Source organism: Pipistrellus hanaki, assembly GCF_964339955.1.
Source record: "Pipistrellus hanaki genome assembly, chromosome: 3".
Taxonomy (NCBI): Eukaryota; Metazoa; Chordata; class Mammalia; order Chiroptera; family Vespertilionidae; genus Pipistrellus; species Pipistrellus hanaki.
This window is the reverse complement of record NC_140505.1, coordinates 76,235,574-76,307,662: the sequence shown is the minus strand read 5'-3', so window position 1 is coordinate 76,307,662 and position 72,089 is coordinate 76,235,574.

Here is a 72,089-nt window from a genome sequence, read left to right as displayed (position 1 = left end):
CTTCAATGATTATTCAAAGCTGTGCATTCCACAGGGCCCAACTCCCTCTTCAGGTCAGAATTGCTGCTCCTGTCCCCACACTCACAGTTTGTTCCTCTGCTTCACTCTGCCTTGGGCTGCAGTTAGCAGTTAGATGTCAGATTCCCTCATTGAGTGGGAATCATTGTGGTCCTCAATATCAATGAAATGTCCCTGATTTAGAGGAAACTAAAGTGAAGGACCTTCATAGGATATACTACTATATTTGAACTCCACAAGAAGCTGGACTCTCTAAATTGTTTGTTTTCTGACATAATGGCAGTATCTCAGCATAGATTGGTTGACACAAAGCTTTAAACATTCGAAGCTTGAGCAGATTGAGGACTCATATGCTACAATTAATCTAATCCAAATCTCTTACTTTATAGAAGGAGAAACCAAGTTTCAGAGAAATTAAGTGACTTGCCTACAGGGAGGTCACACAGCTAAGTATTTGCAGTATCAATAGTTAACTCTGAGCTCAACATGCTCTGCTATATCAGGCAGCTTCCCTGCATTCAACTCTTCATTGATCCCCGAGAAGCCATTCAAAGCACAATGCTCAGATCTTAAGGAAGAGGTTTGATCCAATTGCTCATCAGAAGTTCTTGAAATTGATTTATACTACCTACTACTGTCCAACTTTTTATTGTCCTAACCATTCTACCACGTCATCAAAAAATGCAATCTTGGGTCATATTTAACAGATAGAGGCAAAGCCAATTAAGGACAGATCGGGTGTGTCCAGAATACAGTAGGCACCAAAATATGTTTAAATATATGAATAAATCATCACCCATATCCTAAATCTCATAATATTATAAATTAACTCACTGATAAAATGGATCAGTGAGCTTGCAAACATAAATTGCAGATGGCAAGAGTACAGAGCTGATAATTATGGCAAGAATACAGAGCTAGTAAGGGCTTTCATTTAACCATTCACACACTGGATCAGGAGTTGTCAAACTCTGTTCCTTGGGTGAAATTCAAGATTTCTTTTTGTTAAAAAAAAAAGTTTTATTTGGACTCGGTCATGCCCATTTGTTTACAAATTATCTAGGGCTATTTGTGCAGGTTGAGTTGAATCGTTGTGACAAAGACTATATGGCCCACAAAGCCTAAAATATTTGCTATCTGGCCTTAGACAAAAAAATTTCTAGATCCTTGAACTTGATGTATTTCTTAATCTGGAGTTTATAACTTTTCTAGGACCTTTAAACATACTTTTCGAATTTTACCAGAACTTTGTGTGTTTATGTCTATGATTATCTGGAGTTAAAAATGAACATAAGCATGCTCTGTATTCTCTGAATGACTAGTCTAGAACCCAGTCATGGTGCCTTGTTTTTAGTGTCTGCATTTATATTTGTGTAATGGCTGCTAGAAACATGAGAAGGTATAAAATCCTCACAGCGGGCTAGACAAAGTCCCTTTAGTAGCATCGAGGGCTGTGTTACCACTTTGCCTATGACTTAGAGGTGTCTGCCCATGAGTTAGATAAACTCAGAACCAGAGAAAAATACCCAGGCTTTCTCGTTGGGAACTGTGCTCAGAGTCCCTGGCCAGTGGCCAGCTGAGGGGGTGACGGAGCTGACGCCCGAGCTGCTGCTGCAGCAGGCCCTGAGAATGTGGAGGCAGTGCAGAGCTACTGGTGGGAGCTGGGCTAGAGGCTGCAGGGACTGCCGGAGGCACAGAGGCAGATCAAAGAGAGTGTGTCACAGACAAGAGATGTCCTCAAACAGCATTTTAGTGGTTTAAAGCGAATCATTGGGAAGCTCCTGGATAAGAGGCTGGTGGCCCTTTTGCAAGAGTTGGATACATTGAACAAGAGATCTTATTCCCTTGCCTTTTCATATATGTCTCTAGGGGCTCAGTGCATGAATTAATGCACATTAAGAGGAATTGTGGACTGCGAGGCTGCTGTGGACAAAAGGGCAGGTCTTGGCTCATCCTCTGTGCCTCTGCCCGGCCCCTCCCACCACAGCCCAGTCCCCTCTCTGCTGGCAGCCCCTATCCTGCTGCCTTTGCTCCCATGCACTAATGGCACAGGCCCCGCTTGCACCTGCTGATCACGCTGAGCGATCAGGACTGGCACCAATGCCAGCAGCGGGTGTGAGCAGCAGCTCTGGAGTCAGCTGTGGGTGCAAGCGGGGCTGGTGCCAGCAGCAGGTGCCAACGCTGGGCAGGACAGCGGCTTCAGGAGCAAAGAATTTTCAGTAACCACCATGACAGTGACCAGTGCCCTGTCTTGGTTTGACACCCCTGCTCACCTGCTCCACCATCTTCCTGCTGCTGATGCCTGCCATGTTCCACGTGCACCCCTGGTGGTCAGCGCGCACATCATAGCAACCAGTTTTTCAGTTGTTCCACTGTTCAGTCTATTTGCATATTAGAGTTATATATATGTGCTGGAATGTAGAAGCCTCATCCAGTTGTCTGAAACAAAATAAAAAACTAAAAGTTAAAAGAAGAAAAAAGGCTCCTCCCGCCATAGCCAAACTCACTTTCCTTGCTCTAGGGGAAAAGGAGAGTAGTGATTTTTGCTACAGGAGGGAGTAAGGAGGGGTCCACATTAAACTTTGCATGGGGTGCATTTTTCTTAGTTACTTCACCTATTAATGTCCCAGGTTTTCATGAAGTGGTTGGTGGGTTTCCAAGGATTTGGGCTTTTGCCAGGGGAGATCAATGTACTGCATCTGGATAGAGTGATTGTACCATTTCTCTTCCAGACTAGAAACGTGCCTCTCATGGGAAGTATGAAGTTAGGCTTGGTCATCCATTTAAAATGATGTCCTTGAGCCATTTATACATCCTTGGGGGTCTATATCAATCCAATCAGACTCACGAAGAGAGAGGGAAAGATAAAAGCAGACTGGCTTTTAAAAGTTCATGGCCTGTGAAAAATAAGACTGATTGGTTCAAGGGAGAACTTTCAAAGCAAGAAAGCAGAACTTATAAAGCTTGAAACCCATGGCAAGGCAATCAAAATACTGATTTCCCCAAAGTACAAAGACTTTCATGGTATTTCAAACCAATAACTGCTTAGAGGAACTCAATTTCAGTCTTGACTAGTTAAAATGAAGTTTACAATTGCAAGCTGGAACAATCCTCTAGGAAAGCATTATATAGCAGGAGGCATAAAGAAAATACATGGCTCTGGACACAGTAATTCTACTCCCAGGAATTTTTCTTTAGGAAAAAATTCACAGAAACCAGAGAATATGTAAACAAAATGTTCACTGCTGAATTATTTTTAAGACAAAAAATAAGGAAGTATTTATTTTAAAATATCAATGCTAAGAGAATGTTTAGTGAATTATGCTATGTCATAAAAATATTAACGTGAATAATTATAAAGAACATGTAGAAATATGGAGAAATATGATATAGTTTAAGTAAATCAAGTAAGATTTTCATTAAAGTCAAAGGTATGCAAATATTACATGCAAGTGGTAATATTAAAGAATGAAAAAAGTTTAATTAGATAGTGCAATACTATGGGTGACATAAATATTTTCTTTAATGATGTGTGTGTTTTTTTTTAAAAAAGAATGAGTGCAGTCATTAAGTAAAAAGCCAAAAGCTCAGATAGCAATAAACATTAAAGAAATACCATATTTTAATTCTGGCATAGATTTGATATATAAGGAGGAAATAAGATCACATTGTTTAAACATCATAAGGATTCTGAAAAAAATTTAGGTGACCAAAGTCACACTACCCCCTTCTTTGTGAGCACTAACAGGCACTGAGCACTTACGGTGTAGAAATTCCTTTTAATTTTTCAAACATCTCCTTGATAGGCATTGATATTAGTCACATTTTTCAGATGAGTTAACCAGCATGAAAAGGAAAGTAAATTTGCCCATGATCAAACAGATAAATAGTGGCAGAGCTGGGACTTAATCCAAGTCTAATTCCAGGGCTACTGTCACTGTTGAGTTGGAAACCCTTTGAGACTTTATGCTCACCAGCGACAGCTTTCAGACTAGAAAACTCTTAGAATGAGTAGGTGCTTTAGTCATCAGACAAACCTGAATTTGGATTTTGACTTTTGCATCAGCCAGGAAGCTTCTAATGAAAGGGAATGGAATCTGACTCATTCTGGCATAGACATCTAGGACATTTTTTATCAGGCAACATGGAGTCCAGAGGTTGGACTAGATATGAGGTTGGTGGGGTTGGCAGTTCAGTGATGCCAGCCAGAACCCTTGATATCTTTCCCTCTTGCCCCTTCGTTATCCTTGGAGTGATCTTTCTTAGGAAAGGGATAGATTGCATTCTTCCTCGAGGAAGTAAAAAAGAGTTTTTGTGCTTGGAATGCTCTCTTAGGAGAGGAAGATTTTTCAGAAAACTTTGAGCAGAAATGTGCCCCAGGATTATTCCTGTACTCCTTTCTGGTGGGTGATTATAGTAGCTTGATTGGTTTACACTAGTGTGTCCGCTGCATCTATTTGTAGCTAGGGTTCAAGCCTGGAGACGGGGCTGCATAGAAATGGATATACTAGACAAGAAATATAAATTTAGAAGGCATAGGGGTGGAGGGGGTGGAGCCAGGTGGAGGCTTCACTCTAGTGGAGAAGCTCCCTGACTTTTTGGTTCCCTTGGCTTTTATTTACTAGAGTACACATTTTTCCTTTGGCAAAGCAAATAGGCATATCAAAGGTAAAGTTTGATAAACAGTAAAAGGATTATCAGGTTAGGGGATTGCCTTGAGCCACTATTGTCTCAACAGAATAATCAGTGCATAGCTTTTAGCTCTTGCTAAAGCTCAAGGTCCATCAGCCTTCTGTGTTCCCTGCTGCACTTTCATGGTAGTGTAGACAATGGGTAGCTTCCAGCACACTTGTTTGGAGATGAGGCCACCAGGGAGTCAATCATAATTGTTCACTGTATTCTTCTCTTGGCTACCTAATGTGTTTGCATTTTTATGTCTCCATCTATAAGAAGGAGGATCTGAGGATTTCATGGGATGAGGGTTGGATGTGCCTGGTCAATGGGGTACATTCAGTATTAGTAGAGTTTGTTAGTTGGGGAAGGAAAAGGTGTATAAGTTTGAGCTCTTTGAGATGCAATTTTAGTGTGTTAATTCTTTCTTTCTTTCTTTTTTTTTTTTTTTTTTTTTTTTTTTTTTTTTTTTTTTTTTTTTTTTTTTTTTTTACCACCCTACCCTACAGCAGTGGTGGAATGATAGTTTAGTAAAGATTGAGATGCTAATATTCCTAAAATATTTTAAATATTCTTTTCTTCTGTCCTTTTTAGCAGCTTTATTAAGATATTATTGACATATAAAATTATTTAAGCAGTTCAACTTGAAGTTTTGATATTCATATTTATTGTAAAACTATCATCATAAACCAGCTAATTAACCTATAACCTCTACCCTAAAACCATGAAACACATTAAAAACTATAAAATACCAATTGGCATAAAGGCAATAGAGACTTATTCATAAGAATGCAGCTGTGGAGTAATTGTTTGTGTGAACTTCATTTATTGTGATGCAATAATATAATGCTTAATAAATAATTTAAAAGAAAAGTATTATTTAGAATTCTTTTTATTTCCATTACCATTTAATTTTATTTATTTATTTTAAAAATTTATTTTTTAATTTCTTTATTTAGATTTAATATCATTTTGTATTAGTTTTAAGTGTACAGTATAGTGGTTAGATAATCATAATACTTTACAAAATGTTCCCCTGGTATTTCCAGTACCTACCTGGCACCATACATCATCCTATCTAATAAAAGAGAAATATGCAAATTGACCATACCTCCACTAAGCCCACAAGTCATGCTCCCAAGCCAGTCAGGAGTGAGTATACAAATTAACCCAACCAAGATGGTGATGGCCACGGAGCTAGAGCAAACAGGAGGCTTGGGTTACCCCCAGCTATGGAGGGAAGACAAGCTTCCCGCCTTCTCTGGCCGGCCCAAGCCTCCTCTCAAGGCAAGTAAGTTTGTTTGTTTGTTTCTTTCTTTCTTTCTTTCTTTCTTTCTTTCTTTCTTTCTTTCTTTCTTTCTTTCAATAAATCTTTATTGTTCAAATTATTACAATTGTTCCTCTTTTTCCCCCCCGTAGCTCCCCTCCACCCCGTTCCCACCCAATCTTCTGCTCTCCCCTCCACTGTCCTCATCCATAAATGCATGATTTTTGTCCAGTCTCTTCCCGCACCCCCTGTACTCTTTTCCCCCTGAGAATTGTCAGTCCACTCCCTTTATATGTCCTTGATTCTATTATATTCACCAGTTTATTCTGTTCATCAGATTTTTTATTCACTTCATTTTTAGATTCACTTGTTGATAGGTATGTATTTGTTGTCCATAATTTTTATCTTTACATTTTTATTCTTTTTCCTCTTCTTAAAGAATATCTTTCAGCATTTCATACAATACTGGTTTGGTGTTGATGAACTTCTTTAGCTTTTTCTTATTTGTGAAGCTTTTTATCTGACCTTCAATTCTGAATGATAGCTTTGCTGGGTAGAGTAATCTTGGTTGTAGGTTCTTGCTATTCATCACTTTGAATATTTCTTGCCACTCTCCTCTGTCCTGCATAGTTTCTGTTGAAAAATGAGTTGAGAATCATATGGGTGCTCCCTTGTAGGTAACCGTTTTCCTCTTTCTGCTTTTAATATTCTCTTTGTCTTTTACTCTTGGCATTTTAATTATGATGTGTCTTGGTGTGGTCCTCTTTGGATTTGTTTTATTTGTGGTTCTCTGTGCTTCCTAGATATATAAGTCTATTTTTTTCACCAGTCATTATTTCTTCAAAGATGTTTTCAGTATCTTGCTCTCTCTCTTCTTCTGGCACCCCCATAATTATGATGTTGGTATGCTTGAAGTTGTCCCAGAGGCTCCTTACACTATCTTCATATTTTTGGATTATTATTGTTATTATTATTATTTTGCTTTTCTGATTGGGTGTTTTTTACTTCTTTATATTTCGAATCTTTGACTTGATTCTTGCGATCCTCTAGTCTTCTGTTGGATCTCTGTATATTATTTTTTATTTCTGCCACTCTATGCTTAATTTCTAGTTGGTTCTTTTTTATATCTTCAAGGGTGTCACTAAATTTAATGGCCTTTTTTGGAAAATTCTTGAAAAACCTTATAACCATGGTTTAGAGCTCTATATTCAGTCATTTGCTTTTCTCCATTTTTTTTTCATTTGTGACCTGTTTCTTTGTCTCCACATTTTGGCTGCTTTTGTGTGTTGACAGAGTGGCTTTGTGTGCTAGGTGTCCTATAGGGCCCAGTAGATCAGCTTTCTCAGTTACCTGAGGTGGACACTCTTGGTAGACTGTGCACAGTCTTGTTGTAGTTAAGCCTTAATTGTTATTGGTATCACTGGGAGGAATTGACCTCCAGGCCAATTGGCTATGAGAATCAGCTGTGTTTAAGATAGAACTTCTGTTCTGGAGACAACCTTATGAGACAAGACTTTCTTCAGTGGGCTTTGGTGCTCTCCGAGTCTGCCCCCTGAGTCTCCCTTATGGATCTGAGGAGTTTTCATCTGGATGGTCCCACTCTGATCCCTGTGTACACTGGCTCTTGGATCTCCAAGGAGGTGCTAATTTAGCCTCTGCCCAAGGCCACCAAGTAGGAGCTCAGAGAGATCTGCAGATTCCTCTTCTTTGTTTCAGTTTTTGAGGTGTCCAGATGAGGCCCAGCTGTGAAGCAATGCAAACTGCTGTGGGGCCTTGGGCCTTCTTCTGGATGTTCTGGGTCTCACTGACTCCACTGCAGTTCATTAGGTAAGTTTAGAATTCAAAGGACCAGGCCATTCTTATGCAAAGGCCTCTGTGCTCAACTTGGATGAGAAGGAGTCTCAGGGCAGAGCAAACAGCAATGGCTTCCCATCAGCCCTGCTCTAAGAGGCCCCTAGGCCTCAGTGTCCCATGGTAATCAGTGCAACCACCTCTGAGAGAAAGCTGCCCTTGAGTTTTGCCCGTTGCCAGACAGCCCAGTTTCTCCTTGTATGTGTCTGGATCCCCAGAGTCTTGCCCGGAACTGGAGTTCAGAGCAGTCAGGAGTTTTTGTCTCCCTCCCGTTTGAGAAAGACAGCCACGTATTCTGTTGCCAGCCCTCTCAGGGCGTACACCTCCATACCTCTGCCTTCTGCAGCTCCTGTGAGTCTCAGTGTGATTTTCTCTTTCCCTCTAGTTGTAGAATTTCCACTCAGCCAGCCTTCCTGTGTTTCTGGATGATGTCTGTTTTGTCTTTTAGTTATAGTTTTGAAACTGTTGTGCAAGGTAGCAGTTCAAATGTTTACTTATGCCACCATTTTGGTCTCCCCTAAAGTTTCAATTATAGAAGATAAATAAATCCCAGATATCTGCTTCCAGCCGGCCCTGGCCTCTGCTCAAGGAGACACTGAAAAAAAAAAAAAAAAAAAAAAAAAAAAGCAAAATAAAGGAGGGTCTGGAAGCTTGGGTCGCCAGGGCACATGGCCAGCCTGAAAAAGGCCATCAGCCTCCCACAGTGATCTGGGACAGCCTTCAGGGAAAACCAGCCAGCCCCCACCTGTGCATAGGCCTCTATCTATACTAATAAAAGGGTAATATGCTAATTAGACTGGGAGACCTTCCAGGAGACTCTTCGGATGTTCTTCTAGCCCAGTGGTCGGCAAACTCATTAGTCAACAGAGCCAAATATCAACAGTACAATGAGTGAAATCTTTGAGAGCCAAATTTTTTAAACTTAAACTTCTAACGCCACTTCTTCAAAATAGACTCACCCAGGCTATGGTATTTTGTGGAAGAGCCACAATCAAGGGGCCAAAGTGCTGCATGTGGCTCACAAGCGGCAGTTTGCCGACCATGGTTCTAGACAAAGCAATGGTGACAGGGCCAAGGTAGAGGTGGTTAGAAGCCAAGAGGGGAGGGCAGTTGTGGGTGATCAGGCTGGTGGGGGAGAGCATTTGGGGATGAGCAGGCTGGCAGCAGGGGGCAGGTGGGGGCGAGCAGGCCGGCAGGCAGAGTGGTTAGGCACAATCAGACAGGTAGACAGGTAGTCAGGCATGTGAGCAGTTAGAAGCCAGTAGTCCCAGATTGTGAGAGGGATGTCCGACTGCAGGTTTAGGCCCGATCCCTGTAAACTTGCAGTAGGACATCCTTCAAGGGGCCCCAGATTGGAGAGGGTGCAGGCTGAGTTGAGGAACATCACCCCCCCCCCCATATATGAATTTTGTGCACCAGGCCACTAGTTATTACAATAATTACTTAGAACTCTTTCATCCAAATACAACAATCTTTATTTTTGTGTGTCCATGTAGCATTGGCCATATATTTACATTTTCAAATAGTAAACTGTGGTCAGCAAACTGTGGCTCATGAGCCACATGCAGCTCTTTGTAATATTATAGCTATTATATCCTATATAATAAAGAGCTAAAATGCAAATGGTTGTCATGCCCTCACACTATCACACTGTAACAGCTCAGACACTCAACACTGGGGAGAGAGGAATGGGAACCATCTAGGCTCAAATGAGCTCATGAGAGAGGAATGGGCACCAGCCAGGCACAAATGAGCTTGTTGAGAGGAATGGGGACAAGACAGGCTGTGGCTCAGGAGAGGGACAAGCCACATGCCCTGCGGTCCTGGACACCAGTGGCTGTACCTGCACCTGTGGCCAGGGAGAGGGACAAGCTGCCCCCTGTATGGTTCCAGGCACCAATGGCTGGGGATGTGGCCTGGGAGAGGGACAAGCTTCCCACCCCATGGTCCTGGGTGCCTGGGGCTGTGGCCAGCTCTGGTGAAGCTTGCCCAGATCTTGGGTGCCTGCAGCTGGCCAGAGGGAGGGAAGTCTGGGTCCTGGGTGCCTGCAACTGGCCAGAGAAGGGAATCCTGGGTCCTGAGAATGGCATGAGGTGGTTAGGGGCAATCAGGCCAGATGGGGAGCAGTTAGAGGTGATCAGGCCAGCAAGGGAGCAGTTAGGGGTGATTAGGCAGGCAAAGGTGGTTAGGGGCAACCAGGCAGTCAGGCAGAGGGGTTAGAGGTAATCAGGCAGACAGTTAGGCAAGTGGTTAGGAGCCAGTGGTCCCAGATTGCGAGAGGGAGTTGGACATCTCCTGAGGAATCTCAGATTGGAGATGGTGCAGGCTGGGCTGAGGTACCCCCACTCCATGTATGAATTTCATGCACTGGGCCTCTAGTATATATTGTAAATAGTAGTAGACTGTTGACTGATTTGACATTTTGAATTTCAATTATTTTCCTGAGACTTCAAAGATCATAATAACTTATAATTTTGCAGGCATTTGGACTTGAAAATGATGGGTTGTGAAGCTACTGTGCAAGAAGGTAAGTGTCAAGACAGTTAGTAAGAGAGAAACAAAATGGTGGCGAAGGTATTTACCACCTTCCACAACCACATGAAAATTATAACTACAATACAGAACAACCATCATTTACAACCACCTGAAATCTGCTGAATGGAAGTCTTACAACTAAAGAACTAAAGAATAAAGTACATGGAGACTGGTAGGAGGGGTGGAGGTGTGAAATGGGCTGGTCCAACACCCATGTGTGGGAAAAGATATCTCTGTTGGGAAGGCTTTCCATGAGAAGCAATAGGTCCCAGCCCCATACCAAACCCCAGTCCAGGGTCAAGAGCTGGGAAGAGAAGTCCCTGTAACTTCAGGCTGTAAAAACCAGCAGGAATAGTGACTGAGCGATAAGGTGGCTGCTGGAGACCCAGGCAATTCCTCTTAAAGGGCCAGCACATTAATTTTCATGGTCTTATTTCTTCTGAGCTCCAGCATTGGGCAGCAGAATTGGGGAAGCAAGGAATATATGGGGAGGAACTGGATTGTCTGGCATCAGAGATGGTTTTCTCCCAGACACTGAGTGATGCTTACAGGAGTCATTGTTCCTGTGCTGGGACCTCCCTGTTGCAGAGCCGACTGGCAGCCATATCTGAGTTTTCATCAGCCTGGTTCACACTATTACTCCACGCTGGTGATTTCCTGAGACCCTTCCCCATCCAACTTAGAGTTGTATCCAAACTGTTTGCAGTGGCTTTTCTATATGAATGGCCTGTCTTGGCTTAGGCTTCAGACTTTCTTAAAAATGTCTCAAACAAGCAGCAACTGACATAAGGATGCCCCATTCATATCAGTAAAAGGCCCAAGACCTAGCACTAGCAGCAGCCTGCCTTATTTCACTGCTTAGACTCACCTGGGCACTTCAAAACTCAATACAAGTAGCAGACATCTGCAGATAACTCTGTAGCTCCTACCAGGTGATCTCAGGCAGCAGCTGACTTTGCACCTCCAGGGAGGCTCCAGAGCCAGTTCACTCAGTGGATAGCTTCAGACAATACCAGATTACAACTCTTCATATCCACCAGTGACACACTCAGGGGGCATTCTGGATGAGCCCCAAATCTCTACTGAAGCATGTCTTGCCCCATACAGTGTCTCTTGCACAGCTGGTCTTCCACTGAATTCCCAGTTGATCTTCACAGCCAATTGCCTATAGGTAAACTCCTCCCAGTTACCACAATAACAGTCAAGGATCAAACAAGACTATGCATTGAATGAACACAGGAACACACCTAGAGTGTTCTGCTCAGGTGACTGGGGAGGTTGAGCCACTGGGCCTTATAGGACACCTACTACACAAGGCCACTCTACCAATTCCAGAAGACATAGCAGCTCTACCAAATACATAGAAACAAACACAAGGAAGCAGCCAAAATGTGGAGACAAAGAAACATATCACAAATGAAAGAACAAGAGAAATATCCAGAAAAAGAACTAAATGAAATGAAAGGAAGCAAACTACTAGATACAGAGTTCAAAACAATTGTTGGAAGAAGAAGAAGAAGAAGAAGAAGAAGAAGAAGAAGAAGAAGAAGAAGAAGAAGAAGAAGAAGAAGAAGAAGAAATGAAAGAGGAAGAAGAGGAGGAGGAGGAAGAGGAGGAGGAGGAGAAGGAGGAGGAGGAGGAGGAGGAGGAGGAGGAGGAGGAGGAGGAGGAGGAAACTATGAATCATAAAATGGCATAAATACATATATATCAACTGGAGGCCCAGTGCACGAAATTCATGCACGGGGGGGGGGGGGGGGGCGGGTATCCCTTAGCCCAACCTGCACCCTCTCCAATCTGGGACCCTTCAGGGGCCTAAACAGACAGTCGGAGATCCCTCTCACAATCCTGGACTGCTGGCTCCCAACTGCTCGCCTGTCTGCCTGATTGCCCCTAACCGCTTTTGCCTGCCAACCTGATCACCCCCTAACCACTCTCATGCCAACCTGATCGATGCCTAAGTGCTCTCATACTGGCTGATCGTTGCCAACTGCCCTCTCCTGACAGCCCAGTCACCCCCAAATACCCTCCCTTGCATATTCCCTCTTTATTAGATAGGGTTTTTTCTTTAATATATTGGACAGCCCTAACTGGTTTGGATCAGTGGATTGAACAATGGCCTGCAGACTCAAGGGTCCCAGGTTCGATTACAGTCAAGGCCATGTACCTTGGTTGGGGCACATACCCAATAGGGACTGTGCAGAAGGCACTGATCAATGTTTCTCTCTCATAGATGTTTCTAGCTCTCTATCCTTTTCCCTTCCTCTTTGTAAAACATCAATAAAATATATATATAAAAAAGAAACATTTAAGATTCCTCCATATCTACCTGGCTAGTATGACTCAGTGGCTGAGAACTCAGGCTGGGCCAGGAGGGATCTCTGCATGGGTCTGAGTGCCTCTGCCAGCCTGGGACCCCAGACTGGGGCACAGCCTGATTGCTGTGGGTGAGAGTGCTGCTGCCGGCCTGAGACCCCAGGCTGGAGGCATGGACCCAAACTGCCATTTGGTGCTGGAGCATTCCCAAGTGTCTGCAGGTGGGGTGGAATGTCCCGCCCCCAACCACTTGGTGCCTGCACTCATAGGCTTGGAGTGGCCAGGGGGTATTCTGGGATCCCTGCTGCTCAGGGCCTACGGCTATGAGCAGCCTGGGTCCGGAGGATGTTCCCATTGCCTGGGAAACCCAAGCCTCCCTCTGCTCTTTGTGGCCATAGCCATCTTGGTTGGATTTATTTGCATACTCACTCTGATTGGCTGGTGGGCGTGTCTGGTGAGTGTAGTGGAGTGATGGTTAATTTGCATATTACTTTTTTATTTAGGTAGGAAAATTGAATCTAAAAAACAAAATAAACAAGCAAGGAATCTAGTGAACAAAATAAACTGATGAATAACATAGAACCAGAGGCATAGAAACATGGAATAGATTGATGAATTTCAGAGTGAAGTGGGGAGAAAGGGGATGGGAAGAAATTAATCAAAGATCTTATATGCATATATGAATTACCTATGTACACAGACAATAGGATGGTGAAGGCCTGGGGCAGGTTGGCAACTGGGTGAAGGGGCCAATGGGGGTTGGCACAGAGGGAAACAATAATGATTAAAAATAAAAGACAGTAAGCAAGCACAGCCTACCCTTTCTGGGAGCAACATTTTGATACAGCTTTTGTGTTTGCATATGGAGCTTGCTGGGGACTCTCATGATGTGACAAGGATGGTGTTACTTTGTAGAGTTAGGTAAATTTAGGTAAGTACACTAATGATGTGATGTAATGCAATCCAGAATTTATTTTATTGGCAGAATTTATTTTATAGTTTATAAGAAAATCTTGAGCTCATGGATTCATTAGAGTCTTAAGGGATTACTTAACATTTTTAGTTACTGCATTTTATAGGAGAAATTGTATGATGCAATGTGTTTCACTTCACCAGGGAATTTGCAAAGCTATTAGGTCACATTCTTCATAATTGTCAATATTTATTCTAGCGTACCTTTTCACATGACAGTTTACATATAAATATTTTCCCATGGTATTACATAATGCTCATAAGGGTCATGGTAAATGATTCCACAATATTCCAATGAGTAGCATGATCATTTACCAAACCTTTGTCCTATCATTCCACATGTAGGTTTTTTTTTTTTCTTTTTTCTTTTCAGTTTTGCACTATTAAAGATAATGTTGCAAAGATAAATTTTGTATCTACTTTTGAAATATTTTCTGGGGGTAAAGTCCTTAAGGTGGTAAAAGAAGATGAGAAGATGGATATTTTTCTAACTCTTGATATATATTATTATATTGTTTTCCAAAAAATTTATGTAAATTTAAAAAATGGACATCAATATATTTATGCCAGCTGAGGGATGCAGAATAGGTATTTTCTGTTAGTTAAATGGGTATAAAATAGTTAAAATATTATTTTATTTTCTAATGCTTTGATTTGTGCCTAAGTTAAACAGTATAAATCTATTTAAAATTCAAAATTTCCTTTTAAGTTTCTTTCATTCTGGGCTTTGGAGTTGAGAGAGATGAAGTTAAGAGTTTGAATCCCAGCTCTGCCACTTACTAGCTGTATGACTTTGGGCAAGTTACTAAACCTTGCTGTTCTCTCTTTCCTCATCTGTAAAGTGGGCATAACAGTATGTTTCTCACAGAGTTATTAAAAGGATTTACTAGGCTAATATACGTGAAAAAGTGCTCAGCAAACACATTAAAAATGTTTTATGAGACCCTAGCTGGTTTGCTCAGAGGATAGAAGGTCAGCCTGTGGACTGAAGGGTTCCAGGTTTGATTCTGGTCAAGGGCACATGCCCAGGTTTCGGGCTCGATCCCCAGTAGAGGGTGTGGAGAAGACAGCCGATTAATGATTCTCTCTCATCAATGATGTTTCTCTCCCTCCCTCCCCTTACTCTCTGAAATCAATAAAGATATATATTTTAAAATGTTTCATGAGTTTTAAGTCACATGATATGGTTTTGGTTTGTTGGCTGTTTTTTATCCCAGCCTGAACTTTTGGTGACTTCTTGTTGCTCTCAAGATAAGCCCTTCTCGACCTTTCAGTGTCCTGAGCACTTCTCATCCCTGCATTAATTCTACCAATTCCTCTTCACAGGGAAAATCTTGACTGTGTCTTACTGTTTCAGAATTCTAACTATGCCTTATAAGTAATTCCTCCCCTCCTGCCCCTGCCAACTTCATTTAGCAAACTCAATCATCCTTCAAAACAGCATCAGGAAATTACCCTGACTCTCCAGTCTAACTTACTCCTCTTCCTCCCATAGGCAACTATCCGTTTTTATATTGCAGCATTTCTTGTATTGTTCTATACTAGAGACTTGGTGCACAAAATTCACACATGGGTAGGGTCCCTAGGCCTGGTGGGTGATCAGGGCCAATCTGTGGGGTGATTGAATAAATTTGTTGATCGAATAAATCAATATCTACATTACTAATCAGGTGTGCATCCAAATGTCTCAAAAAGGAAATAAAATCACTTTCATGGGACAAGTATTTGCCATCACAGGGACTGGTTGGATGCAGAGCCGCGTTGCCGGAGAAAGGGTTTCCTCTTTCAAGGGACTGCTCTAGATGTGTAAATTGTCTAGCTACTAAATATCTATGTACACTCACTAACCTGCAATCACCAGCCATGGTTCTGAAGGATTCCCTAAAACCTCAGAGGACCGATAATTGCTGTAGGCTATTGAGCTCAACAATGTATGACACATTCTCTGAAGACAAGCCCTAAAGAGGAATCCCCAAATTATGATGGGCAGTGACTGTGCTGGAGGAAGTGATTAATCTCCAACATGAGGACTTGGAAAGTGACACCTATTTGGATGATTAACTTCTGATCTAATTGTCTAAAAAATAAAAGTAGACACTTGGCTTGGCACAGCTCTTAGGTGATAAAAATACACACCTAAGCGGCTTAGGAAGAGTCTCATTGGGGAACCTTGGAGTAAGTAAAACTTGAGTTGGATCTTGAAAGACATGGATAAGAGAAGAGCAGTAAGTTTTCTTAGCAAGAAGAACAGAAGTGAGGCATGAGGTGTGGAAATAGTGAGAGGGCATTCTGGCTGGAGCAGAGGGAGTTAGGAAGGGGATGGAGCAGGTGGTGCCTCTGGAGAGCTGGAAGGCTTCCCAGAGCATTCCCAGTTAGTGCACTGTGCTGCCCTCCACCACCCCTCCCGCGGGAGCAGAGGCTCCACTGGGAACTCTGAAGGACAAAAGCAAGAAGGAGCAATTCCCCGGGCATCTCACTGTTCTGTTCTGCTGGGGAGCAGTAGCCAGGCCTTCCTACAGGGCCTCCTCACAAGAGCACCGGAAGGCAGGCGTGGAGCTGCAGCCGGGGGCGGTCGGGGCTTGGTCACAGCTGCCAGCACGCTGCTGCTTGTTGGATGTTTGGACTGAGGGTGGAGAGCAGTGGGGATTGAGAAGGAGCCTTTATTCTGGCAGAGAGACAGCATTTTCTGTACGTGTTCTTTTGGAAGAGCGTCCAGGATGGTATGTGTTTCATAATACCATGCAACTGGATACATCCCGGGCAGGCTGGAGTCACGACTTTCCGTGTGTATTTTAATCAAGCCCAATCTCCTTAGAAATGTTATTGGCAGAGACGGGGAGCAGGTATTTCGTACGGCCTCTGTCGCTGAGTGCTGACCTTCCCGTAACCCGCACCCTCCGAAGACAAACATGCGCCTACGCACCGAAAGGAAATGAAATGATCCGGTCAGAAACAAGCCGTGAATGGTGACCTGTTTTCTAGATTTGGGACCTGCATGCAGTCAGGTTTTTTTCCTTGAGCCAAACAGCTCCCTGGCCAGAGAGCCCATTAACCACGGTGACCAGGGCATCCTTTAGAGACAGGTGCTGTTTGTGGTGATGGAAATCGTTAACTCTGAAAATGCGGGCCGGGTTACCCGTAAGGCTCTTTCTAAATTAGGGCTCTGGGCTCTCCCAGACATCAGTCCGCATGCTTCCGTGCCCCCCATTCCAGCTACTGCAGGATCAACCGCCCAGTGGCCAGGGGCCCCCGACACCAGCCTGAGCGCTGAAAGCAGACAGCAGTCTTTCTTCTTTCTTTTGCACCCTAAGGGGTGACAACTGCTTGTCCTTCTCAGGTGCCGACACCCCCTTCCTATCTCCAGTCTGGTTAAACAAACAAAGCAACAAAACTAAAAGTGTCTCAATTTATCGAGCACTTAAGGGTTGGCTCTATCTGTATTTCCTTGTTGTCGCTTGTTAATTTTGTCTGCCTTGGCTCCCTTGGATCCCCTGGACAGAGGATCCTGATGAATAGAACATCCCAGGCCAAATGTCTGAGTGGCAGCTTGCTGGGAATGCTAATGGGGAGTGGCACAGAGCACAGGCCGGGCCCTGGGGAACAGCTGCGGCGAAGTGGAAGGAATCCCCACCGGGAGCCTGAAGAAGTCTTCAAGTCCTGAGCCGCCACTAACGAGATATTGGATCAGGCAGTCGCTGCACCTCGGTTTCTCTGTAACATAATGTGATAGCTGCTGTCTCTCTCTGGTGGAGTATGTATGCATCCTTGTCCCACGGTGCCGGGCATGGCCAGGTGATTTGGGGCACCCCTCTCTCTGTGGAAGGACTATCCGTCCCTGCCTATTGACATCAGGCGTGGCTGTGAGATTTGCTTTGGCTGGCACAAGTGAGTAGGAGTGATTGTGTCACTATCGTATAGATGTCTGAAGAGCCATTGTGTGTTCTGCCGTTTCTGTCTGTCTGTGGGCCCTGGAATGAAGACGATGCAGGGCTGTAGCTGACCTGTAGCATGGGACATCAGTGAGAAATAAATGTTTGTTGCATTATTCACTGAGATTTTTGGGTTGTGTGTTATTGCAGCATAATTTAGCTTATGATTAATACATTTGAAAAGAATATAATCTATCAGATAGGCTTCTTGTGAGAATCAAATAAAAGAATGAACTGAAAAATGTGTTGTGCACTTACAAGGTGCCAGTTACTGCGTTCTCTGCGTGGAGCCCATCCTTCAAAGAGCTGATAGTAGTAGGAGAGACATTTCTTAAAAAATATGATTATAGCATTGTATAGCACACTTATGGCCTTTGTAAGGGACTCAGCCTGGCTGTTGCAAATTCCCAAATTCAGGTAAACCTCTGAAAGTATGATTCCCACCGCACCCCTGCCCCCTCAGGAAATGCATGAAGAATGGTGAGGTGAGAAGAGCAAAACTAACATGACACATAGCTCTCCAAATACCTCACTTTTTGCACCTAACCCTTGATAAGTCAAAGCACATTATCCATTCCCAAATCTTATCTCAGCTTTGTGTGGTTTCTTGTCTGTAGTTATCCAAGAGCTAAGGGCACATAACATACAGTGGTAGTACTTGACACCCAGTATGGTGGTTTATTATGTGCTAAATGGCTGGTCTAAAGTTAGAGAAAGTCACTACCTAGTAAAATCCACAATGTGTTTATTTATTCTAATCGGAATGGTTCAGTTTCAGGAAGAGAAACTCACTTAAACCGGTTTAGTTAACCAGTTTAGTTAAGGAGGGATACAGGGAAAGGATGGGGAAGAGTCACATGGGATCTGGAAGGTCTCCAGGCAGTAGCCTTCCATCCCTCCCCCCCATGCCTCCCTGAGAATGGCCACTTTCCTTCTTCAAGCCGCTTTCCTCACATCCCTGGGCGTCCTCACTTGGGCTCGCCTGGGTTCTGTTTGTCACTGCCGACCTGGCCTCTCTAGGTGATTTTGATGGTTAATTTTATGTGTCAACTTGGCTGGGCCCCAGGGTCCCCAAATATTTGGCTGAATGTGATCCTGGTGTTTCTGTGAAGGTGTTTTGGATGAGATGAACATTAAATTGGTGGACCGAGTGAAGCAGATCACCTTCCTCACTGTGGTGCGCCTCACCCATCAGCCTCAGGACTGGGACATGGGCTCTTCCTGTCTCTCAATCCTGCCAGACTCTGGCCCGGAGCGACCCTTTGGACAGGACTGGAGCGACGCCATCAGCTCTCCTGGGTCTCCAGACTAACTTAACCTCTGTAGACCCAAGAAGAGGTTTTTACACTATTGTGAGGTTTGTATTTCTCTGAGGCCCAATTCCCAGAAGCCTGGCACACCAAGTGGCTACCATCTTACTCTTACTTGCTTTCTAATATCAGAAAAAAAATCAGGTATGGCAACACTTGGAGCTTATGATTGCGAATGTAATTTCAGTCCCTTTTGGACAGTGGTATTGCCCACAATATCATTCTAGAGCACTGGACCGGAAGCCATTAGGCTCTGCTATCTTCCAGCTATGTGACATTACAGCAAGCAAATTCCCATATGGGGCCTCAGTTTACACCTCTGTGAAATGGGGCTAACACTCATCTCTGGAGATATACCAGGAATGAGGTGGTGCTGCGCAAAAACTCCTTGACAATTCCATCATGATGTAAAATATTTTGTTAGAGCTGTTTAAGAATTCCAGGATATCATAGCCAGAAGATTGTATAAAGAACATCTAGTCCAACCCCTTAATTGCAAAGGCTCGAAGAGCTATTATTATGTCTATGCACGTAAATAATGACCCTCCCGTAAACCCCATGGTTGTTCTGACTCTGCACTCTCCACCAAGGGTTTGTTTTCTTGGCTGGGAGGGTCAGGATCCCCAGGCTGCCCCCACCCTCCTTCTCCTTGTAAGGGCTCGATTTCCTCTGGGGCCACTTGTTGGAACCCCTCTGAGGTGAGATGCGTGATCTTCCCTAATCAGGGAGTCAGGGTGGGCCAGGGGCTTTCTGGGGGCAGACTTGCCAAAAGCAAACATCCAGACTCCTATGGCAAGAAGAGGCAAAAGCCGCAGATCTGAGTGAGGATTAGTCATGTGGCAGACAACACCCAGCACACAGGCGCGCGGGACCCATGCCCAGGCTTTCTGGGACGTACAGTTTGGCCTGCGTGCCCAGCAAACAGCTTTTGATCTGACGCTGCAGTGGTGTTTGAACTCGGAGTACAGTGCCTTAATCGCTCTTGGCTGGGGTTTCCCAGGTTAATTTCCTGACATCAAGGAGCTTTGTTTAGTGTATGTAACTTCCTGCCTTTTATGTCAGAGCCTGTGAACCAAGGAATCAGGGAATGAGCCAAGATAACCCAGGGGTGAGGGCAAGAATTAAGACTCCTTTCTTACTTTTATTTTCCCTGGTCACACACTGGCCCGAGTCACTTCTCTCCTGATAGTAACACAATAGGAGGCTCTTACATAAGATGTTAAAGCGGGGAGGGAGGGGCGGAGCCCTTCCCAGCAGGGCGATGCTGGAGAGGTTTTACCCTTGCTTTGTGACTTTGCAATGATGTCCCGGAGCCTTTCGGGAGCAGTGACCAAGAACCCTCGTCCTAGGTCCCCTTCACAGTTCTCTCCACCCTCCTGCTCCACCATGCAGAAGCCCCTGGACCAACAGGACAGAGCCAGTGACCCCTGCACCCCATTGTCTGGCTGTGCAAACTCCCCTAGGCCCCTTCACCCCCATATCCCCAAAAGGAACCTCTTCCCCAGAGTGCATTTGCATCCCCTTTGTTGGTCTGACAGCACCATTTTATCAGAGTTTGCTCAGTGGTTTGTTTGTCCTTTATGTGGGTGAGGTCCAGGGCTTCTAGAAGCTTCTGGACAGCTAGGCTGTGCCTCTTTACTTTGTGCATGTGGTGGCCCGGCAGACAGGAGGCTCCTAAGTGTTTTTGATTGTGGCAGATGTTGCAGCATTTACCTCTCCAGGGGCCGTGATGAGGCGCAATTAACATTTCAGACACCCACATTGCAAGTGTGAAAGAGTTCAGTTTGGGGACTCAAATGTAAACAAACCAAGAAACAAAACGTGATTCTTTTTACTTAGCAGGGGCTGAATTCATTGCCCAGGAGATACAGAGAGGCCCTCTTGTCTGTAAGACATTGCTGACAGCACAGTGCACGGGAGCGGCCCTCAGAGGGCACGTCCTGTGAGCCCACTGACGCCGGGGCCCTGGGGCTGTTTTGCTCTTTGCTTCTATCCGCCCAGGCAGGCCTCAGCGTCCCAGCAGAGGCTCAGCAGATGAGTGCTGAAGGAATCACTGCGGCTGCCATGGAACCAGGAAGACGAACACCTGCCTCCTCCTTCCCAAGCCAGTGCGGCTTCCACCCAGTCCACTGGTTTGATTTGTGCATCTGGTGTGGACCACGGACTGCTTCAAAGGACTTGTGAGCTGGGTGTGAGGACCCCTGGATGTCAGGAAATGCCCCAGAACCTCACTCCTTGGTGAGCAGGAGACCAGGCCTGCACCAGCAGATCAGCCGCTGTTACTGTGGCATCAGGAAGTCCTACTGGGGAGCTGGGAAGTCTTCTTTAGACTTGACCTTCCCGACAACCTGAATATCTAGCGCTGTGGGGCCAGGGACACCTTTCCCACAGGCAGAGCTCCCTGGCCTTGCTCCCCCTCAGCGTTCCCTCCGGAGGAGGTTGCAAAGGGGTCACCACAGCCTGGGGTTCAGGCTTAGGTGGAGCCCAGGGCTACCCATCTGGGAGATTTACCTTTAAACATCGGCCTCTACCAATAACAAACAAACAAATAGTAAAACCATTAAAAACAAAGCAACTCAAACGAAAACAATTTCTTTGTTCAGGAATTCCCACAGCCTCTGTGGCTCTTTGCCTTTCTCTTTTCTCTGTCTCTGTTTTTTTCTGTTTCTGCCTTTCTCTGTTTCTGACACAAACGTACACAAATACAGACACACAGTTCGGTTCGTTCTCTCATCCACTTTGAATTATCAGCTATCTTGTACGCTCTGCCCTGTGGCACAGATACATTCTGGGTGCGGGGAGAAGACACCGGCATTGAAGTTAACCTGACTTGTCCTCTGAAGGAACTGCCAGAGCCTCCTGGGCAAGTGCTGCGGGCAGGCCGAGCAGCCATGGACCCGGTGGGATGAGGCCGCCATGCAGGGGACAGAGTGTCATTGGCCCGAAGCCCAGGACGGCGGGTCACAGGAAGGGCTCCTGCTGCAGGTGCCTCCCGCTCCTCGCTGGCCGCCCCTCTCCTGGCCTTTGGGTGAACTCCCTGTGCTCTGGAGCCAGGTGGGCTTGGACTACAAGCTCCCGCCGAGGCCCAGGTTTGGGGCCAACGTAGCAAGGGAACCAGGAGAGTGGGACATCTCCACGGCCATGCCCATAGAGAAATGCCAGGGGTAGAGTCCAGTTCTAGAACCTTCTTAAGCAAGATACTCTAAAGTCCTAAAGTCAAGGTTTCCTATGCTGGGAGAAAAGAAGACTGTTTACGCAGGGGTCCTCAAACTTTTTAAAGTGGGGGCCAGATCACGGTCCCTCAGAGAGCTGGAGGGCCGGACTATATGAACTACTAATTCCTACTGTAACACCTCGGCTGCGCTCACTGCCCAAAAAACCTGGCGGGCCGGATCAGACTCCTCTGCGGGCCGCATGTGGCCCCCGGGCCGTAGTTTGAAGACCCCTGGACAGCATTGAGGCTAGATACTGCCTTGATTTCTAATTTAACACTTTTTTTTTTTCCCCTCTCATTCTCTTCTATTTCCTTTACCAACTAGCTACTTCCCCAGGGCATTCATAGGAATAATGAGAACATGTGTAATTGCTGTGAGCTCTTTACAAGGAGGGTGCTATATAAACACAGGGTATTTTATGTGTGCATATAAAATATATCTTTGGTGGCTAAAGGTTTCTTATTCATGGAGCTAAATGAAACAAGTTTATTTGGAATAGCAGCGATCCCAGAGGACCTGCATGCTGCAAAGAGCTCGTGTTTTGGGGACATATCAGTCACTATCAGAGCTGTTTCTAGCAGTAACTCCTTCTCTCCCTCAGTGGAGTCTTTGTTCCTACCCGTTTTCTCTGTTTTACCTAATGAGACCGCCAAAGCGCGCTCTGCTAGGGACTTCACTGCAGAGGCCATAGGTGGTTTTGGGTAGTGTGTGCTGGTAACCCTTTTAACAACTAGATCTTGGGAGGGGGTAGTCCTACTTTGTAGTTGTTTCCAATTCATGATGTAAACACTCTCCATGGCCAAGTTCAAACTGTTGGCAAGGCTGGTGTCGAGTTGGGGAGAGCTGCACATAGGACACCATCCTATAGTTTTCAACCATTCAGATAACATAGATGTAAATGACCTCAAGAGTACAGATCATAATGAAGTGTAGTAATGGTATTAGGAGGTGATGAGTTTTGAGAATTACATTTGTTTTCAATATTACTTAATTATAAGGGTTTGCCATTCTATTTTTAATAATGGCTGCATGAACAACTGACTTGCGAAATTTCTGAAAGTTTAGGGGTTGGCTCTCCCCAGCTAGGATGAGCTGGCTCCGCGGTGCTGGTGCGGAGGAGTGGAGCCTGGTCTGGTCTTTATTCTGCACCCCATGAAGCCCCTGCTTTCTTTGCCAAGCATCTGTTGGGTGTTTCCACCTGATGTCACACTACAAGGGTAAGGGACTGGAAACAAATCGGCCCCCACTAGCATCCCTTTATGATTTTATCCAAGTTAAAAATCCCAAAGTCATCGTCTTTCCTCTTTCTCTCTCTCAGTCTTTACATTTGTCAGCCAATTATTATCAATTCTTCCTTTGCGGCATCGCTTGGCTGCAAGAGGGAGATTGTAATGAATATAGTTGAACAATTCAGAGGTGTTTTTTTGTGTTTTTTTTTGGTGGGGGGAGGGGGTCCCTCAGCAGTCAAAACTATTTCTACAACTTTTGACTCTTCAAGAACTTAACTACTCATAGCCTACTCTGTTGACTGGAAACCTTACCCATAACAAAAACAATCAATGAACACATGTTTTGCATGTTACAGGTATTATATATTATATTCTTACAATAAAGTAAACTAGAGAAAAGAAAATATTACTAAGAAAATCATGAGAAAGAGAAATACACTTATAGTACTGTATTTATCAATACTGTAAGTTTATGTCATTTGTTTATAAGTGAAAAAAAAATCCATGTATAAGTGGACCCACGCAGTTCACACCCATGTTGTCCAAGGACAAGTACAGTTTTTTAATATGAAATGTCTGGGCTCTGCTCTTGGAGATCCTGATTTTACCGGTCTGGGGTGCTGCTGAGAACCCTGATTTTGAAGAGCTTCCCCAGGTGCCTCTGACCTCAGCCAGGCTCGGAATCACTGTCTTTCCTCAGTACCCTCCCCTAGGACAGCACCATGGAAACCTGCGTGGAAGTCAAGCAGCCCTGGCTGTGAATACTGGCTTTGCCACCTACGTGGCCATGTTTCTTAGATCACTGAGCTTCATTTTCACCATGCTGTAGAGTGGGAATAAAAACCCCAAGCACACGTAGTTATAAAAAAATACTTTACTTCAGAGTTTGACTTAATAAAGTCAGATTCCTACTTTGTATTTCAGAGATCTCAAGTTGATCTTGTCTCTCATTACTCCTCAGACTATTCATCTCAGACACTACTGCCAAGATGATTATTCTCAGAAGTCAAAACTCTGTTCAAAACCCCACAGCCACATTAGGCTTCTGCTTAAGGCCCTGACAATCCACCCAGTGTTCCTTTACACCTCACCTTCCACCAGGAGGTGGGATATTCTAGGTCTGCTCTCTTTCTCAATTCCTTCTTCTGTGGCACTTTTTTGGAATTCTCTGCTGGCTCCTCCCTCAGTAACCAGCCCACAGCCTTCGGGAGGTCTTTCTTTTCATGAAGACTCTAATGGACGTCTGCTTTCCCAGGTTCCCTTAGTCCTTGCTCTCTTCATCTCTGCTTTGACACTTTTGTGCTCTCTTCATTGAATGTAAACATCTGCATTCATATCCTCAGACTGAGGCCTCCTAGGTGACAGGAAGTTCTCTTTAACCACTGTCCCTGGGATTTGGTCAGAGAGAGTAGCTACTTATGCAGGGACATTATTGGCCTTATAGCTCAGAGCTGCTATGAGGGAGGAAGGGGAACATGACCAAGTGATTCTGAGGCACCATGGCTGCTCTTCCCCACCTCTGGTTTCCAATCTGCCCAAGGGCACACACAGCACCTGTTGTAGCTCAGCTTCTCCTAGACATTCAGGATGATGATCCCTGGGCCTGAGCTCTAGTCACAGCAGCTCTGCACAGGGCCCTGTAAGCCCCAGGTACTCAACAAGGATGGAACTGAGGAAGACGAGGAAGCTCAGGGTTGTCACTGCCACTTACCATGGGCAGCACCACACAGGACAACACTCTACTCACCTGTCTCCCTAAAGAACACATCTAATACCACTCACATAAAAGGAACATTGATTTTAGAGCAGCTGACTTACAAATTGTGTGTAAATAAAAGTAAATGTATTTACCTAGGCTGTTTGATGTCCAATTACTGTACCACAAACATTTTGCGTGAGCAGGGCCTAATTTCTCAGTTTCAACCTCTTGTGTTCAAGTTCCTAGTGGAGTGGCACCATCAATTATTGACTCCGATGGACAGGTTGGAAACTTTAGAATCCCCTTTGACTCTTCCTGCTTCACCCTCCAAATCTAGTTGGTCTCCAAGTGCTGTTGACTCCACCTCCCAAAGGCCATATGCCTGGCTGCCCTCTCCATTTCCTCACAATCAGCTTATTTAGGGCTTTTTCTCTTAGTTGGCCAATGGTACAGGCCTCTGACCTGCCTTCTCCATGTCCCACTTTACTTGCTGCCTGATATGTCTTTCTAAAGTCTGGTAAATCATATCCATGCAGAACATCCTTTGTTTTACCCAAAGAATTAAGGCTAGACCCTTTAATGTGACTTGCATGCATTCACATCTGATGCTAACCCACTGTATCAGCCTCATATCCTCCCCATGTCCTTTGCTTATCCTGTGTCCCAGACACATCACACATATCAGGGGGCTTTCATGCCTCCATAGCTTTGTGTCTGCTGTCCCTCTGCCTGGAATGCCTTTCCCAGCTGAACATCCCAACTCACCCATTAAATTACAGCTCAGAGGTCATCCTCTGCACAACCTTTCTTGATTCCCTCTGACAAAGTTAATTATTTATTTTTTGTGTTCTCACGGTCCTTGGTACAAACCTTATTCAGCACTTGGCTGCATTATTTTAATTATTTTTTTTTTTTTCTGTATCTACCCTCATTCAATTGCAGCTTAGTCATCTTTGTATTCCCCAGTGGCCGCACACGGAGGGAGGAGTGCCAGAGATGTTTGTGGAATAAATGAGTACATTTCCTGTCTTATGTTGCACATGCTCTCTCTTGTCTTCTTCCGTGAGAGATATGCCAACAGACCAAGTGGAGAGTGCCTAGAGCAGACAATGACATAAGCACCTTAAAAGCTCTGTTGTTTGCCAAAGCTTTTTCCCAGATCCCACCTGGCAAAGAATATTGAAGCAAGCGATGGCAAACAGGTGAGAAGTCCAGCCTTCACCCTCAGAGAAGCTGTGCTTGGAAACCTGTATTAGCCACCCATTACACTCTGCCAGAAATCTCTCTGCAGCTGGCCCAAGTCACAGAACGTGTGTGGATTGTTTTCTAACCCGTGTTGTCTTCAAATTGCGATTCCCAGTTTGCCTCACGTGTGGAGTTCAGGTTCATGGTTCACTGGATATTTTAGGAAAATATGAGCAAAGATTCTAATCCTTCTCTCCTCCCTCACAGCATGTGAAGGTTAGGTTGTTTGTTCACATGGCTCAGATTTTTCAGAGAACAGATTGCTGATAATGACCATTCCGTCTCTTGGCCCTCTTCCAAAATAACCATATTGAAGCTGTCGGTGGAGCTGAATGTCCACAAACATTATTCTCCAGGGTAAGTGCCCGAGTGGGTTGCGGGACGGGACTTCGGAGTCCCTGCCAGAGCCAGAGCTTTGGGACCACGTTAGAGATGAGGAGACCTAGCCAGAAGGAATGAACAAATGAATGAACAAAGGAATCCTCTTCCGTAACTTGAAAAAAAATATTTGAAAATCCAACTCCATGTTTAATGTCATTTCCCCTTCTCGTCAGCCTTCCCCCACTCTCCCCTCCAGAGGTTCGTCCACTTGCCTTTGAGCACTCCCTTGGTGAAGGTTCTTCCTTAACCTGTACTTTAGTAGGTTAACCTTCAGCCTCAGACGGTCAAAGAGGCCATCAGTAACCATCGTGCAGATCTGGAGGCTGGATGGCTCTCTAATGAACTCTGGCCAAAACAGAAGGAAAAACACTTTTGAAACAAAAGTAGGAGAAGCTCCAGGGTTTAAAATGTCTTTGTTTTCTTTATTCAAGATAACGACCTCTAAGGAATTTTTCCTTCTTCATCAAGTGGGCATGCATGCAGGAGGTGTGTTGATGGAATGCAGGTGCTAGGAAGAAGTTGGTGAAGCAGTCAGGGAATGAAAGGGAGGAGGGGTTGGCAGAATTTTGGCTGATTCTTGTTAGAGCCCCAGCAGGGATGAAGAAAATGCATCACCATCATGACAAGGAGCAGATGAAAAATGTTCAAAGTCACTGATCATCAGAGAGATGCAAATTAAAACAAAATGAGATACACTTCACACCTGTAAGCATGGCTACCATCATCAAATCAACAAATAACAAGGGCTGTCAAGGATGTAGAGAAAAGGGAACTCTCATACACTGATCGTGGGAATGCAGTCTGGAATGCAGCCATTATGGAAAACAGCATAGAGTTTCCTCAAAATATTAAATATGCAACTGCCATTTGACCCAGTGATCCCACCTCTAGGAATATAACCTAAGAAACCAATCAGAAAAAAATATAAGCACCCCTATGTTCATAGCAGCATAATTTACAATAGCTAAGATCTGGAAAGTGCGCCATCAGTAGATGAGTGGAAAAAAAATCTGTGGTACATTTATACCATGGAATACTATGCAGCAATAAAAAAAGAGGATCTCTTACCCTTTGAGACAGCATGGAGATACCTGGAGACTTTATTATGTTAAGGGAAATAAGCCAGTCCAAGAAAGACAAGTATCACATGATCTCACTCATATGTGGAATCTAAAGAACAAAATAAACTAATGAACAAAATAGATCCAGAGATATAGAAACATGAAACAGACTGTTGAATCTCACAGGGAAAGTGGGGGTGGCAAGGATGAGCTAGATGGGGTCAATGGGGGAAAAGGGGGTCTATGTAATACTTTGAACAATAAAGAATTTTTTTTTTTTTAAACAAAGGAGCTGCTCCAACTCTATGTCAGCAAGTAAATGGCCAAGGGATTCTGAGAATGAGGGCATAGCTGCCTTGGTCTGCCTGGGAAAGTAATAGTGACATCTAATGGTATTGTTAAAATATCCATAAATTAATGTACACTAAACTAAAACTGATATTCTTAGAAGTGCGAATACAATTAGGTTACATAAACAAATGAAAAATTTTAAAAAAGTTTTAATTCATTGATTAAGATATAACATATGTGTTTTTACCCCTTTATTCCCCCCCACCCTCCCACCACCACTCATGCCCTCACCCTCCTGGTGTCTGTGTCCATTGGTTAGGCTTATATGCATGCATACAAGTCCTTTGGTTGATCTCTCCCCCTTACTCCCACCCTCCTCTACCTTTCCTCTGAGGTTTGATGGTCTGATTGATGCTTCTCTGTCTCTGGATCTGTTTTTGTTCATCAGTTTATGTTGTTCATTATATTCCACAAATGAGTAAGATCATGTGACAATTATCTTTCTCCGACTGGCTTATTTCACTTAGCATAATGCTCTCAGTTCCATCCATGCTGTTGCAAATGGTAAGAATTCCTTCTTCTTCTTTTTTTTTTTTACAACAGTGTAGTATTCCATTGTGTAGATGTACCACAGTTTTTTAATCCACACATTTGCTGATGAGCACTTAGGCTGTTTCCTATGCAGAATAGTGAAAAATGTAGGGATGAATAGCTGTGGTTTGAGGTGTGCTACCTACAGGGAGTGCAACCACCACCTGTCAGCTCATTGAATCTCTGGAGGTAAGCTCCTTTTGACTGCTCTCTGGGAGCTTGGGAGCTCATGTCATCTTGGAAGGCTTGCCAGCTGGATAAGAACTAGTGAAGCTCTCTTTCCTGGTTATACCCTGGGACGGAAGTAGAAGTCCTCAGAGGGCATAGCTTTGGCAACACAATGTTAGTATGGGGCCAAATCAAACACCCAAATAATAGAGCTTAGGGAATTTCACATCCTTGACCTTATTTGATACTCACAGGGCATCCATTAATTCATTTAAAAATTTTTAAACAGCCTGTGCCAAGCTTTGTGTAAGGGATTTAGAATGTAAGAAGACAGATTCTGGCTTTAAGATGATCAGAGCCCTGTAAGGGAGACAGATAAGAATATTAACTAAGATACCACAGTGAGAAAGCTTCAGGTTAGAGGTATGTACAGGATGCTATGAGAACGCATCAGAGGGGCACTGTTTCCAGCCTTGGAAAATATTTCAGGAAGGACTGAGTTCGTTTTTAAGGATGAGTAAGAGTGATTCAGGTTACAAGGTGGCAGGGGGTGGAATTTGAATTTCAGGAAGTGGGAATAGCATCAATAAAGATATAGAGACATGAAAAAATACAGTGACTGGGAAGCAGAAGTGTTTCAGTGTGACTGGAGCAAAATGGGTGAGATTCTAGCAGCAAGGGAGAAGAAAAAACTTTGGGGGCTGGAGATCAAGATGTTCCAGGAGCCACCTGGCTCCTCTTGGTGCAAGTGAGGCAGGAGGCAGAGTGTGGAGGTGGCTGTGTTCATTTTAGTGTGTTCCCTCTCTCTCTCTCTCAGCCATCCCTCCGAGTGCCCTTTTCTCTGTCCTCTCCCCAGCAACACACTCTGAGCACTTGGTCTTACCCTAGCCCCTTGCAGAGGTACTTTGCCCACGCCTGTACCTTATGCTGGGATCACAACCATAAATGCCTGCAGATGCAAACCAGGTCAGCCAAGTGAGGAAAGAAGGATATTGTGAGAAACCAGTGGTGGGGGCGGCAGAGGACTTGGCAGTATTTTGTTCCTCTCAACAGGGTAGCTGCTACTGCTCTGAGTGACTAATGCTAAGGATGCTAATGATACAGAGTATTACAAAATGGCCCAGATTCCAAGAGTGGGAAAACCAATTTTTATTTGAAATCTCACTGGGCTTAAATATTGGAAACTCAGTTAATTTAAGCATTACTTTAACAGTTTGTATTGGGTAAATAAATGAAGACTTTGGACTAGGTTCTGCTGCAGGTCTTTCATCTGCGATTCTGTCCTATGCATTGTCACTTTGCGTTTCCTTTCTCTCTCAAAGCCTGTATCTCATCCTGGGATCTGCTCCCTGAGGGCCAAGAGAGGTGACTGACCAGCTAACCAATTTCCAGGGGTGAGAATGGTTTAGTGGTGACATTAGCTTTTACCTTCTTTCAAAGCCATGACCTGGAGGTTTGTTAAGGATGGGAAAATGCAAATGATCATTGGCAGATTGGCTCTTTTGCTCCCATCTGCCCTCAAATTATTGGAGCAGCCTGTGGGCTCTGGCCATGTCTAAGGTCAGCTCCCTCTTCAAGGCTTCTGAGGGAACTCATGGTTATTCATGAATGGGTTCATTTGGGCCTGGACTTGGAATAAAGAAGAAATGGCTTTGGGGGATGGTGCCTGTGGAGAGACAGGAGCCTTCTCTGTGTAGCCCTGGTTTAGCACTAAGGCCCTACCTGTGTTGTCCAATAGGTAGCCACTATTCACATGTGGCTATTTACATTTAAATTAATTAAAATGAAATAAAATAAAAAAGTTTAGGTCTTTGGCTTTATTATCGACATGTGCTCAATAGCCACATTTGGCTGGTGGCTACCATATTAAACAGTGCAGTAGGGAACATAGCCATCATCACAGAAAGTTCTATTGGATAGTGTTGCTGGACCACCAACGTCATGAGGAAACAGGAGTGGGAGTCAAAAGAACTGATTTTTTTCTCCTAGCTTAGCCACTGGCTTTGTGACATTAGACAGATTGTTTACTTCCTCTGGATCTTGTTTCTTCGTAGGTAAAATTGAAATAACATTTTCACCAGATTCACTCGAGCATTAAAGAAAATGCAGGTATATTTGCACTGTAGTGATTAAAAATGTTAATAAGTCCTGAAACCCTCCAAACCGCATGCAGATCTGCATGCTGGGAAGAGCCAGGCCTTTCACTCAGGAGTTTTTGTTCTCCTCCTATGGTTCTTAGTCTGGTTCTCAAATTTTACTGTATTAGTTTATTATCCTACCTTTAGGAAGACCCATAGTTATATGTAGTCAGCCAAGACAGGCAAAAAGGAAAAACTGTAATATGGATGCTGCATCAAAAGTTGTATAGTACACAGACTGCACAACTGTTCAGGTGGCCTGAGGGAAGTTCAGGGTTGAGCATGGACCTGCGAACAGCGAAGAAAGGAGAACCAGAGGGGTCAGGAGGGTCTGGTTAACAGTGGGCATTGATAATGTTGGAAAACAACTTGGATCAGATAAAGTATTTGGCACCTAGTAGATGCTCAAGAAATTCTTGCTAAATGAATAAATGAGCAATTCAGAAGTTAAAGGCCAACAAACACCTTCTGATGACCTTAGCTACTCGTATACTGACTTTCCCATCAGTATAAAGCCTTGAGCTAATGATGGGGATGAGGTTTGGATTAGTTTGCAAATAAGATGCAAAAATATAGAGATAAAATAGCTACTATTTATTGGGCATCTATGTTCCAAGGATTCTGCATGTTTATCTCTACCCTTTACAAATACCATGCAAGGCAGGGGACTTTATCCCTATTTAATGGAAGAGTGAGTTGTCTGAAGTCACCTGGCTTTGTGCAACCATCAGCTGCAGATCCAAGACTCAAACCTAAAGTCCACATCTTTCTGCTTTGCCAAGCTACTCCTTAGCAGGCAGCGTGTTCTCTCTGAGGAGATCTGTGTTACCCAAGCTTAAATGTAAGAAGTTGCAACAATCTCTAATCATCAGGGGAATTCCTGACTTGGCTGATGTTCTTTCTGGTTTCACTTTGTTGTTAGACAGGCCTGTTCCCGCACAGTACCATTTACACAAGGATTTCATGGTACTTTACAATCATGTGCCTTGAACATACAATAAAGTTGCTTATCCCAGTTGAAAATGGAGAAACTGCAGCAAAAGGAAGTTATAGAACTTGTTTGAGAGTGTAAAGGGTGAGTCACCAATGAAGTGTGTATGGAAATGAGGACATTTAGGGGAACTGAAAAGGATCTGTGACATGCAATAGTATGTATCTATTGCTCTGGTTATGAATTTGTTTTTCTTTTTTGCTTCTTCAACTTCAATGCTTGTAATTGTGTATTTCAGGATAAACAAAACAATGCCAAGAAATGTTAGATCACATAGAACATGTGCCAATCACAGGTCCTTCTGCCCAGAGATTGGCTTGTCTTATGTGAAAGGAATGTCGGTCACCAGATGCCATTTGTTACCTATGTTTCTACTAACACCTTGTGGACCCTCTATTTCCAAATCTTTACATGGTTCTGGGTGTGTGTTGGAGCAACAGTCGGAAAGGTGCAGGGAAGCCTCTGCACAGAGGTCCTTCCTGGATTTTTCCTTTTACGTTTACCACATTTAGACGATGCTTCTCATTTGGGGGTGTGACAGCAGCCCCTTATGTTCCAATGAGGACCAACTTGGGGTCTAGCTGTCCCGGACAGGATGTCCTGGGAATGGGATGCCCAACTCTGTTCTGGGTGTTGTTGGAAGAGCACCTTGGGAAAAAGAGAAGAGAATGAAATGGAAATCAATCATTTGTTTAACCTGATAGTTGCTCTGAGGTAGCGTTCCTCAACATGTGGTACATGGATCACTAGTTCCATGAGCTTCTCTTTGATAAAAGGGGCCCTAGTGTTCCATGAGCTTTGGGGATGTTGCATATTGTATTACCCATGTGGAGGTTCATAATATGAGTATGTTAAAGAAGCCTTACAGATAGAACCCACCTCTCTCTTTTTAAACTTATTTTTATTGTTGAAAGCATTACAGATGTCTTCCTTTTCCCCTCCATTGACCCCCTGCACCCTGCTCCCACCTCCCCCAGGCCTTCATCACACTATTGTCTGTGTCCAGGGGACCCATCTCTTTTTGTTTAACACACTTTTATAAAATTTACTTGAATGTGGAATCCATCTCTCCTCCCTCACCTATCATACTTCTTGACATCTGAGGAAAACACTTGGATCTGAAGCATTGAGGATAGAGGAAGACCAAATATACTGGCTTAAAGAAAACGAGAGCCCTCTTTCCATTGCCTATTGCTCAAATTAGTCAATCCCAAACTCCAATTTAGTAAACCATCAACATATCAGAAATCTCACAAAACATAATGTAAAGCATGGAAAGGTGCATTCACTTTGACTAGAAAAGCACCCACTAGCATGTGTATTGTTTGGCAGGAAGAAAAGGGCCAGAGGATAATCCTCCCTGAGTCCTACTGATTTGCCCACACTTCCTCAGAGAGCTCTTGCTGAGACACCTCACTGGAGCAAGGCCTCCTCCAATGGTACACTCTCATAGAACACAAGCCTTTCCCTCAGAACACTCAGCTCCTTTGCGGTTAGGCACCCACTAGCATTGGCTTATGGGTTAAGGCTTCCACTGGAAAAAAAGCAGCAGGAGAACAGGGTCTGGCATGTAATTGGTGTTCAATAACTTTTGGTCAAAATTTTTTATTAAATCCATTAGATGGTATAATAAATCCATATCCCTTGATACTCATTAAAGCATATACTTCCTCACCCGCTAGGCAAAAATCTGTACTATTTGCTAGGGCTATCACAACAAATAACACCCAATGTGATGGCTAAATCAACAGACATTTATTCGCTCACAGTTCTGGAGGCTAGAAGTCTGAAATTAAGGTGTTTGCAGGGTTGGTTCCTCCCAGAGGCTCTGAGGGAAAATTCATTCCATGCCTCTCTCCCAGCTTCTGGTGGCTCCTGGTGCTCTTGGCTTGGCAGTAGTATCACTGCATCTCACATGCCTCTTCTCTCTGTGTGTCTAAGAAGAGATGCCTGTATGAAACTTTGGAATCCCTCAAACATAACAAAGGCTTAAATAAAACCTATGGCTGAACCACTCTGTCCCACTTTCCCACCAACAACTATATGCCACATTCTCATGAACCTTCAGTGTGTTTTAAAAACTGGGAACTTACACAGCTTACCATCACTGACGTTTGTTGAGTTTCTTGCAGGATGGTAAGTTTCTGCAGATGGAGAAGACTGGAGTAAAAGTTTGGTCTGGGTGAAGAACAGAGAATTTCCCCCACCTTCTCTCTGTGTCCCATTTTCACCTTCATTATACCAACAAGCCACAGAATTCACCAAGGACCCATTCACCCACCTTGCTCTCAGCCGCAGCAGTGACAGGTTGTTTGGCTGGAGCTGTAGGTAAGACACTTGCAGTGGAAGAGGTAGCTAGGTCGTGAACAGGAAAACAGAGCAATAAACAAAATAACTAGTATTTCCACCTTCTCTTTGGGAAATTGCCTCTTGGAGAAACTATGAGGAGTATGAAATCTTAGATAGTTCCTGTCATGGAAAGAAGAAATGCTGAATATAAACTTGATCACCGGGATTTTTGGTTCTGTACAATACCTCCCTTTTTCCAGGGGTAAGATGAGAGCAGAAGAGCTAATTTGGCTGACTGCTGCTCCCTGAGGGACCCCAGGGCCTTGTAAGGGTACCAGATGCCCCCATGATCCATGACCTCTGAAAAGTGGAATTAGAAAAGTATCCTGCCCCTACTGTAAAGGTCATGGCTTATTTTATGAGTTAACATCTCAGGTAAATAAACCAATGGAGCTTGGGGGGTATCCTACCCTTGAGCGATACAGCAGAAATATTTGGATTCATGGTCACATGTTGGGCTAGGACTCCCCATGTAGGCCCCCCTCTTGTTAAGTCCTTATTACCCCTTCACCTCCCCCCCACTCCAAACCCCAAATATACAGAGTTAAAAAGTAACACCACCAGCAGACATACTTAGTATTACTCTTACCACAAATGACTTGAGAAGAATACTTGAAGACATATTAATTTTTCTGTTAATATACCAAGAAGAAGAATGCAGAGGGAATAGATCTTTTTCTGGTCATAAGAAAGGAGAGGGTAATAAGTATGAAATAACCCATTTTGCTCTTTCATCTACTGTCTCAAAAAAGTACAATATGAAACCACAGATAAGGAAGAGCTTGAGGAAAATAAATGAAATGCTGAGGAATTATTTTGCTGAATGTCAAAAGCATACCTGAAGAAGAAAATGTTTGCAAGAATTTTGTGGGCAAAGAGGAAGGAACAATTCATTAACATAAATATCCACATCGGTGGAGACAAGAAATACTTTTTGAAAATTAAATTCTAAGCAGATAGTGATGGTTTTGATATTGTTATACTTGGGCAGAGAAAAACTTGGGTGAGTTTCAAAAATTTGCTTTTCATGCCCTTTCCTTCTAAGAAGCAAAATTTATGAACGTCAGAATTAAATTCAAAGGTTATAATACTTGGTATGCTGAGAATATTCACTAGCAATATGTCAGACCCTAATAGATGGGTATGATGTGTTTACATAGGAGAGAAGGCATCTTGTCTGTTTTTTTAATCAGGCAAATGAAATGCATTTTATTAATCTTGAGGCATTAGGAGCCCTCAGCTCACATGTCTGCTCATTTTGAGAAATCTTTTTGCCCTTCATGTGCACACAAGAAGCACATTTCTAAGGAACATAAATTTCCAAACTATATTCTCAAACAGGTGAATTGCAAAACAGATTACTCCATTCTTTCAACCAAGGAAAAAAAACACACAACAAACTGTCATTGGAAGGTGCCCTTCCCAAGGCTGGGATATGGAGCAGATGCTTGGGAAGGAGGCTGGAGCCAGTGATGGAAGCTTGGAGAGCCTTCTGCCCTTGGTGAATGGAACACTCTCATCTGAAATAATAATCCTTTGATGAGGTGTGTCCACTGAACTCAGGGATTGCACGATGTGAATGCTAATGGAAATCAAGTCAAAGAAAGCAGTCAGGGAGAAACAAGAGAGGAGGGAGGATATTCCAGGTGGGATTTGAAATGAGAACCTGAGTTGATGAGATGAAGACGTACAGATGGCTCTTCCAGATGACAGGGGCTGCGGTAGATCTCACTGAGTGTGTGTCTTTGGGAAGAGATAAAAATGGTAAGGACAGAAATACCAAATATGAAAAGCACTACCAACAGCACAAAACATTGTTTTAAAACCTGAAAATGCTATAGGAGTACAGATTTTATTTTAAGTGGTTTTGCTGAACATCATTTTCAAAAGTAAAGGAGTAATTTTACTTGGTATGGGAGTATAGTGCTTCAATTGTGGCCCCCAAAAAGATATGCCCACATCCTCACCCCCACACCTGTGAATGTGACCTTATTTGGAAAAAGCATCTTTGTAGATGTAATTAAGTTAAAGATCGTCTTAGATCATTGTAGATTACCTGCGTGGGCCCTAAACCCAGTGACAAGTGTCTTCATAAGAGATAAGACAGCTCCACAGAGGGAATTCATCCTTGTGAAGATGGAGACAGAGGCTGGAGTGATGTGGCCACAGGTCAAGGAGCCCCTGGACCCAGTGGAGCCTGGAAGAGGCAAGGAGGCTTCTCTCCTAGAGATTTTAGCCAGCAGGTCTTGTAAACACCTTGGTTGTGCACTTCCGGTTTCCAGAACTGTAAGAAAATAAAGTTTCCTTGTTGTAAGCCATCCAGTATGTAGTAATTTGTTATGACAACTCTAACAAACAAATATGGGTATAGTGAGGTCTTAGCATCCAAATAAACCTAGTTTTGATTTGTGGTCCTTCTCTTCCTAACTTTAGCATTTCTAAATATTAGCTTCTGCCTTGGTGAAATTGGTAAGACAATAGTACCCGCCTCATAGGTTGTGGGGAATAAAGATATCAATTTGTGAAAAGAATGGAACACGCTAAATTTTACATAGTAGGTGCTCAATAATGGCAGCTGATGGTGCTGCAGTGATGGTTAGCTCCCTCACCCCAGAACACTTGCACTGGTGCTTACACGTAACCCGCCAGTGCCGGTTAGGAGGCCATTCTCTTTCAGCCCAAACCCACACTGCTGTACTCTGCTTGTTGGGCTGGGGTTGGTACTGGGACTGGGACTCTGTTAACTACATGTCTCCCTTACCACTTAGCGACACTCCAGGGAGATTTGGTGGCCACAGAAGTGGGGGAGGGACTTGTCCTTTCTGTGGGTAGTGACCTTTCACCCCAGAAGCAGCCTTGTTTCCAATCTCTTTCAGTACCGCTGAAAGCAGCACCAGCCCAGCAGTGCCCTCACCTCAGAAGTCTGAGTCCCAGCTTCAATGGCCCCTTCTGCAAGCTTCTAGGATTTGATGTCTCCAGCCAGTGCCCTGTGTTACCCCTGCCCTGTTAGCCACTTCCTACAGTTACTAGCTTTTCTCACCTCAGGTTCCCTGTTTACCTTCTCAGTCTTCCAATGCCTGTTGAACCAATTCTCCAGATTACATTTTCAGTGTTAAAATTATGAGTGAAGTTTCTGTTTTTTGACAGTACCCTGGTGGATAAGACACTCTGTGTGGGTTTCTTGGTGTGTTTTTTTTATGTGTGTGGAAAATGGTTGGTTCAGCCGATGAGCCCTGAATTGAAACCAGAATGATCTGGAATCTTGGCTGCTTTATTTTCCAGCTGGAAAATCTTGGCCAAAATACTTGGCTTCTTTGAGAGTTCAATTTTCTTATTAGTGAAATGGGATTAACAATGTTTATTTTGTAGTGTTATGTATAGTTGAATGAGATAATGTTTAAAAAGTTCCTGGCACCGGACACATGTTCAAGAAATATTGGCTATCACCTTATGTGTGTTAGAAGGATGTCTTTACATCTGTGTATTTCTTACGAGTTCCTCTGCTTTTTACTGTGGAGCTTATGAGCTTCTCGGGGCAAGTCTAGACTCTCTTATTTCAGCTTCCTGGGTTCATTTAGGGTGTTTGTTCCAGATGAGAAGACTGTAGTTCTGTTGTATTAATTGCCTTGACCCTAACTGACTTAAGAATGAGGCATAGGTGTGAGTGTGAAGGAAGTGGGCTTGACAATGCACAGTAAATTAGGATGAAAGACAAAACCCCTCCCCTTCCCCTGGGAAGCAGCACCGGACACTTGCTAGCCTGGTGCTCACTCAGCATTTTCTCCCATCAATGTGCTCCTGACTCTTAGAAGCACAGCCACGAGAGGCTGTGATACCCTTGAGGATGGTAGAATGAAGCTTAAAAACTGAATGAATATAATCTGATTGGGACTGTTTGCCTACAACTTAGTCAAAACTCATTTAAAAACTTACCTAAAACTTAGTCAAAACTCTGTTAACTACATGTCTCCCTTACCACTTAGCGACACTCCAGGGAGATTTGGTGGCCACAGAAGTGGGGGAGAGACTTGTCCTTTCTGTGGGTAGTGACCTTTCACCCCAGAAGCAGCCTTGTTTCCAATCTCTTTCAGTGACCTTTCACCCCAGAAGCAGCCTTGTTTCCAATCTCTTTTATGTTTAAAGATTATTTCAATGTCAAAGAACAAGATCTGCAAGTCATCAAACATTCTCTAGGCGCCTGCTATTGGTAAGGAAGCATTCTGTAGGGGCTGCCAGAATTAAAGGCAAACACAAACTGTGGTCTTAGCCGGTGAGGGAATTCCAAACTGGAGAGACCAAACTGACAGGCTCAAACACAAATATAACAATATGTGATTTGTCTAGATTCTAAAATTTTCTGGAAGGCCCAAGAAGATTCGTAAACTGGCAGGTATAGGGCTTGGGCATTGAAAAGTATACTTCAGCTGAAACTGGTTTGGCTCAGTGGATAGAGCGTTGGTCTGCAGACTGAGGGGTCCCAGGTTTGATTCTGGTCAAGGGCATGTACATTGGTTGTGGGCACATCCCTGGTAGGGGGTGCACAGGAGGCAGCTGGTCAAAGTTTCTCTCTCATCGACGTTTCTAGATCTCTATCCCTTTCCCTCCCTCTCTGTAAAAAATCAATAAAATATGTTTAAAAAAAGAAAAAGAAAGAAAAGTATTCTTCAGAGTCTATTGATAACGATTTCTTCCATTCTCTCTTTCCCCACCCCTAGCTGATCCAATGCCCGTTATTGTGCTAGGTCCCATCTCATCAACTCATAGGAGGTTCCCTCCATCCATTTGGCTCCCAATTACTTCACCTTGCTCACCATCAAATTATATCATTCCTTTTTTCTCAGGACCCTGCCTGAGAGAAAGAAATGACTTGTGAACATCATCAACATATGGTTGGGAAGTGCAACTATGACAGTGCTGGAATCACCTAGGAAGAGAAAGACAGGAGGTAGAAAGAAGAATAACACATTATCCTTTTCCTTGGGGCAATATAAAGTCTACTTGGGGAGAAAGGCTTACACACAAATAACTGTAATACAAGGAACCATGTAGTGATGCGTATAATTACAGCCATTTCATTTTCCAGGTCAAATATTAGATCACGTGATCTCACCAAGTTCTGACCAGAGACATAATTTTTGAAGGGGAGTTCTGTCAGAAATTCAGTTGCCTTTTTCTAATAGAGATATAAATAGAAGTGTTTTTAAAGCATGGAGTAAGAAGATATTTATGGAGAAAGTGGAATTTGAGTTAATCCCTAAAAGTGGTCTTGGAAAGTTTCAACTCTACCTACATTTAATGTTTTCATTGAATATTGTATCATCTGGAAGCCACAAAGAATAGGGTTACCCTGGTAGAGAAAAAAAATTGAGTCCTGCAGCAAGCTCAGACTGGCTAAAGAGTGCATATGTTTTGGGGCTTCAGATTCTCTTTTGGACTTCTAGGTCTCAGTAATCTGAACTGATGTCATCTTTTCCTACCCTGGGTCAACAGACAGAGACACACTTAAATGGATACAATTAATGAATGCCATAATTCATAAATGTAGTAGGGTCTCAGTTATGTTTAAACTAGAATTCAGAATATGCTTATCTGCAGGGTAAATGGGCTACTGACCAGCTAGCACATTGACCTCCCCCACCAATATCTGTTTCTTGGATTGCTTTGTATAATTAAAAAAAAAAAATCCTGAAGGAAAATGGAATAAATGTAGTGCATGGACATCTTAGAGAAAGATGAGAGGAATTAGGGTGGTAGAGAGCTGCAACAATTGTCTGTCTCCTCTGCTTGGTGTTATGAACCTCAACTTTTTATTTTAAAAGTTTTGAAATCCTCAGAAATTTTCAAGAATGGTATACTATATATTCTTTACTTAGGTTCAATATTAACATTTTGTAACCTTTGCTTTTTTGCTTTTCTCTCTCTCTCTCTCTCTCTCTCTCTCTCTCTCTCTCTCTATATATATATATATATATATATATATATATATATATATATATATATAAATCATGAGTGTAGCATACGTGTGATTTATTTTTGTTGAACCACTTGAGAGTTAGTTGTAGGCCTCACTAGCTTTTATCCCAAAATAGTTCATCATTTATATCCTAGAACAAGGGGTAGCTATTACTCTTTGTGATTATAATACAACTTTCATACTCATAAAAATAACATTTATTGAACAATATCATCTAATATGCAGCTCACATTCAAATTTCCTCAATGTTCTTACTAAGGTCTATGATGGCCTTTTAAAAAATAAATTCCAAGACTTAATACTGGACCATTCCTTGCTTTTAGAGTTGTCATGTTTGTTTAGCCCCCTTTGTTCTAGAATCCCGTGATCTTTTGTGGTTACCATGTCATGGAGATTTTTGAAGGCCCTAAACCAGTTGCCGTACAAATTCTCAGTTTGGATTTCTTTTTTATTGTTTCCTCATGGCTAGATTGGAGGTAAACATTTGGATAAGACATGTTTTGGAGCTCCTGAGCGAGGGCTAGGGGCAGAACGGGAAGAGCTGTGTGACTGGCATCCTGGCCTGGCAGGGGCCCTTCCTCACCAGGAGCATCTCAGGGCACTGAGGACAAGCAGGCCCGGTGGGTGCAGTGGCCGCTCTAGGGCTGTGCAGCTTGGATGTGATTGGGGCCAGTGGCCCAGAGCAGACAGAAAACAAAGGCCTGGAATAGCTGTCAGAGACTTACAAGAGTGTGCAGAGAGGCATAGAAGGGCAGCAACACCTCACATAAACTGTGTGAGGCACCCTGGAATTCCAGAAATACTTGGGACTGCTCTCTTTCAGATGGAGGTTTCTGTGTTGTTGTTATTATTGCTGATTAAAGAGTTGGGGTAGAATTCCAACAGTCAGGCGAATGCTGGAGTTTACAATCTGGAGAGTAGGAAAAAGGACTACTTAGCGGATGAAAATTAATGAATAATTGAAAGAAACCACTAAGATTTTAATTTCTTGAGAGAAGTAGAGGCTACTGTGTGGGAAGAGGAGAAGGAATGGAAATAGATTATAGTCTGATATCCTAGATAAACTTATTGTATTTTTAGTAGAAATTTTATCATGAGAGGTTCCAGATGAAACAGGAACTTGCATTTCCTTCTCAAAGAGAGATTTCCTATTTTTTGAAATTTCCACTGATCATTTTGAGAAATGAGTGGGAGGCAAAAAGCATCCCCTCCTGTGCCCACCATCAAGACACCCAGTCATATGTTTGCCGCCCCCCTCCCTCCTGACGTTGTCGAGCCTAGTGAGCATTCATTGCTTCCCAGGAATGGAAGGAAATAAAAGTAGAAATCAAGCTTGCTTGGGAGCAAAGAGGAGGGAATTCTTACTGGTTTGTGGAGTTGGCCCTCCCTAGGAGCACTCTGTGAGGCAAATTTAAGCTTGCTTTCTGGTTTGTGAGCCTTTTGATCTTAAAGCAGACCTTTGATCCTGGATCTGATTCAGGCCACGGGGAATGTAGCTGGTGGTTTGTGTAGTTATTTACTCACTCCTAAGACCAAATCCTATCTCATGAACATTAAAATTGTGAACAGAATGTTTAAATATAAGAAATTAATTTTTGTTAAATCTATCTATCTATCTATCTATCTATCTATCTATCTATCTATCTATCTATCTATCTATCTATCTATCTATCTATCTATCTATCATCTTTAACTATCTATCTATTATCTATCTATCTATCTATCTATCTATCTATCTATCTATCATCTCTCTATTTAATAAAGTAATGATGCCTTCCACTTGTAAATCATTTGATCATTTATAAAACATTTTTCCATATCATCTTTGGTATTCACATTAGCTTTATGGTGTTGGTAAAAGAAGGAAGCACCTTGGAATCCAGGCTTCTGTTAAGGCTCTCAGCTCAGTGCTGAATCCTCTGCCCCTTGCTTCCTCTCTCAGTAGGTGGGTATCATCTAAGAAGTTTATTAGGAAAGATGACTCATCAACCTTTCACTTTTTGGCCTCCTGTGAATTCTTCCTTTCACCTGGTACCACGTCTGCATAGAGAGAAGACCAGCTGGCTTAGAGAGATGACTGGGCTTCCTTGAGCAGCTTTTGACTCAGAAAGAGGAAAATGCCTCTGAGGTTAGACCCTTTTGTGAAAATTCAGTTCTCATGTGGTATGGGAGATTCACCCTGTCTTCTTATGAGACTGCTTGGAAGAAACAAATGAGAAGTTATTGTCTTTGACCAAAAGATGAAAGGTCCATGTCAAGAAGAACATCTGCATTGGTCCCTTCATCTGGGTGGATGAATTTTGGAAGGTCAGCAGGCTACCTTCCTGCCAAATTTCTGTGGTGTGTGTGTGTGTGTGTGTGTGTGTGTGTGTATACTCAGGCAGCTATTAGGTGGCAGGGTTCTAAATAATCCTCCATAAAAGTAGCACAGGTGTCACTCATAGGAAAGAAGTCACAATGGAACGGCAACCTCCACATACAAGTCCAGCTAACTTTGGGTTGCCTTTATCACTTATGAGCAAGGTATCTTCCACCAAACATTTGTGAAATCCCGGAAAAGAGAGGCTGGTGAAGGAAGAGGCTTCTAAAAGACCTTGTAAGGGTCCTTCTGAAGGCTTATCAGAATCCTTCCACAGTGAGGTAAAGTCCTTCACCTGATGACTGAGAATATACTTTAGGACCCACCCCAGTTAGTTTTCCTACTCTGAGATGCTAAATACAACTTCTTGTCTATGCACATTTACATGTTCTTACAAAATGTTCTGGAGTCCTCCATTACAATGCTATCTATGAAGCTTGTCCATGCCTGGAGGCAGAAAACAGATAAAATTGTATGCTGGAGAAATAAAAGCACCAAATTTCAGGGGCAAGTTTTCCTCAGGCTTAAAAGGAGATCAGGCCTAAGCCGGTTTGGCTCAGTGGTAGAGCATCGGTCTGCGGACTGAAAGGTCCCAGGTTCGATTCCGGTCAAGGGCATGTACATGGTTGCGGGCACATCCCCGGTAGGGGGTGTACAAGAGGCAGCTGGTTGATGTTTCTCTCTCATCGACCTTTCTAGCTCTCTATCTCTCTCCCTTCCTCTCTGTAAAAAATCAATAAAATATATTAAAAAAAAAAAAAAAAAAGAGATCGGGAGATCCAGAAAATTCAGAGGTTAATGTGGTAGAATGAAAAGAACCACCTAATTCAGTAAACCAAAACAAGGTATGACCATGCTCACCAAAAGGAGGAAGCAACCCAAATGTTCAACCACAAATGAACAAATAAACAAAATGGAGTCTTTAAATCCAAAAGAATATTATTCAGCTGAAAAAAGAAAGGAAATTCTGGCATATGCTACAACATAGACGAGCCGTGAAGATATGCTCAGTGAAATTAGATAGCCACAAAAGGACAAATACTGTATGAATCCACTTATATGAAGTTTCCAGAGTGGTCAAATTCATAGAGATAGTGGTGGCTGCCATAGGCTTGGGGCAAGGGGAATGGAAAGTTGTTTAATAGGTATAGAGTTTTACAAGATGAAAATTTTCTTCATGAAAGAGGTTGTACAATGTGAAGATACTTAAAACTACTGAATTGTACACTCAAAATGCTGAAAATGGTCAGTTTTATGTTATGTGTACTCTACAATGATTAAAAAGCAACAACAACAGCAACAATAACAAAACAACCAAACAAAAATAAGGCAAGATAAGCCAGTTGTAAAACAATTGCATGAGTCAACAGATATCTGGTTGCCTAGTACAATCGCATGTAGCCAGCTGGGGAGTGGGGTCAGAAAGGATGATCTCAGCTGGGAGAAAAGCTGCAGTCGGTCGGTCGGATCTGTTGAGGAGGGTGTTGGGTCATTCTCTGCCCCTTGGCTTCCTCCATCTATGACTTCCGGAGGAAACTCATTTTTGTGTTTTACCTTAAATACTTACATTGTCCTGGGCAGGATATTACTGTCTCTTCAAGATTTCTGGAGACTGGTATAGTTAGCTTTTCCTTAGGCACAAAGAGTGACCAGACTGATTGGTCAGATAGGAGATTGCTGCTAGGGTCGATGGTTGATGTAACAGGATGTTTCAGAACCCGAAATCCATAAGTTCTCTATGAAAATATTGTAATTTATAGTAGTCTAATCTTTAAAACATAAATACAATTTAAAATTATACATTTAATTTAATAGTTGAGCAACCAAATGATCAATTTATCACTAGTGTGCTGGTATAATTTCAGCACCCACATTTATGATCATATTCACTCCAGTGAAGGGAAAATGACATTTTTTTTTATTGTCTAAAGTTTTATAGATGTCTCCTTTCCCCCCAAGAAAATGACATCTTGAAACTTTGAATGAATGGAGGTGTAGCACCAACTTAGACTGAGGAAAGTGGTGGGAGAACTGCATCATCCCATGGCATACGATAGCATAGATAGGCATGCCACACTAAAAAATGCTTACACCATAAGAGTGTCAGCATTGTATTTGTGCTAGGAATTAGTTTCAACAAAACTTTATTGATGCTATTCATTTAATGTAGGGAGTAGTTATAGGGTTAAGCCTCGGACTGACCTGCTGGCAAAGTCACAAACAAGTCCCAGTTTAGAGAGCACAGCCCTCTTAGCATAATTACGCTTGACCTTATGACACTCCCTAGATCCTTCCTGGGTAGCTAATGGGCTGTGGGAGGTGCAGCAAGTGCTGCCAAAACAAGTGAAACTCACAAGAACATTGTAACTATGGTGACCACTACCTTGTTTACCTCTGGTTATAAAATAAAGCATCAGCTTGCAGTCTGGATCTGTTCTGTGGCCTCAGCCAGGCACAGAAGATCCACCTAGACCCAGCTTATTATCTTGTCTGTCTTTTTCTTCATCCTTCACCAGCCCTCCCTCAGGCTCGCAGAACCCTTGGCTGTGCTGGCCTTGCACAATTTAATGTGGTTAATTTGAGTTTTATTGAATAAGTTCTGTTTCCAGTTAATTTATAAACTCGTGTTGTTTTTCAGGTTATATCAGAGCTATAAACATGAGAAGTTTATGTTGGTATATTTTAAGCAGCAGTATAATAAGGTTAATAGTTTATGTAAGCACTCAGTCCAGGATGACTTCTCTATAGAAGCTCCTACAGTTACTGGTGTGAGAAGTCCACTCATGGGGCATTAACAGGATCCATCTATATTTGATCAGAACTAGAGGGAAGCCTGCAATCAGGACTTTCTGAGGCCAATAAAATGCCTTACACTGAGCTTACATTTAGGAAATCTACTCATTATCTTTAATATCTATCTATCTATCTATCTATCTATCTATCTATACCTTAAAAGAGAAATATGCTAATTAACCAGGACACCATAATGGGTCAACCAGACAGGAGGTTGAGTATGCAGCATCAGGGGCAGGACGGCAGGGGCCTCCGTGTGCCTGCACTGGGGGAGGGCCTGATCAGCAGTGGCTGGGGTTGCTTCAAGGGTCGGAGAGGGAGGCAGGGCTGGACTGGGGACTTGAGAGTGGGCAGTGTCATGTGATTTCAAATCACGTGCTGGGCTCCTAGTAAATACATAAAACTCTATAAATATAAATAATAGCTCCCCATTTGTGTTCATGAAGAAGCGGGCACTCTGACTTCTTAGCCTCTTCTCTTAGGCTCAGTTGATCTTCTCTTAGTATTAGAGTTAGCTGGTTGGCTGCTGCTTATATTCAGGTGCTTGTTTTATGTACAGCAACTTCTAAATTTGACATTAGCACATGCTCAGATTTCACTTTCACCACAATTTTGATCAAGCAATTTTTATGGAATTGGACTTCCCTAAAATATATTCTGCAGATGCTACTTTCTTATTGTGTCACCCCAAGACTTGCTTTGCATTTCTGGTTGTGTTCACAGCTCTTTTGTCTTTCTCTGCCTTCTACTTGTATTTTTTTAAATTTATTTTTTATTTTTTGCTATTTATTTTTTCTTTTTCCCCCACTAGTATTCTTCATGGAGATATGGATCCTGCCATGAAGGATAGGAGAGGCCCTTGGAGCTCTCTGGGCAGGAACCAAGTTGAAAATAGATTTCCACTTTGGGTAGAGACTTGAGCATCCAGACACTTTGTGAAACTATTCAAGTTTATGGTGTCAATAGGAATTATGGGCTTCTTCTGATTAATTTTTTATGATCTGTGTTATGAAGGTATCACACCTCCATTATTAAATCTATAGGTATCTTCTACATCACAGTCCTTGTTTTGGGTTTTGTTCAGTACTAAGGTGAATAAAGTATAGTATTTGTCATTCGTGAGCTTATGGTTTCTTTGGGGATGTCATATACATTTAACTAAGTTGTAATTCTTTATAAGAAATGCCCTATCATCTACAGCCAGTGTTTCCCAAAGTGTGGTATGGGTACCCCCAGTGGTACGGGAAGAGTTTGGTGGGGATATGCACTGCCCCAGTAACCCAATAATCTACTTTCTGTCTTGATAGATTTGTCTATTCTTGATAGATTTGTGCTTAGCTGTGCCTAATTCTACGTTCTCATGAGTACGAGGGGTATTCAGCATTACGAAAATTATAGAAGGGGTACACATATGTCAAAAGTTTGGGAAACACTGATCTACACTAATAAAAGAGAAAGATGCAAATTGACTGTATCTTCATGATGCCCACGAGCCAATCAAGAGTGAGTATGAAAATTAACCCAACAAAGTTAGGTTACAGGAGCATACAGGTGCATACAGGCACATACAGGCACCCAGCAGGACACTTGTGTCGTTGCCATGCCGACGATGCAGGCATTTGCATCGCCCCAGCCACTTGAGGCCTCTGGGCAACGTGGGGAAGCAGAACGGTGACTCTGGGCCAGAACAAAGGCTGTGCCATCTGCCAGGGTAAAGAAGGCCCATTCTGCATGAATCTTTGTGCATCGGGTGTCTAGTATAATATAAATGCCATAACATATAATAAAGCCCTCCTGAGGCAAAGCTACCAGTGGAGGTCAGGAAAGACATCCTGAAGGGCATGCCATTTGAACCCTTCTTGAAGAGTGAACAGATATTCCTTTGGTGGGAAATGTGGGTGGGTAGATATTCAAGGTAGAGAGGATTTTGTGTAAAAGTTCAAAAAAGTATGGAGTTTGGGTGAAAATGTAATTCATTTGGATGGCTGGAGCACAAGCTTTTATGTGTCTGTGTATTGTGGAAGGCAGAGAGAGGGTGGTTCTAGAGGGGAACACTAGAACAAAGCAGGGTTCAGAGTCTGAAGAGGCTTAGACTCCAGACCAAACAGAGGCACTCCTCTGTCTTTGGGCTGTTGTGTTTTACATTTCCTTCCTTCCTTCCTTCCTTCCTTCCTTCCTTCCTTCCTTCCTTCCTTCCTTCCTTCTTTTCTTTCTTTCCTTTAAACAGCTTTATAATTCACATACCATACAATTCACTTGTTTAAAGTATACAATTTAGTGGTTTTTAGTATATTCACAGAGTTATGCAATCATTACCACAATTAATTCTAGCACATTTTCATCACCTCAAAAAGAATACCCCTTAACAATTCCCACTCCATATCCCCCTCATCTCAGCCCCAGTAACCCAATAATCTATTTTCTGTCTTGATAGATTTGTCTATTCTGGACTTTTCATATAAATGGAATCATATATTATATAGTCTTTTGTGACTGGCTTCTTTCACTTAGCATCGTGTATCTTCTTTAGCAGCTGCAGAATGGGCAGCGCTTCTATTTCTTCCAAACTTACAAAGAGATAATGAGTTCATGGAAAAGCAAAAGCAAAAAAGCAAACAGTGATGGAGTAGAAGGGCTAAGCTAAAAAGGTATTCATTTTATTTAAGACAATTTCTTTCTGGGACCATAGTTCCTCAGGTCTAAATATTTCTTATAAAATCTCCCTCTTGTTTTGAGCCATGGTAGTTTTATCTGGAACCCCATGTCCTGCATTGATTTCTGCATATACTAGTTGGTAGACAATTCCTGTGATGTTGCCATTGCCCCCATGAAGACACCACTGAATTTGGCACCTGTGCTATTTGCAGCTTTGTAAGCCCTCTGCCTGATATTGGGCAGACACAAAATCGCTTCTTTTCCAGAACAGACTTGAAGAAATGGTAAGTGGTATAAGCAGTCCCAAAATGTTTCTCTCCCCGCCCCCCCTCCCCGCCCCCGCCCGGAACTGTTTTCATTAGTGTTGTAAAATTCACATTTGTAAATTTAACAGGGCAGCCTTGTCCATTTCATATATAGCTGTGCAGAATTGCTGAGTTCTGAAAAGGTCTGGTTTCTTTCTCTATGAGCTTTTCTGGCACATTTTCAAAGACCACATTCATCAGCATGAGCAGCCCTGGGTCCGTTCCATGCAGCTGTCTTGGGTTTTATAGACCCCGAGATGGAGTTTTATGAAGACTGGCTGCCATTTTGGGTTGCAGTCTAGTGATTCTCTCTTTCCCTACATGAACATTTGATTTTAAATTCGTTTGGAAAATGACATGGTTAGCCTGAATCATCTTAGGCTTCAATGCTAAAATAGAACCAAGTATGCTGTGGTTGACTCACACTATTGTACTTAAATTACTTGTCACTTATTTTTACATGGCTTTAAAAATTGTTTTAATTAATATAGATTTATAAGGAAAAAATAAGTTTATAAAGTACAGAGATGCCAGAGAGCTTCTTCCACCTAGTTTTCTTCTCTAGCAATGTGCGTCATTACACCTCTAACAATGAGAATATTTTAAGAACTTACTGTGTATAACTCTGTTTTAGCTTTTTGTCTATCTGTCTCATACATACTTCTATTCACCAAAAATAGGATTAAAAGTATCCCCATCATTTTTATTAGAGTTTTTGTATGTGGCTTGGGATTGTCCTTTAGTGGTTTTAGAAGTGCACTGAATGAGAATGGGAGATGGGAGAGGCAGGCCTGGGACAGCAGGTGGAAAGAATGGTCACTGCTCACAGCAATCCCAGCCTCGTGTGGTGAGGCTTCTGTCTGAGGTTAGAGACCAACTTGCTTAATCTGTGACCTGGGGTCTGATCTGGGAAGTGACTTTTTCTCAGAGCTAATTTGGCAGGGTGAACCTGGAACACCACAGCCAGCGGCGGCAACGGCAGCACACTTATCATCAGAGGATCAATGAGCTCACCATCTCTGACTGGCTGATGTGGGAGAACACAGGTTTTACAGTCAGCCCACCTGGGTTGGACTTTTATGGTCAGCCATTTACTAGCTGTGTGATGTTGTCCAAGTTGCTCAGTATCTCTGATCTTTAATTTACTTTTTTCTTTTGTAAAAGAAATATAACTCGTGAAGCTTTTGTGAAGAGGAAATATACATTGACTTTTGCAAGTGTGGGTTATTTCAGATTCTAGATTTGTCTCTGTCCTTTAAAAAGACAGTGTGTCACATCACCCATTTGAGAATACCTGACCAGAGAGTTAGCTAGAAAGGTTGCTTTATCCACTTTGTTCATTTGTTTTTTCATTGGCCTATTTGCTGGTTACGCAATGCTGACCACTAAGTGTATGACACTGGGCAGAGGCTGGGGAAATAACCAGGACAGATCAGACCCTGTGTAGTCTAGAGGAGGTGCTGGCCACAGTGACGGTTACAATCCATTGTGAAGGAGCACCACACTGGGAGAAGTCCATGGTGCTCCGGCAGCATTTGTAGAGTCAGGTGACTTTGCTGGAGAGGGGGCTGGTAAGGGCAAGGCATAGTATAAAGTAACACCCAGTGGGCAAAGGGGTGGGGATAATGTGGCTCCTGCGGGTAGTGTGGTACATCCGGAGTATTGAGGGTGAGGGGAATATAGAGATAAATTTAGAGATATGGAGCAACACAAGTGCCCCGTGCCCACGAGTTTTCTCCTTGCCTCCCCAGTGGAGTCCTGTACCTCAGATGTTGATATCATGGATGCTGGCATCACTAATGACAGGATCCCAGGGTATTCCTCACATTTAGAGTTAGAACCTGAAATACAATTTTTCATAGAGATGTGTTAAATGATAGTTTCGTGTTGTTAGGATAGTGCCATAAGTAACACCTTCCAGTGGATTTTAATTTAATCAGTAAAATATAGAAAAAGAATGGGGGGGGGGGGGTCTTGTCTCCTGACTCAGGGCCCTTTGAATGCAGAGCATGGGCTTCTTTCTTGGGTCAGCTGGGCCCAGATCATACCCACAGGCTGGCTCTGCTGCTTGGCCACAGTGTTTGGATTTGAATGTCTGATCCAGTAAAACTCTCTCTGAAGTGGCTTTCATGGTTCCACTACTGCCTACTGTTTAACATGTGGCCCAGTTCCTCACATCGATGTTACCTAACTTGGTTCCTGGCAGCACTGAATTAAAAAACCCTTTCTCTGGGCAGCAGAGGTTAGGCATAGCATCATCCTTTCCACCCGATTCATCATTAGCCTGGTGTCAGTCCATAAACAATGATAGTTGAGGCAGTGTTTGGAGGTATCCTCTCACATTCTTATCTCATATCTTATCCTACTAGTGCTTTTCTAGTTCAATTAAGTTCATTTCGACAAAGGCATATGGGACTTCTACTATGTGCCCGCCACTTAGGGGGCAGGACTAACACACTGCAGTAGTTACCCCAGGGAGTTTGCATTCTGGCCTGGGAATGGGCTAGTAGAGGCCAGCTCTCACTATGGGGTAGCAGCCGTCCAGGACAGAGGCTATAGAAGCACTGGGGAGAAGCATCTGAGCCATCTTGGGGACCAGGAAGTGTCTGAAGGACCAGCAGGAATTAGCTAGACCCGCGGTTGGCAAACTGTGGCTAGCAAGGCACATGCGACTTTTTGACCCCTTGAGTGTGGCTCTTCCACAAAATATCACAGCTTGGGCAAGTCTATTTTGGAGAAGTGGCATTAGAAGAAGTTCAGGTTTAAAAATTTGGCTCTCAAAAGAAATTTCAATCGTTGTACTGTTGATATTTGGCTCTGTTGACTAATGCGTTTGCCGACCACTGAGCTAGACAATACAGGTACAGAGCAAAACAGGAGCAAAGGATCAGGCCCTTAGCCAGGCACACACAGGACCCTGAGGACTGAGCCAAGGGCTGGGGGCAGAGAGGAGGAAGGGCGGAAAGCTGAGCGCTGAGGTGTGGAGGCCAGCCCCAGCCTTTCCTGTGGGTGTCCAGGGGCGTGTGGAGCGTTACGTAGCACCTCCTGGCAGCCCTCCCAGCTGAGATGGATGCTGACTCCTGCCCTATGGGACGTGTGTATTTTTCAAAAGTTTCCTTAGAGGAAAGAGACCCAGAAGGGTAAAGGGGCTGAGCCTGTATTGGCAGGAAAATGGATGAAAATAAAAGCAAAGCCAAAATAGCTCCTGGGGGTTGACCAGATAGAAATTAGATGGCTGGTCTGTGTGTGTGTAACCCTGGGGAGGCCAGTGAAATGGTGAGAACAAGGAAGTGATCTGTTTTCTTGAGAGCAGCGGAGAAAAGGTTGCTGTTCAGGTCCCAGTTCAGGAAATGATACAAAAGAACATTACCCAAGAAGCCACATTTAAATAAAACATTCAAAATGTAAAGGATTTTTGAGTGTCACAGTAACAGAATCATGTATTAATAGACGAGCACCAAGAAGATTACTGGCTCTGCTCTTTAGAATAGTATCTGGACTTGTTTTGGGTATAACCACAGGGAGGCTGGCTTCTATTCTCTCCTGTGCTGGGAAGGACTCCGCCATCCTCCTGTCCTTAGGCTTGCGGTGTCCCCTTGGGAAAGGGCACCTGGCCTTCGTGCGTGGCTGGTCTGCAGTTTTGTCCCCTTGCACCTGTTTGTCTCTGGTCTTCACGTGGAAGCCGCCTGCTTAAGATGACCAAGGGCCAGGATGCCATAAACATTAACAACTGTGCTGTTAGGGTTTCTTCTCTCATCACTCTGTTGTTTTGGGAACTCGGTTCGGGGAAGTGATGCTGCCAGCCTGCCAGACTGCCCTGGGCTGGATGATTTCCACGTCTAGAGCTGCAGGAAGCAGCAACCCCAGGATGAGGACACACCTCGCCCTCGTGAGAAGGATAGCTCCGGGAAGGGGGATTTGGACTCTGAGTAAACAGGAGGGAGGGTTGCATAGGCTTCTCGGAAATGCCTGGACCTGGCGCTTGTCATCTGCTACTAAATTTGGTCTTTTCATTCTCCTTGCACAGGATATAATGGCAACCGTGGCACAAATTCCGGGATGAATTGAGATAAACAACTTGGTTGCTGAGGATTGTACCTGTTATGGGTCCAAGAAATGTCAAGTGTTATAAGCCTGACTTAGGACTATTTCAGTTAATGTATCAAGAATAGAAAAAAATCATCAGTCTAGCTGGTCTCTCTCTCTCTCTCTCTCTCTCTCTCTCTCTCTCTCTCTCTCTCTCTCTCTCTCTCTCTCTCTCTTCTCTTTCTCTTTCTCTCTCTTGTAATTTTAATTGCTCCCAACAAACTGCTGAAGATAAAACTATTTTTGTCCTTTCAGCTGTTATGTTGTGTGTAAGCTGATGACCACATTTGGCTAATGCTGTGAAGAGCTCCAGTCTCACCTCCACCCTTTTCCTGGGCAGATAGAATACATCTCCTGCGCCTTGAACATCCAGAGCCCCTTTGCATGTCTCTATTGCAGCATTAGTTATTGAGAGCAGATTGTTTGCTCATGAGCCTGTCTTCCCTGCTGGTCCTAGACTCCCAATAGGATCCATCTCTTATTGATTTGCGTATTCTGCACATAATAGGCACTTAATAGATGTAATGTGGTCATCCTGATTCTGGGACATGATGATTTTGGATGCCAAATGACAAAGGATTAGGGCAAAAGGCTCATAGAAGGACACTGAAAGAACAAAGGATTTGAAAAGAACCAAAGATTCTTCTATTGTGTACTAGCTGCTTCTTTCACCTGGGGCAAATCGCCAATTTGACCTTTTGTTACTTATGAAGTGATAATACTGTTTTCCTTCTAGATTTGGGGAACAGGATTAAATGATGTAGTAGATATGAAAATGCTTTATCAACTAAGATGAGTTTAGGTAGGAGTAGCACCCTTATTAGTGGAAAGAAGCCCCCTTACCTGGGAATTGGGACCGCAGGGTCCTGGGCAGTTCCCTCAGTCTGTCTGAATGACCTGGGCCAAGTAAATCACTGGCCTGCCATGGGTAAGGAAACTGTCAATTCTATTTCCCAGGGTCCTTGTGAAGATCAAAAGAGAAAATACACATGAATATGGTTTGAAGATTGTTAAGGCCTGTGAACTGGAGCCGTGATATCACCAGATAAAGAGGAAATGAGCTTGTCAAGATCTGCTTGTGTTCCTTATTGTCCTCCTCCCTGTCTCTGTCTCTCCCACCGTTTCTGGGCAAGTGCATCATGTAGAGCAGGAATAAGCACTCCTCCAACTCCGAGCACCGACAGCTGTGGCCACTGTCTTTGCTGTGCGGTAACTCAGGTGGGCTGGGTTCTGGGCAGTCTGCTTCGAGGACAGGAGCTGCCTCTGCAGAAACCACACATTTTGGGGGATCCATCCAGATGTACAGACAGACCCATTCAGACATGGTGTATCTGTCCCCAAACTAGACATCAGCGATGATTGTCACCCTTTAATGAACAAGATCAGCTTTTCCTACAAGCTAGACAATATAAGCAGCTAGGGTTCCTACCTGTGCACTGAAAATGAAACATGTCAAAGCATGACTACATAGAATCCTAACTACCAGGACCCTCAATTCACAGAATTATCTTGCTATGTTTAATATTCACGAGAAAGATTAGCAAGAAACACACAAAGCTGGTGTGTCAAGATAATTAATGTATTAAGATTAATTTGTGCTGCAATAGAAAAATGCATTGAGAAACTTTTGTACTTTATTTTAGCCCACCTTTCTCAGTCGAAGTAAGTAGATATCTTTTATGGTCACTTCACTGTCAACTCCTGTGAAAGAAGAGGAAGTTGAGGATCTTTGGGGTGTGCAAATGAGAGCTGAGAGGGAGGGAGATCTATCCTGAGACTGGGGAGCAGGTAGAGATTGGTGGGTCTGATGAGTCACCCTTCTCTGTCCAGGCTAGCAAGAGACCTTGGACAGAAATGGTTATGTGGAGTTCCAAGCGGGGCAGGAAATGGGGCTCCTAGCCTCAGCAACAATCAGTTTCCGCTGCTCCTGTCTGGGGCTGGGAAATACCAAGCTCTAGGACTTCAAGGGATCATATTGGCTCTTTGTATGACACTGGTGGGTCAGGAAGCCCCAATAGGTACTGAGATTGAATTTTGGAATTATGGCTTAGAGTTGGATTGCATAAAAATAAATAAATGTGATATTTCTTGGAAAGCTGAAATCAGTTTGCAAACCTACCCTGACTTGGTTGGCAGTATTTATTCTATTTCAGAGATATAATTTCCAGGGAGTTCTATGAGATCATCTGATGTCCAGTCCAGTTTCCAGCATCTACATCTTCAGGACTGTAGGGGCTTGGAGAGGTGGGGATGGAGCAAGAGGAAAACCAACAACCAAGTTTCAGAACTCAGGGTGTTGGGATGTGGAGAAGACTATGAGTCACCTGAGCCAGGGGCTGGATGTGTCTCATCTCTCTTCCCATTGAGAATCCCTGAAAATCCTGTAGGTTGTGACAGTGGCAAACCAGGTAGTCAGGTACCGTGCTAAGCACATCAGCTCATTAAACCCCCTTGGGATGTGGGCAGTGTCATTGCTCTCCCATTTTAAGATAAAGAAACTCAGGCATAGAGATGCTCAAGTTCACATAGCTAGTAAGGGGCAAGGCCAGGAGTGAAATAAGCAGTCTGGCTTTAGAGTTCATTCTCTTAGCAACTACACTCTCCTGCCAGCTGATCTTGGCCTCACATGGTGGGCTGGGGCATTGTTACGGGAGAGTTTTAATGGGGCTCAGGAAGCTGATGCAAGCAAGGCTCCCCATCATCAACGCACATTCTTTGTGTTACACAGATGTGAGGTGTTTTTATTTTTGTACTTTTATTTTTTAGGACGAATTTCTGCAAGTTCTGAAACAAAAAGAGGTTTCTAGGTAACCTTTGGTTGTTTCAGTTTAGAAATACTGAGCAATTATCTTTCTAGCACATTTTGGTCAATCCGGATTTTACTTCAACAAGTAACTTTCAGCAACCGAAGCAGTTTTGAAGTAGATGTGGGCAAATTCCTCCTGTGCTACTTTGAAAGTAAACAAAATCTGGCCTGGTCCCCGGGGCTCTTCTTCGGAAGCACGGAAGAATGAGGAGTGGCACGAGAACCTCAGGATGAAAGCACACAAAGAGTATATTTGCTTTCTGGCAAGAACACAATTCTGGCAGAGTGTGTGGGCAAAACACAGAATGAATTGTTTCATCTGGACCATTCCATTTAAATGAAATTTAACTAGGGATTTGGGGAGCATGATTAATACCTTTGGGAATTCCTATGTGGATGTAAATAAAGCTTAGTATTTATTTATAGGAAAATATCCAAATGATCATAACAGGTGAGGATTTAAGGATACAGCAACAATAGCACATTTTTAAAAATTTTTTAAATTAACATTTTTAATGTTGACTTGATTGCAGGTGTCCCTCCTTTCCCCCTTTTTGCCCACCTCCTGCTCCCCCCCACCCCCCCCACAGGACCCATGCCTCCCCTCCTTGGCCTTCACCAAACTATTGTTCTTGTCCATGGGGTATGCATATATGTTCTTTAGCTAATCTTTTTTTTAAACAAGGACTTTATCTTTGGGTATTTTCCATGTAAAATTACTTTCTAGATTTGAAGATGACATTTCTCATGGTATTCTCAACCCAGGGCTAGAGTGGTCACATAAAAATAGATACATTTTTATCCTATGAGAAGTTTTCATTTTACCATCACCGAGAGAGTCTAACAATCAAGAATATTCCTTTGTTAGAAGCCTTGGGACTATCCCATTCCTCCCTCCTCAAGGGGAGCCAACATAGGGGTTGTCTGTCTCAATAACAATAGGTCTCAGCAATGAGCAAATCATTGAATGAAATTATCTGGATGGCTTCTGTCTAGCCTTAATACCTTGGTATTGCCTTTTCTTCCTGATCCAGCTTTCCCTTTGGACTTGGGTTTCTGACTCTGATGCAAAGCCATCTGTCAACCTGTCTATCCATCAACCCATCTATTTGTCCATTCATTCGTCTATTCCTGTATTATCCATTATCTGCCTCTCTGTGACAAGCCCCAGATGGTTCTGCTCTTCTCACGGAACCCAGGGGCTCCCAGTGGTCCCTTCTCTTACCATGCATGCAGGGGAAAGCCACTCCCAGGCTCCTTTTGGACCTCCCGTGGCCATTGTACTGCCATGTGGACTGGTCTGTGGTTCCCTGGATCTGGGGCAGGGAGGCCATAGTTCCTTCTTGGCTCCTTTTCTTCTTGTGACCTGGAGCTCATCCTCGGGTCATATCCTATCTTCTTTAATCCTTGCTTTAGATGGCCAAGTGAAAAAGCTTCTGGGTCTTTATATGTTTAAAAAAGCTTTGATAAAACCTGAGTCCTGATGAAACCTTTTTTTCTTAACCGTCTTATAAAGTCTGTAGCCTTCAGCATGAAATACAGTTTGGAATTCACAGCAGACGCAATAGTGTCTTTTCTCCAGTTGGCATACTCCCTTCCTGGGCTGTCTGTCTCAATACATGGTCCTGTTTTAAAGGCAGAGGAGCTGTGGAGTCGAAGCAACAAATAGTCACTAGGAAGTGTCACTGTGGCAATAGTTCAAAGCACCCTTGAGACCCCTACAGTGTGCACGGGGGCCTCTGTGCCGGCCTCAGTGGGCACACAGCAGTATCTCCGCACCACTTTCCCCAGACAATTTGGCCCTTTGTTCAGAAGCAGCAGCTCCAGGTTTCACCATCTGTCCGGCCAGCAAACCATAGAAGCTTCTCCAGTGGGCATCCCTCAACGTTCACTCTCTGGATTTTGACCACCGTCAAATGCAAGCAGACCCTCAAAACTTAGGCAGCTTAACGCTTGTTTTTCAAGGACCTAGACAGCAAGGTTAATTCAAGGACAATTCTTGAGTTAGCTTTTGGCTATGACCTAAAAACTACCATTATGGCTCTTTTTCCAGTTGTCCTAGGGCAGGGATCTATTCATGCCCATGTAAGCAGCACTTCCTGTTTCTCACCATAATGGCTTGAGGATTCAAACGTTTTGGGGTCTGTCATGCCTTGTGACTTTATATGTTTTATCTTTCTTAAATAGGTTTTATCCATAATTCCTGATTCAATAGACATTCACTCGCTGGAAACTTCTCTAGGTACCAACCTGGTCTGAGTCTCTTAGGCCTTTGCCTGACATGGAATTCCATATCCTGGGGACTTCCTTGACTATTCCCTCTCCCTTTTTACATCCCTGTCCTCTCAGCCTTGATGTAGGGGTTTTCTTCTGCTCCCATAGAAACCATTGCGCATATATATATATATATATATATATATATATATATATTAATATATATATGTATTTTATTGATTTTTTACAGAGAGGAATAGAGAGTTAGAAACATCGATGAGAGAGAATCACCGATCAGCTGCCTCTCGCACACCCCCTACTGGGGAATGTGCCTGCAACCAAGGTACATGCCCTTGACTGGAATCGAACCTGGGACCTTTCAGTCCTCAGGCTAATGCTCTATCCACTTAGCCAAACCAGTTTCGGCAACCATTGCATCTTAATTGCTTTCTTGGTCAATCCCATTTCAACTTAAGTAATTCCTGAAAGGGCAAAGACGGAGTCTTGTTCACCTGGCACACTGTCTGCACATGGAAGACCTTCCGTAGGATTTACTAAGTGAGCAGCTAAATAAATGGCTGGTGTTAATGCATTTTCAAAATCACATCGTGGTGGAGGATTGACTAAGACTATCTTCCTGGAAATGGAAAAACAAACCAGAGCAATTTAGTGTGATTTTAATTTTAAACTGACCTTGAGGCTCTAGGCTGAAAAACAGAAGATGAAAGACAAAATATTGGACTTAAGGAATGGTAATTTTTTCAGTGTTTAAAGTTTTAAAAATCCCATGCACTCTGCCCACAGAGAGGAGAGAAAAATGTTACCATGAGAGAGCTGTGAATTTTCTCTTATCTCCAGGGCAACAAAGTGAGTAATTTTAGAAAGAGAAGGAGAGAAATTAAGACAGTCTCACAAAATGAATTCACTTTTCCAACTAGAAGTCATTAAAAAAAAAAAGACTTTATCAACACAGAAGGATAGAAATCAAAACCAAAATAAAAGGAAATGAAGTAGATGCTCTATACATAACTTCTCTTATTTGCAGGCAGAGCAGGAGATGGTGAAACAATGGGAATTTTATGAGTGTTCAACTCTATTGAGACAGAGCCTTGCAGTCTTTGTGACGTTACAGCAGGGAAGAAATGTCAAGTCAGACCTGTGTGTATAAGCCATCTCCCAGGCCCACTGAGAAACCCGATAAACCCCTGGAGGTGAGTGAAGGAATAGGGTGACAGGATTTCCCTGAAAAGGCTGGCAGAGAACAGAGCTGCTCTGAAGGGCTGGCAGTCTCCTCTGGCTTTGCTCTGCCACCTGGAGCGCTCCCGTAGGAGCAAATCTCAGGTCTGCCTCCCACGTGGTTGTTCGCCTCCTGATGATGGCATTCTGGAAAACAGTTTGTTGTCCTGGAGACAACCATTTAGACAATTCATCTGAACAGGGCTTTGTGAAGTGGGATGTTTCTAACTCTCTATCCCTCTCCCTTCCTCTCTGTAAAAAATCAATAAAAATATATTTTAAAAAATAGAAAAAAATGTCCACTTCAGAGCAGGCAGGCTCCCAGGCAGGAATGCTGTGTCAACGTTTGGATACAAGCTGGGTTGTTACGAGGCTTCCCAGGGCCTTCTCCACCGCTTCATCTTTCCATGGATTCAGAATACACTCGTTTGTTGCTCTGTAAGTTTCCTTACCGGGTGCCTTCACCAGAGGTGTTTCTGACTGCTCTAGGTGTCAGGACTACCTCACAGTATCTGGGCTCCCACATTTAGTCACTGCACCCCCACAACAGTGCCCTGCATTCATCTCCATTTCTAGTGCTTCATATTTGGAGTGCGGACCATGAGCTGCTCCATACTCACCATCCACAGCATCAATTGTGAGATTTCTGTGCGTTGGGCCCTTGGAGCAGGGATATCTGCAATAGTGCTCATAGCCTGGCAGTTCGATGACCAGCACCCCGAGCCATGGTGGGGAGAAGGACCCACAGGTGAAAGACTAGAGCTAAGGAAAGGTATAGAAGCCACTGGGGAAAGTTACTATCCCAAAGTGGTTCGTGCATTTGATTCCATGTGAGTGATGTGAGGCCATTCTGAGGCCTCCGCACCTGAAAACTATGTGAAAGAAAGCAGAATACATGGTTTTGGGGGCTGATCACACTCAACACAGATATTAACATCTAATAGGACAGTAGTTTGGGGTCATTTAGCACCCCCAAATGGCCCTGGAGGCAGAGTATTGCACATCTCAAAAGCCACTGAAGGTCTGGTTCTATAGGTGTTCAGAATGACACAATACACCAAGAAAAACTAAATACACATGAATGTATACAGACATGCACACACACACACACACACACACACACCTATATATATATATATATATATATATATATATATATATATATATTAATATATTTTATTGATTTTTTACAGAGAGGAATAGAATTACAAACATCGATGAGAGAGAATCATCAATCAGCTGCCTCTTGCACAACCCCTACTGGGGATGTGCCCACAACCAAGGTACGTGCCCTTGACTGGAATCGAACCTGGGACCTTTCAGTCCGCAGGTCGATGCTCTATCCATTGAGCCAAACCAGTTTCGGCCACACATATATTTTTTAAGGAGGTGAAGTGCGCAGTGCATTTCAGGAAGATTTACTACCAAACTAATCCTATATAATAAAAGCCCAGCCACCGAATGGCGGAGTGAGCAGAATGACTGGTTGACCAGTCACTATGACACGCACTGACCACCAGGGGGCAGATGCTCAATGCAGGAGCTGCCCCTGTGGTCAGTGTGCTACCACAGTGGGAGGGCCTCTCAGCTGACCGGGATGGGCACCTGCTCCTGCTGTGAACCCGACCACCAGGAATCTGGGCTGCAATCATAGTCTCCTGCCCCAAGCTCCTCCTCCTCACTCCTTACCTCCTCCTTTGGACACCCACACACTGCACAGCACCACTGCTGGGCTCACAGAGGTGACCCTGGAGGCTGGGAGGCAGGTTCGTGGTGGGACTGAGGCCTACTCCGCTGCCTCTCAGTGCTATTGTTCCTAGGCCTGGCCCCTACCGGGTTCCCTGGAGAGGTGAGTGCTCCGGCTCCACAGAAGATGCCGGACCAGAGAGCAGCTGCTCAGGAGGCGGGTTCACAGCTGCTCCGCTGACCAGGATGAGCGGCGCTCCCACAGCCAGCGGATCCCCGAAGGCCCCCTACCAGTTCAGAAATCCCGTGCACTGGGCCTCTAGTAAAATATAAAAGAAAAAAGTAATCAGTTATAGGAAACATTCAGTTATGTGAACTACTACGGTGTGTAGCTGTATGAACAGAGCTACTGCTTCCTATTGCAATGCCAGTGGCATTAAGAGTCCTTATACATGGGTGTCGCAGAAGCACTGCAAGAGTGGGAGGGATTTTACAGTGGTTTTAAATAATGATGGGCCTGGGAACACTTTCTGCAATGGAATCTTACTCAGGAGCCCCACCTCGATGCAAACACTCCTCTCTGCTAGCTTGTGTGGAAGAAACTGCACGAACTGCTGGTTTCAGGTTCAGATGCTATCCTAGTCCGCTTGGCTGCTATAGCAAAATACCATAGACTGGCTTACAAACAGAAATGTACACTTTCACAGTTCTGGAGACTAGAAATCCAAAATCTAAGTGTCAACATGGCTGTCTTCTTGGGTTTAGATGGCTGCCTTCTGACTGTGTCCTCATCTGGAAAGGGGAGAAACAGAGTTCTCTGGGGTCTGTCCATACAAGGGCCCTAATCCCTTCCCGAGGACCCTCATCTCATGGCCTCCTCTAACCCCAATTATCTCCCAGAGGCCCCTTCTCCAAATACTAGCACAGTGGGGTTAGGGCTTCCACATATGGACTTCCTGAGGCATCAGGTGGAAATACGGAGGTTTAGGGAGTCCTGTGGCTCATGTAGGCAGAGGGAAACTTACTCCTAGGGGGTGCCCACCCAGGATCCTGCCTTCTACCATACACTTCACCTTCCAGTGCTCCTGCCCGGGGTGCTGTTGGCTCCTCAGTCTCTTCTTTCCTTTTGAGAGCTGGGTGGGTTTAAGGAAGGGTTTCAGGAACAACATTAACAATTGTATTAGAAACTAGTGACCGATGCACATTAAAAGGAAATTAATTAGAGGAAATATTTTAATATTGCTATTTGCCCTTTCTCTAGACGTGTCAGAGGTGATAGAAAATTAGTAAAATGTATATGAAAATCTTCTTCCTGTCAGAGTCTGGGGCATGCTGTGGGATCCAGAGTCAAATCCCTGCTTACCTGTGTGCACATCAAAATTGTGCAAGACCCAGACCTGGGCAGCCCCACCCCCATTGGGCTAGATGCAGACCTGGCTGGCCCCAACCCCATCAAGACCCACTGGGTGGGTGGTGTGGCCTCAGGTTGCCTGGCCCAGCACCGGGGTGTGTGGGGGGGTATGTCTTGAAGTCCCCTGACCCAGGCCAGGGAGCGTGGCCTGAGGTGTCCCATCAACCTCCACCAAGTGGCGGGGTGCAGCCTTAGATTGGGGACAACCTGGTGCTTGGGTGGGGTGTGCAGCCTGAGATCCCCCAGCCTGGCCTGGGGCAGGGGGCATGCCTTGAGGTACCTGTGAAGCCCCACTAGCTTCAGGTCCCTGCTGATTGCTCCTTAAGCTCATTATGAGAACTCGGCCTCCTCTGTGGGTACAGCCATCTTGTGATACAGAATCCCTGCATCCACTGTGGGCGTAGCCATTTTTGTTATGGAGTGATGGTCAATTAGCATATTCCCTCTTTATTAGATAGGATAGCTATCATTGAACCTTGCCTGAAGTCCACACAATTCTAAGAAGCTCACATATAGTATCTTCTTTAACCCTCAGAAATACCAAAGGTAAGGTACTCTTATCCCTTTTCCATTTCATAGAGAGTACAGAGACACTATGTGGTAGCACAAGGTCACAAAATCAGGAAGTAACAACTGGGAATTAAACCAAGTCTGTCTGGCTCCAGAGTCTATGCTTTTAATCAGCACCATCCCTGGCGATGGAATGGACAATTCCATAATCAGGACATGGGCAAGCATAACCCCTCCCCTAGGCTGAGTGTGCTGGAACAAACCATCTCTCTCCTGGTCAGGGCTGGGGCTGAAAGTCAGGCTGATTGTGAGAAAGCTATACGTGTACTTGATATATGGGTGTTTCCCAATGTGAGAGTTCAGGCACAGACTTGACTCCTTTGCTTCTTTCAATGCCAATAACTGGGCAGGCTTATTCTGGCCATATTCCCAATTTCCTATTTTCTAATTGGATAGAGGTCATAGGTATCTAAAATCCCCCCCCCCCTCTCTCTCTCTCTCTCTCTCTCTCTCTTTCTCTCTCTCTCTCTCTCTCTCTCCTTTCTCTCTCTTTCCCTCCAAAGGTCCTTTTATCTAGGATCATGGATCCAGGCATTAGGCAAGGCCTGCTAAGCCACATGAGAACCTTTGGCACCATTGAGCAGGACCAGAACCAGAAGAAATAGGATGCGGGTATAGTATGAAATAATAGCTGCTGGCCTATCCTAGGGGTGATTGTCCCCCTTGATCTTCTTGGGCATGTTTAATAACCACGAAGGACATCCAGTGTGCTGGACATCCTGCAGTCTAGACATGCTGACCTGTGCTCTTGAGCTTTACATCTGCACATGATGGAAGTCGGTCTCTCCCAGGGCTCTTATCATCAGCTGTTGCTTCTGGTTGGATGGCCAGCACTCAGTGCCATAGGAAGGGATGGGGTATACTAGTAAGAGGGTGAATATTTGTAGAGATAGTAGGAAATATGCTTTACTGCCAGTATGTAAACAGTATGTTCGATGTGGGAGTTTTATCGACAAGGGTTCAGTCTTGGCTTGTAACTAGGTTACTTTGGGCAAATGACTCCACCTTCCCAAACTCCAGCTTCCTCACAAAGAACAATAATTGCACTTCAGGCTGTTGTCTGGATCAGTTTAAAGTGGCTGCCATCTAGTTGGGACTCCACAACGTTAGTTTTTGTTTTGTTTTTCTCTCAGATGCTGCAGGTTGTGCACGTTTTCTTTTACTTAAGGAAATGCTTCTGCTAGAATTTATTGATATCATGTTTCTTTAGTGGGTTGCTTGTGTGCCTTTGACATGGATCTTTTTACAGCTGAGATGCTTTCATGCTTCTGAGTAAAGAGCAGAAGTTAAGCCGAGGAAGAAGTAGAGCTAGGGTTTAAGGACAATCACGAACAGTGAGTACCACCCATTGGTAAAAAAAAGAATCACAATGGTTTAAAAAGGAATATCCTGGGGAGAAAATTGCATTGACACTCATTTCATTATCTCAGGTCTTGGAGGGCTTTAAAAATTACTATTTTATGTCATGTTCTCAAGTGCATCCTCAACAAATCCTCACTTCTACAAGGATTCAAACAAGTGAAATCAGAGAATTGGAAGATCAAGACAAGAGCAAATAATCATCCACCAGAACAAGAACAATGAGAGAGAAGCATCCTTTCAGACTCAGAATAATATTTCAGATCAGAGTCTGCCTGAAGTCGCTATTTCATTATTAGGCTTGCCCCAGGTGGTAGAGCTGGCTATCAGGAGATGGATGATTTAAGAGTTAAAAATCTTTGTTCACTCTTCTTCCCTGCAGGTCATAGTTTTCAAAGATGATTTTCTCGCTAACTCTTTCGTAACAAGGAGCAGCTGATGCACTGTGCTGTTTCTCTCCTTTGGGAACATGCACTGTGGATGGTGAGGGCAAAGGAATTGCGATTGGCCAGGAAAGAAGGTTAGAAAGTTACCCGTGGAAATGAAGCACACACATTTAATTTAAAATTCATTTCAGTTTCACCAGGAAAGAATTTCCTTTGTAGTTGAGCACACTGTTGTGCACAAAATTCAGTTTTTCTCATTCTGATCACAGCTCTCCTCTCCTGGAGGCCTTCCCACATGCACGTGTCTCACACCGAGGGCCTGCGATGGGCTGTTCATTCACTCTATGGCGACAGAGAGTAGCATATAAAATATGGGCAGACAAAAACACCTCCGTACAGATGAGTTTCCTGATTAAGATGCTTCTGTTTTCTATGTCACCAGGATCTCTCTAACAAACCTATAGACTGTTCTTATGAATGATTTTTTAAAAATATCAATATATATTTTATTGATTTTTTACAGAGAGGAAGATAGAGGGATAGAGAGTTAGAAATATCGATGAGAGAGAGACATTCATCCGCTGCCTCCTGCACAACCCACTACTAGGGATTGTGCCCGCAACCAAGGTACATGCCCTTGACGGGAATCGAACCTGTGACCTTTCAGTCTGCAGGCCAACGCTCTATCCACTGAGCCAAACCAGTTTCGGCATGAATGATTTTTAAGAAGCCTTCATTGTGGTTTTGTGTCCTACACACAAAAGGATTTAAAATAGCCAATGTTAGGGTCAAACACTGGATTGACTTGTGCGTGTTTTCTAGTAGGTATTTTCCTTCCAAATCACGAAGAAAATAGCATCATTCAGCACCTCACGTGGCAACTTCCTGTAACTCGGACAGCGTAAACACTCCCATTCATCCCCTGCTGCCTGACCACCTGAAAACAATGAGACTGACACATAAACCGTGCTAGACAAGGGACAGGTGGGTTAGCTGAACTTGGGGCCCTGCCAGCCCAACCCCCATCATGTAATAAGAAACCTCTCAAATAAACACCGTATGATTGAATTGACTCTGAGCCAGAAGACAGGGTTTACAGGAACTAATTATGACAGCATCCTGGCATATTAGTGCAGTAAATCTCCCCCATGTCAAGCCCTTGAGCTGCTGCAGTGTTGGTTTATCTTCTCTCTTTTCCTAGTCCTTTGCATCTCAGTTTCTATGGTTCACTAAGTACCATCCCTCTGTTTTCTTTCTGATGCGTTCAGACCTCCAATAGGGGTTCAGTACTGGTAGCCCACTGATTCCTGCACCACATAAACATATGTGGTGTGTATGTATATGGCTGTACACATGTGTGTGTATGTGTGTACATTGGTGTTTCTGTCTGCAATGGACATGATAATTCAGCATAAAATTATATAAGTCAACATGGCTTGTGGGGGTGAATGGAGGGGTCAGTGGATTAAAAATGATTCAAACTTCCTGCCTTCAAATAGTTTATTGTAGGTGACATTGGAATGGTTATGAGAAGGTAAGAGAAAAGTTAGGTAAATAACCAGCCTTGGAAACATCAGGCAGAATAAGGCCATGTGTTATGTGAGTGCAGATGGAGGAGTTTTTTTGTTTGTTTGTTTTTTGTTTTTTTTGTTTAGTTTAAGGCACTTTGTTCCATTTTATTGAACTTATTGGGGTGACACTGGTTAACAAAATTAAACAGGTTTTACATAAAGCATAATTCTATAATATATCATCTATACTCTGTATTGTGTGTTTACCACCCCAAGTCAAATCTTTGTTCATCACCATTTATTCCCCTATACCCTCCCTCTCCTGCACCCCCAGCAATCATCTCACCACACCCAAACCCCAACCCTCTCTTCCCCTACTGCTGTTAGCCTGTTTTCTATTTGTGAGTGTGTCTCTATTTTGCTTGTTAGTTCATTTTGCAGATGGAGGAGTTTTAATTCTGACCAGGTAAGCTGTAGCTTCTTTCCTTCAAGGCTACCTTTTGTTTCTGTTGTGAGCAGGAGACATGAGTAAATATTATGAGTAAATTAATGCATAATTACACTTATTATTTTCTTTAGAAGAACTCTGGAGTAAGAGATCTTAGAGTTTGTTCAGTCACTTGGTTATCCTTATATGTGTTTTTTGTCCTTCTTTGCCATCTTCAGTATTAATGGCCTTTTGTTCTCATGTTTCATGGTCTTATGATAGCTGCTGCAGTGCCAGACATTGCATGAGCATCCAATGCTTACAGGAATGGGCAAGGACCTTCTCTCTCTCTTTTTAAAGGATCTTCTCTTTATTAGGGTCTAGATTTTTACTAAAAGAAAAGGTTTTCTTGAAGTAACAAAGAAAAATTTCCCTATATTCTTGTGGTCTGACCTGGCTGGCTGGCTGTCAAGAAGGACAGGAGTGTGAGAACCAGATTTATTGCCTGGGGATAGAAGCATTGTCACTCTATTAAAACTGAGATTCTGCGAAAGAGTGGGAAGAGGACTGGGAATGGCAGCTGGGTTGGCCAACCTATGGCATCTGTGAGACTTTCCTGTAGAATATTTGGGAAAAGGAACATTTGTCTTATCTCAGTGACAGAGGTGCTCACTCCCCCGCAGATGTTCCTCACAGAAGTACTCTTCTCTTCATTTGCTTTGCTGCTGCTCATCTCTGGAATTCTTCAACTACAGTTCTCCTGAAACAATATTACTTCCTCTACACATACCTCCCCGTAGGATTACAGATCAGACAGACCTGGGTTCAACATCTTTCCCAGATGTACTGCTCACTAGCCATGTGTAGTTGGGCGAGTTATTTAACCTTCTCACTCAGTAAAAATGCAAATAATGACTTGTTTCTCATTGCATTACTATGAGGATTAAATAATGAACATAAGGCCCAGAGGGATACTCAAGAGTGATTTTTTTTCTTTTCTCCATATTTTATTTTATTAAAAAAAAAAAAAAAAATATATATATATATATATATATATATATATATATATATACACATACACACACACACACACACATATATTTTATTGATATTTTAACGGAGAGGAAGGGAGAGGGATAAAGAGTTAGAAATATCAATGAGAGAGAAATATCGATCAGCTGCCTCCTGCACAACCCCACTGGGGATGTGCCTACAACCGAGGTACATGCCCTTGACTGGAATCCAACCTGGGACCCTTCAGTCCTTAAGCCGACGCTCTATCCACTGAGCCAAACCGGCTAGGACTCTCCATATTTTAAACATAATAGCGGACATTTATTGAGTACTTACTATGTGTCTGGCACAACTCTAAGTGCTTTATACAAATTAACTCATTTGTCCCTCACAACAACTCAGTGTGGTCTATAATAGCATTATGTGCTTCAACAGCTGAGAGAATAAGAGAAAAGCAAATTTGTCTACAATTCCAAAGATAGTCAGAGGCAGAATAAAAATTGAATCAAGGCAGTTGTCTAGAGCCTGGGCATTAACCCTGTGTGATACTTCCTCCCACACCTGGTGTGACTCTCCTAGGAACGGGTCACGCCAGCTTCCCGTTATGTGACAGACTTTCAACAATAGACCATCCCAATACCTTCCATGAGGACGTGGGGAATAGTGGGCTCCTCCAAGGGGCAGCCGTTCTGTTCTGTCTGAGACAGTGGTGCAGCAGCAGAGCCAGTTACACAGGAGTGAGGCGGAGTCATGCTCAGCATCACGCACCGGACTGCACCGCACCAAAGAGTCCCCCCCCCCCCCCCCCCCCCCCCGTGGCTAGTGTAGCCCGTCTTAGTGTGCATTTCAGCACCCAGCCCACATGCCAGGAACCGCCCTCCCAGGATCAGTGATGGGAAGGCACCTTCTGCCAACAGAGGCCAAGGTGTTAGACTAGTTTTCAGTAGGGACTACTAAGAAAATGAAAAGATCAGTCTAGGAAACCAATATCATTTTAATATTCTCTCTGGGTATAGATTTTCCAGTGGAAATTATAGGAGCTGTGTTATCTGGGAGAGAGGGGGTACCTTTCCTTTGGCTTCTGACAAGCTCACTCAGTTGCTCTGAATGATTCTAACTTGTGGACATGGGCTGCAACATGAAAACTTCAGGTGTTCCATGGAGCTTGGGACGGAAAGCACTTTTTGGTCTCAGATCTAAAACACCGAGGGAGAGAAAAGATCTGAATGGGAAAGGGAATCCCTGCTCTGCCAGATGTCCTGTCTAAGTAATTTCATCACAGAGACTCAGACGGGTGAATTGACTGACCGAAAGCCACACACCGGGACAGGGCAAGCACTTGTGCTCAGATCCCTCTGCAGGGGCCTGGCCCAGTGCACTTCTCTCTGGCCTCGCTGCCCAGCATTTTGGGTTCTTTCTGCTGGCTGTAATGTGTGGGCCAAGGAAGTGATGAAAGGAAACAGTAGGCCAGTATGGTAAGAAGCATGGGTCTGGGAAGTGAGAGCTAAGTTTGAAGCCTACCTCGTTGGTAAGGTGACACATTCGAAGCAGGAAGAAGGGGGAAGGGCAGAGTTTTTGCTGGCCAAGACTGTCCCCTTTCCTCAGGAAAGGAAAATTTTTGCTGGAAGATGTCTTCTTGCATTCGATGGGTCAGGATGGGTTGATGTGGCTCTGTCTGGTTGCAAGGAAAGAGAGCACTGCACTGTGGCCTCTGTAGTGGGGGAGACAGCCAGGGAACAGGGGGTGGGGCATGGCTTGTGGGGGTGAGTCAGCAGTGTCTGCGTCAGATCATGTCCTGAAATTCAGGAAGCAGGGAAATGGGACCAGTCTGCCCATCCAGCCTCAAGTGTAACTCAGGGAAGCACATTTCTTACTCCTTAAGAACCAGATAAATTTGGTTCCAGTCTCCATTTCTGGGTATTCCGGGGTTGTCTCCAAGATGTCCTCATACAGGAAGGAGGGTCAGCTCTGGGTCATAGCTCCTTGTCCGTGGCATCAGTGCCACGAGGGCCACCTCATTGCCTGTGGGTGCTGTCCCTGTTTCCCCCAATTGGCTCTGACATGGATCTCAGAGATTCCTCCCCCGCTCCCCTCCCCTCCATCAACCTAAGCTGCAGATATGTGCATTTTACAAGAAATGAGTTCAGGGCCAGTCTGCTGACATCAAAGTCATGGAAAATTCAATGGAAGAATGGCCGCACCATTGTTTTTATAGTAACTTAGTCTGAGTGAGTTATTTTCTTTGTGTTTCCCCCACTTGAGGAACAGGCTGAGTTTGTTTCCCAAAGTCGGTCTGTGCCATTGTTTGTGCGGAGCCGGGTTCCCAGAGCAGGGTGGGGGGTGAATAAACCAGCTGCGTAAAAGCAGGGGACAAGCCCGAATCAGGAAGCAACCATTCAAGATCTGAGAACTTCTACTAAAGCTTGGGGATAGGAACTAGAACAACTCCTTTGGGAAACTAAGGTTTCAAAAGAGATTTTCTTCTTGAAATTTTTATTTTCTTATGTGAAAAAATTTTTTAAAATTGTTATCTTGATGGAGGGAACAGGTTTCAGTGTAAAATTCTGGTCACCTCCCCTGAGATCAGTGGGATTTTGCTGATTTAAAAATATATCTCTATCAATCTATATCATCGATATCTATTTAAATATACCTAAAACTAACATTATTGTATGTCAATTGTAATCGGAAAAAAATGGTTTTGTTTTATTTTTAATTAGGAAAAAGAACTGGATGTGAAAGAACCATCTATGGGTTTTAAGGGGTTCAATTGATCTCAGCCTTTCTGTTTTGTGCCTTAAGAGAAATAGAAAATAAAAAGTATCTCCTGTCTATCTGTAAGAGTAGAAGAGAAAATAGACATCTAGCACACAACCTGAATGTTTTGCAAAGCTGCGATGAGGACTAGGGTGTTAGGCTCTATCTGGGTCAATAAACTGCTCTGTAGTGACAAACCAGGCACCCTTGTCACCATCTGCAATAGATGTGAGGATGGGATTTGAACCTGTATTCTAAGCAGGCTCAGAACATTGTTCTTGTATTGGTTTCAATGTAAATACAATAAAAAGGACAAAACCCCCAAAGGATTGACCATCACAGTAAACACAAACAAACACCATATCTACCATCTTTATCTACATCTATTTAAACATTGGCCTGCAACTTATGTCCACCAACCCCCCCCCCCCCCCCCCCCCCCCCCCCCCCCCCCCCCGCAACATCTCCCCACTTTGCAGACACAGGCGCTACATTCCTGAGGTTGCTTTGGAGACAAAGCTCCCAGATCTTGGGACATCGATAAGGGCCCTTTCTTTTCTGCTTGGGAATGTCTATGGGCTTGGAATAGCCATGCATTTGCCGTGACTCAGTTTTGGACATGACTCAGATTCCTCAATGCCTCAAAGGCTTGCTGAGGGCGATCTTCAGGCATCTTGTGTAGGAAACACTGCCTGGCCACTGCTTCCAGAAGTCAACCTATGATTTGGGAAGATGCAGCTGTCAGATTGGGCATTGAGAGAATGTCTCTGCTGACAGAATATAGAAAATGGCCAGAATGGAAAAGGAGTCCCCTGCGTCAGTGCACGCTAGTTTACGGGTCAGATGACCTAATAGATCTATCAGATTTTCACCGAAGGCTCTGATAGATTTCAGCTGATATATATATTGGAGGATGGGGAAAAGGAAATTAAGTACATTCACCTGTGCTAATGTTTCCTTCCCCTGAGCTGTAACGTAAAACTTCTTCTCAGAGGAATTAGAAGTGGAAGCAATAGTTTAGGTTTGATAGCTCATCATCCTGCAGGTGGGAGCAGAGGGTGACAGAAAAATCACGTGGGGCCATAAGGAGAGAAGGAAAAATTCATTCAAGATGTTCATTACCCCATATGAACAGTCGAATTGATTTTTACAAAGTTGCTTTGTATAATTTTCTAGAAGGGTATGTTGAACAGCCACTTTATTCAAACATTGCCCCTAACTATTTTCATCATTGGGTGATGAGGAACTGAGATTTGCATAAAGTTTCTTTCAAGGAAGAAAGACACTCCACTGCAATACAATTTTATAGATGAAAAAAAACGGAACTTAAAAAAAATATATTTGTTTACATAGCAAAACAAGAGCTGAGAGAACCATTTACATCAAGCTAAGACTTGGCTGTGGTCCCCATGACTGTCTTCCTGCCTTTGTGGCTGGGGTTGAGAGGTCCACTGAGGGTGGATGACAGGCCAAGCTAATCATCTCATTAGTGTGTCCTTGAGTGGCCTAGGCCAAACCATTATAGCAGAATAGAATAACCTACAGTCCTATCTTTCCAGACAATTCTCTCCCTGTTGTGGTGCAACCACAAAGAACTGTTTACCATTCTCCAACCATGGCACTAGCTCTGCTATTTTATTTTATTTTTTTGTCTTTGCATATTCACTTGGTCTAGAATTCCCTTTCTCATTTTCATTTCTGGATAAGTCCCTATTCATTCTTCGAGCCCTTCTCTATGGTCACCCCTCTGGGAAACCTTTCCTGATGCCTCAGTTACTTTGTAATGTCTCTCTCACAGCCCAAATCACCCTGAACTTTGTCAATATCTGAACGGGTCCCTCCACCTCTCCTTGTCCTGTGTGGACCACTTGAGGACAGTGATCTGAGCCTTTATTTCTGCAGACTTCTGCCTCAACAATGCCTGGCCCTTGAAATGTTTTTAATTAATTATTTGACCAATCTCACCATTCTCAAAACTGAAAAAGTACCAGCGGCATAAAAGCTCCCACAGAAACCCGTGTGAATTCACTCATTATGCCTAAACTCTTGAAAGAGTGTCTGGGAGCTTACTGAAATCAATCCAAGGGATACTGCATGCATTTCCTAATCACATTCCACTCTAATGTCAACACGTGTCAGGCCCTTTCCACTCACTGTCTCATTTAGTCTTCATGGCAGAATAGGTGCTAATATCATTACTTCACATTTGGGGAAACTGGGGCAAAGAGAGACTTACATACTTGGCCCCACAGAGCTCCCCAAGAGGGCAAAGCCAGATTTGGACATTGGTTGGCAGAGAGCTAAAGGTGGTGC